Here is a 72,089-nt window from a genome sequence, read left to right as displayed (position 1 = left end):
TACTGAAAAAATAAGGCCAGTTACTGTTTTTAGTCCTTTCTATTGTCAAGAAATATATTGAATGTTTTCATATAAATAATACAATTAAGAAAAGATATTTTCCCACTTGTTTGCCACTTTTCTTATTGACTACGTAGAAAATATTCAATGAAAATTTAAAAATTGTGATTGTGATGCAGTGCCAAGTATATTCACGTCGTTGTGCAACCTATCTCCAGAACTCTATTCATCTTGTAAAACTGAAACTTTATTCCCATTAAACAACTCTCCATTTCCCCTTTCTCCTCAGCCACTGGCAATTCAAATTCAACCTTCTGTCTCTATGAACCTTTTGACTCTAGTTCCTACATCTAGGTGTCCAAGATACCTAGACTTAGATATCATGTGGAATCATACAGTATTTTTGTGTGGGGCTACTGGCTTGTTTTCATCTAGCATAATGTTCTCAAGGTTCATCTATGTTGTATCATGTGTCAGAAAGCCTATGGTAAAATTTGCTTTCTTTTTGAATCTGAATAATATTCTGTTGTATGTATAGACCACACTTTGTTTATCCATTAATCCATAAGTGAATACCTAGGTAGCTGCTACCCTTTGACTATTGTAAATAATATTGCTATGAATATGGGTGCACAAATATCTCTTTAAGACCCTGCTTTCAGGTTTTGGGTTTTTTTTGTTTTTTTTTTGTTTTGTTTTGTTTTGTTTTTGGTATCTATCCAGAAGTGGAATTCCTGGATCATATGGTAATTGTCTTTTAATCTTTTCGTGGAAGCACCATACTGTTTTCCACATAGCTGCACCATTTTACATTCCCACCAACAGTGCATAGAGTTCTAATTTTTTCACATCCTTACCAATCCTTATGATTTTTGGTTTGTTGTTGGTGTTTCTGGTTTTTTGTTTTTTTGTTTTGTTTTGTTTTTTGCTTTTTTTGCATAGTAACTATCTTAATGGGATGAGGCAGCATCTCATTGTAGTTTTGATCTGCATTTTCCTAATGATTAAAGATACTGAAGCTTTTCATGTACTTCTTAACCCTTTTTAATTTTCTTTGAAGAAATGTCTGTTCAAGTCTTTTGTGCGTTTTTTAGTCAGGTTGTTTGCTATTGTTCTTGAATTGTAGGAGTTCTTTATATAGTCTTTATATTAATCTTATCAGATGTCTGATTTGCAAGTATTTTCTCCCATTCCATAGATTGCCTTTTCACTCTGTTGATTGTGCCCTTTGCTGCACAGAAATTTTCAATTTTAATGTAGTCCAATTTTACCTATTTTTATTAAGCTAAGTCATAGGAATTTTTACTTACTCGAGTTATGATAGAAGCACCAGACCTAGTATGTTATGATTCTTGCTAGTAATTAAAGAGCAAAGACTGATTCCATTAGAGGTTTTGTGTTATAAATACAGAAGCTAATTTAAAGACTATATTACCTAATACATAATCTCAAAGTAAGTAGGGACCATTCTTAGATACAAATCATGAATTTGTTTAGTAAACTGTTGAATAGCAAAAGGGTAAGCAGAGATCACTTTGCCTATTTATCTGGCTCACTTCATATGATATTTACTTGACATATTATGGCCTGTAAGCTGGATTTCATTTTCCCAACTATGCACCAGGGCAGCATGAAATCAGATCATGAAATTTTCTTCTTTAGTCTAGACTAAATCTCTTTACACATTTATTCATTTAATCATTTGACTATTAAGAAATTTGCTTACTTTGATAAAAAATTTACTTGCTAAAAACTGGTTCACTAAATGCTAAATGATATAGTATGTTTTAAAATATCTTATTCCCAGGGCGCCTGGGTGGCTCAGTCATTAAGTGTCTGCCTTCGGCTCAGGGCGTGATCCCAGAGTCCTGGGATCGAGCCCCACATCAGTCTCCTCCACTGGGAGCCTGCTTCTCCCTCTCCCACTGCCCTTGCCTGTGTTCCCTCTCTCGCTGGCTGTCTCTGTCAAATAAATAAATAAAATCTTTAAAAATAAAATAAAATATCTTATTCCCTACATATTTAAATAAATTATAATTGCCTAAAGAACACTGATACCTTGTCTTTGTCAGAGTGAATAGTCAACAGGGAGATCCTTGGGTTAAATGAAGACTAATATTCACATAAATGAAGTATAATTGGCAACAATTTTTCATTCTGCTAATTCTTTCCATAGCAATTTCAGATACTGAAATGTGACAGTTTGGCTTTACACAGTGTTCAAGTTTTCTTTTAATATCTGTGACAATCACTAGTCTGACTTGTAATGACATCCTATAGACCTTTTAGTATGAGCTGTAAATCATTTCATGAAGCTCATTTACTCAAATGACCTTCTTTATATAAGACTTTGATTTTGTTCTCTTCTAAGTATGATAAAAATGAGATTTTATACTAAATATTTTATTAGTTGACTAGCATTTTAATTCTTTCATAAATTCACATATGGAAAATGTGAAAGTATTTGAGATTCAAAGCAAAATATCAACAAAGTTTTGTGATTTGTGATTAAGGAGGGAGAAAATGATTGAAATGAAAAGTGGACAATTAGTTAGATCTAGTATTTTTTTCCCAGTAGACTGGTACTAACACTAAGTAAACTGCTGATGAAGTGTTATTGTTTAGAATATAATTAATAGAGAATAGTCCTGTTCTCTGTATCAATAAATCATGTTAACTGGCATAGCTTTGGGAGATGGAAAACAAACAACTCTTAAAAACAAACATAGTTTTAATGAGCCGTGTTGAATAAGGGCAATCAAATTTTCTCTCACATCTAATCCAACTCTACCTGTGTGTAAGAGATCTGAGCATAATTGATGAAAATGTGGTAAACCTTAAGATATAACTTCTTAAAAATATGCAGATTTTTTTTCACTCACATGTGCTTTGTGTGTATTACCAAGTAGCTGAAAAAAAATAAATGTATTGGTCTGGATCCTCTGAGGAGTGGAACTGAGACGAGAATAAGTGTTCAAGAAATTTATTAGGAAAAGTTAACTCCAAGTCATGTATTATTTAAATCTTCCACACAATGTCATCATCCCATGTGGAACTATGAGCACTGTTGATGCAGATATCTCAAAGAGGAGTCCATTCTTGTATTCGGTGGGATGATAGTTTCCTGTCAAAGCAAAAGTCTGCTACGCTTTGGTCCTTTCATATTTTTTTGGTTAGAGATTTGGAAAGGATTCAGCCAGTCTCTCTGATTCTACTTCAGCTGAGGGTGTTCAGGAACCTTCACGCACAATTATTGCACCCTTCCCCTGGGGACTCCATGAATCTCAGTGGGCCAGATTTGACCCAAGGTCCACTTTATTCTGATGCACAACACAGGATTTTGAGCCATGGGATCATAAGCTCTCATGTAACAGTGGAAAACAATATGCACCAGCTTTCTTCTTCAGGTTTCCAGCAGAATCTGAGATTTCACCCAGACACTGATTGGCTCTGAAGAGCTAACCCAGTATTTGGAAGTGAAAATGAACCAGATGTAATAAAATTGTCATCTTCCTGGAATCCTTTTTTTTTTTTTTTTTGGCATATTTACATATTTATATTTTATATTTCATTTAGTTTATATCTCCTTTAGTTTACTTATGTGCCTTCTTTTTGTTGGTTTTGATTATTTATTCTCTTCTCTGGCATTTATTCTTCATGTACTTAAGAATATTTTTACATTTTTATGAAATATAATAGATAATGATCAAATCTCTTGCATTTATTAAACTTCTAGTATGTCCCATAAATAGTATAGAGATTTCCTTGACATTTATCATCAGTGAGCTACTTTTTATCCTGATTTTGATGAACCAATCATTTATTGAAGAGAGCAAGCAGAATTCTGAACTGAACTCACTCACCCAAACGTCCATTGCTGTCTCTGTTCTTGACAACATGAATTTAAAAATCCTTTAGAATATAAATCTTTTAAAATGATACTTCACATCTTTATGTTTCTTTACCACCTACCAGTCACGGTAATAAAACACAAGCTACTTTCCATCTCTTCTTTCATTGTTTCCCCAATCAAAAAACTTCAAACATTCATCCATGCTTGTCTAGCATACAATTGATATCCAGTTTAGAAAAACACTTTTATTTTTTGCAAATAATAGAAGTTCTTTCAGCCTATTTGGCAAGGTAACAATTGAGTCTATTTTCTAAACTATACCTGCTACATGACCAACTTCTTTGAAATAAACCTCTTAGTTTCAACTCACTGATATTTTCCTCACAGTGTACACATTTCTATGTGATTTGCTTCTCTCATTTCCAACTGTGCTATTGTGCTCAAATTTACAAATGTCAAAGTGGCTTGACTCATTGATTGATTGGTTTATAAACTCCTGACATTGGTTTTCGGGGCATTTTTTTCCCCTTTCGATTTCCTGTTTTCTTCATTTATTGAGAAGATATTTTTCAATCATTTCGTAGAGAGATTTCCATATTTTCTCCTTTTTCACTTTGGAACTTTAAGCTATTAAGACCTTGTTGTTTTAAATTTATTAACTCTAATTTTCTGTGAAGAAAATTCCACCACCTGCTTTTCTTTTTATCATGTGCTTGATAATCTCTTCATTTCTGTCTGTTCCATTATAAATGAAGTAAAGTCAAACCCCCTCCCCAATGTAAGAATATCTACTTTATACCCATCATAAAGTAAGATCTTGGAATAAGAAGTTGAATAAGTTATTATTTATGCCCCTAGAGTAATCCCATCCATAAGGAGAAGAGATACATAATATATTATAAAACCATGTGATGTCCTGTAACTGTTACATTTACCAAAATTAGAAGACCAAGGAAGATATGATAAGAATTGCCTGGAGTGGATGGGGGAAACATCATAGGGAAGGAATTTAGAAAAAGTAATGTAGAGCCTGAGATAATATAGGCTAAAAATAAAAAATGGAACTATCTTCAAATGTATAGCTGTTTTAAAAGCCTAATGACCCTCAAAGCCCTTCCCTAAAAAGGAAGAGGAGGAAAAAAAATAACCAAAAAACAGAATGCCCATTCATGAGGTATTTGCATTCCCTAGCTTCTGAGGAAAGAAACATTAGAGTGATAAAAACATACTAAACATACCAAGTGTTTTCCTTTGAAGAAGTAGGAGACTATTTACTTTGCCCCATTTAGTTATCATTATTCAAAACATTTTCCAAACATTTCTGCAGAATTGTTTTCAGAACCTATTTATGAACTCAAGGAGGAAACTGTTCTCAACGCTTAATCAACTTGTCTTATTTTTACCACAGTAGGTATTGTTTAAGTTGGTACATTTATTTGCTAAACAGTGTTCCAAATAAAACATAGCTATTTTAAGGATTCATATCTAAAAGATGAAAAAATTTCTCCACTTAAAACTAGCCAAAATATTTTGAAAATTCAGAAAATAATCTCCCAAGTGGAGCTTTAAAAAATGGGTAGGAAGGATTATCTGGTTTAAAATCATGTCAGATTGGCAGGATCTTCCACACATTTAGAAAAATTTGGAAAAGTCTGATTAAAGAACTGTTGGTATATATGGAATTTTGCCAAAAGATCTATGGTGCTTAAATTCTAGTAGATAGGAGAACCACTAGATTTTTTTTAATGTCAATTTCTTAAATTTTCTCTGTGTACTCTTTGACTTGAGGCCACTCACATATCCTTAACAACAACTTTCAGTGCTTTAAATCATAAATTTTAAAAAACACACTAGAGGGGCGCCTGGGTGGCACAGCGGTTGGGCGTCTGCCTTCGGCTCAGGGCGTGATCCCGGCGTTATGGGATCGAGCCCCACATCGGGCTCCTCTGCTATGAGCCTGCTTCTTCCTCTCCCACTCCCCCTGCTGTGTTCCCTCTCTCGCTGGCTGTCTCTATCTCTGTCGAATAAATAAATAAAAAATCTTAAAAAAAAACAACACACTAGAGGTGAAGTCTTTGCATCTCATTGACGTGAATTGTGTTGGTATACTGGTAAACTGTCAGCCTGTTAGTAGCTTACTACCTTCAGTTGTTTGATTGAGGTAACAGCATATGCTAAATTACACTCTTTCCAAAAACATGTATTTTGCTAATGATCCAGTTTACTTGCAACCACACAAATTTAAATTTCTTTCATACTCCTAAGAAAATTAATGTAGTTACTGAAGATGAAGTATCCTCTACGTGTGTACTATTTCTTGAGTAACTAGCAAAAATACTGCTATTGTGTCTGCAGTTTGAGCAGTTCAGTTCCTATATCTGCTCTCTCTTTTAGATATGTGGTGATGGCAGGATGTTAAAAAAAAAAAGTGAGGAGAATCCATCTTAGTATCTCTGCATTCCTATATCCTCAACAAGCTACCTGTCACCCACACTCATGTCTGCCTTCGATCAGAGGAGGCTCTACTTTTCCCTCTTCTGGTTCCTGCCTTGACTAGCATTTCCTACACATGAAGCATACACGAAAACCTACAAAGAAGCTCTTTATGTAAAGTGTTTGATAATTTTATCTAGACCATATGGGCGAAGAAAAGTTGAAAGAAAGACATACTGACCCATTTACACACAGACTCACACAAAGGCTCACACTCACACATCCAACAGGCTTTATGTTCCCGATTTAGCTAACTTTGCTCTTCAATGTCTCCTGAAAGTATGAGACCTTTTTGGCAAAATTACCAAGGATCCCCATATGTTCTATATATGAGATTGGTTCACACCAAGACCATTCCATCTGGCCATGAGTTACTTGTCTTTATTTACTCTAAAGAAGATTTTAAATTCTTCCCTGTTTTGGACTATATCCTTAAATCCTCTTCAATTAATTTGATGTCCAACAATACTGGTACTAATCAGTTCTTTCACTTTCCTAACCACATATTCTCCAGGGTGAATGGACAGAGGGTGGGGCATGAGAAATGACAGGGCTTAGTCCTTCCCTAAGTCATTTTGGCAATGTTTCTTTTTAAACTAGCAATGTGCCCTATATTCTTCAGTGATGTAATATAACAATAATGAATGAAGTTATTTTGCAGCATGGTTTTATTATGGTTTTATTTTTTATTCTACTCTTCCTCATATGGAAAAATGAAATTACGAAGAACTGATCAGGTTTCCAACTAGATGTTTTGTTTTGTTTTGATTGTTCTTTTTGTTTTCTGTTTCAACAGTAACCTCAGTAATTACACATAAATGTGCTGCCTGATATTACAGTTCAGTTTTTCCTCTTGTCTGCACTTGATGTTTGCAAGCTCTGAGAACTCTTTTTTTTTTTTTTTAAGATTTTATTTATTTATTTGACAGAGATAGAGACAGCCAGCGAGAGAGGGAACACAAGCAGGGGGAGTGGGAGAGGAAGAAGCAGGCTCATAACAGAGGAGCCTGATGTGGGGCTCGATCCCATAACGCCGGGATCACGCCCTGAGCCGAAGGCAGACGCTTAACCGCTGTGCCACCCAGGCGCCCCCTGAGAACTCTTTTATTACTGTCTTATACTCTTTCCTTTCAGGCCTCATCATCAACTGGAATGTGACTGTTCACATAAGGACCTTTGCTTACTTTTCTACCACAGCAGGATTTGTGTTTCTTTTTAAGCCATATCTAAAGTTATTAATATACACTTTGATTAAGTAACATTAACAGCAAGATCAGTTGGTTTGCAGTTCTCATACTTTCTTTATTCAATTTTTTGAAACTAAAAACAAAACAAAAACAGTTCACCCATTTCTCCCATCCCCTACCACCAACTTCAGGCAACCACCAATCTGTTTTCTGTTTTTATGAGCTTGGGATTTTTTTGTTTTTGTTTTTATTTTTGTTTTTGATTCCACATATAGGAGAGATCATATGCTATTTGTCTTTCTCTGACTTATATCTCTTAGCATAATTCCCTCAAGGCCCACCAAATTTGTCACAAATGACAAGATTTCGTTCTTTATTATGGCCAAATAACATTCCATTGTGTTTTCTTTACCCATTCACCCATTTTCTTTATCCATTCACCCATGAGTGGACACTTATGTGGTTTCCATATCTTGGTTATTATCGGTAATACTGAAATGAACATGGGGATGCACATATTATTTCAAATCAGTGTTTTTGCTTTCATCATATAAATACCCAGTAGTGCAATTGCTGCATCATATGGTACTTCCATTTTAGATTTTCGAGGCTATTCCATACTGTTTTCCGTAGTGGCTGCACCAATTTACACTCCCACCAAAATGCAAATGGGTTCCCTTTTCTTCACGTCCTTGCCGGCAAGCATTGTCTTTTGGTAAGTCATTCTAAGTGAGATGATACCTCATTGTGGTTTTGATTTGCATTTCCAGGTTCAGTATATTTTCACATACCTTTTGGTGATCTGTATGTCTTATTTGGAAAAATATGTATTCAGATCATCTGCCCATTTTTTTAACAGATTGTTTTATTTACTATTGAGTTGTATGACTTCTTTGTATGTTTTGGCTGTGTATTAGCCCTTTATCAGGTAAATGATTTGAAATTATTTTCTCCCATTCAGTAAGTTACCTTTTCATTTTGTTGATGGCTTCCTTGCTGTACAAAAGCTTTTCAGACTGACGTAATACCATGTGTTTATTTTTGCTTTTGGTGTCAGATTCAAAAAATCATTGCCAAGACCACTGTCAAGGAGACTACCACCTACCACCTATGTTTTCTTCTGGGAGTTTTATGGTTAAGGTTTTAGGTTCAAATCTTTACTCCATGTTGAGTTAATTTTTATGTGTGATGTTAGATAGGGTTTTTTGTTTTGTTTTGTTATTTATTTGCATGTGGCTGTCCAGTTTTCCCAACACCATTGATTGAAAAGACTGTCCTTTCCCCACTGTGTATTTTTTACTCCTTTGTCATAAATTAATTGTTCATATATGTTTGGATTTATTACTGGACTGTCCATTCTGTTACTTTGATCTATGTGTCTCTTTTTATGCCAATACCATACTGGTTTCATTACTATAGCCTTATAATATAGTTTGAAATCAGGGAGCGTGATGCCTCCAGCTTCGGTGTTTTTCAAGATTACTCTGGCTATTAGGGGTCTTTTGCTCCATACAAATTTTAAAATTATTTGTTCTATTTCTGTGAAAAATACGTTTGAAATTTTGATAGGGATTCAATTGAATCTTTATGTTGCTTTGGGTAGTATTGACATTTTAACAATATTAATTTTTTCAATCCATGAGCATGGAGTATATTTTTATTTATTTCTGTCAATTTTTTTACTAATGTGTTTTTTGCTTTGCTTGTTTTTAGTTTTCAATATATAGATCTTTTACCTCCTTGATTAAATTTATTCTTAGTTATTTTATTTTTTGATGCAATTGTAAATGGGACTGTTTTCTTAGTTTCTTTTCCTGATATATCATTATTACTGTAAAGAAATGCAACAGATGTTTATGTACTGATTGTGTATCCTGTATTCGTATGTTAGTTCTACCAGGTTTTGGATGGAGTCTTTGCGGTTTTCTATATAATATTATGTCATCACATATAATGATAGTTTTATTACATTATTATTGTTATCACAATAATGATAGTTTGTATTTCATTTTCTTGCCTAGCTGTTCTGGCTAGACTTCCAATATCATGTTGATTAAAAGTGGTAAGAGTGGACTTCATTGTCTTGTTTCTGATCTTAGAGGAAAAACTTCATGCTTTTCACCATTGAGTATGATATTAGATGTGGGCTTGTCATATACGGCCTTTGTTATGTTAAGTTTCTACTATACCTACTTTGTTGAGTTTTTTGATAATAAATGGATGTTGGATTTTCTCAAATTCTTTTTCTGCATCTGTTGAGGGGACCATATGATCTTTATCCTTCATTTTTTTTAATATAGTATATCACATTAATTTGCAGGGGTTCAGTCCCTGGAATAAGTCACACTTGATCATGGTGGGTGATCATTTTAAAGTATTGTTGAATTTGGTTTGCTAATGTTTTCTTGAAGATTTTTGCATTTATGTTCATCAGGAATATTGTCCTGTAATATTTTTGTGTGTGTGGCATCCTTGTCTGGTTTGTATCAGGGCAATGTAGGACTTGTAAATTGTGTTTGGAATATTTTCCCTGTCTTCCCTTTTTTGGAAGAGTTTGAGAAGGATTCAAATTAATTCTTCTTGGAATGTTTGATAAAATTCACCAGTGAAACCATCTGTTTTTTTACTTCTTTTTGTTAGAAAATTTTTGATGACTAAGTCAAGTCTCCTTGCTAGTAATTAGTCTGTTCAAGTTTCATCATGATTTAGTCTTGATAGCTTGTATGTTTCTAGGAATTTATCCATTTCTTCTGGTTGTCTAATTTATTGGCATATATTGTTCATAGTAGTCTCTTATGATCCTTTTTATTTTTGTAGGATCAGTTGTAACATCTCCTCTTCGACTTGTGATTCCATTTACTTGAGTCCAGTCTCCTTTTTCTTGATGAATTTAGCTAAAAATTTGTTTGTGTTTTCAAAGAACCAGCAAGTGGGTGCATGGGTGGCACAGTTGATTAAGCATCTGGCTCTTGATTTTGGCTCACCCCCTGATCTCAGGGTCCTGGAATTGAGCCCTGCATCAGGCTCTGTGCTCTGCAGAGTCTGCTAGGGATTCTCTCTCCCTTTCCTTCTGCCCCTCCACACCCTCAAAAATAAATAAATAAATCTTAAAAAAAAAAAAAAGGAACTAGCTCTTAGTTTCATTGATCTTTTCTCATCTTTTTAATCTTTATTTCACCTATTTCTGCTTTAATATTTGGGTTTTTTTTTAATTTCTACTGACTTTGAGCTTCATTTGATCCTCTTTTTCTAGTTCCTTGAGGTGTAAAGTTAGATTTTTTATTTGAGACTTTTCTTGTTTCTCAAGGTAGGCATTTATCACTATAAACTTTTCTCTTAGAACAACTTTTGCTGCATCCCATAAATTTTGGTATGTTACATTTCTGGTTTTGCTTGTCTTAAGGTACTTTTTTATCTCTCTTTTGGTTTCTACTTTGACACATTGGTTATTCAGTAGCATGTTGTTTAATCTCCACATATTTGTGAATTTTCCAATTTTCTCCTTATAATTAATTTCTAGTTTCACATCATTGTGCTTAGAAAAAGATGCTCGATCTTCTTAAATTTATTACAACTTGTTTTGTGGCCTAATATATGTCTATCTTGGAAAATGTTTCATGTACACTTGGGAAGAATATGTCTTATGTGCTTTTGGATGGAATGTTCTATAAATATCTGTTAAGTTCATAAGGTCTTACGTGTCATTTAAGGCTGATGTTTTCTTACTCAATTTCTGTCTGGATGATCTATCCATTGATGTAAATAGTTATTAAAGTCCCCTACTATTATAATATTGCTGTCCATTTCTTTATTAGGTCTTTTAATATTTGCTCTATTTATTTGGGTACTCATGTTTAGTGTATAAATATTTATAAGTGTTATATCTTTTTGTCGGATTGACCCTTTATCATCATGTGATGCCCTTGTTAGTCTCTTATTACAGTTTTCTTTATAACTTGTTTTGTCTAATACAGGTATAACCATTCCAGCTTTCATTTGGCTTCATTTTTATGAAATATCTTTTTCCATCCCTTCATTTTCAGTCTGTGTATATCCTTGCATCTAAAGTATGTGGTTGAAAGGCAGCATATAAATGAGTCTTGTTTTTTTATCCATTCAGCCACTCTGTCTTTTCATCAGAGAATTTAGCCCAAAAACATTTAAAGTAATTAATGATGGGTATGTGCTTATTGCCATTTTGCTAATTGTTTTCTAGCTGCTTTTGTAGTTTCTCTGTGTTTCTTTTTTCTTCCTTTATTCTCTTCATTTGTGGTTTGATGACATCCTTTAGTGGTATGCTTATATTCCTTTCTGTTTATCTTTTGTGTATTTACTATAGTTTTGCTTTGTGGTTACCATGAGACTTACATATAACAACTTACAACAGTCTATTTCAAGTTGATACTAGCTGCATAAGTCATTAATCTACTATCTTTACTATATATTTACTTTTTCCAGTGAGATTTATTCTTTTATATGTGTTATTGTTACTAATCAGCATCCTTTCTTTTCAGCTTAAGAAAGTCCCTTTAATATTTCCTGTAAGGTCAGTTTAGTGGTAATAAACACCTTTAGATTTTGCTTATCTGGAAAACTCTATATCTCCTTCAATTCTGCATTTTAATAATAACATATCTTGATTTGGGTCTCTTTGGATTCTTCTTCTTTCGAAGTTTCTTTGATTCCTGGATGTAGATGTCTGTTTCCTGCCCTAAGTTAGGGAAGTCTTCTACCATTATTTCTTCAAATGAGATTTCTGCCCCTTTCTCCCTGTCTTCTTCTGGGAGCCCAATAATGTGAATGTTACTCTGATGAAGCCTTAGAAGTCCCTTAAGCTACATTTAGTTAGTTAGTTAGTTTTTGCTTTTCTGATTGGGTGAGTTTCATTTTCTTGTCTTTGAATTGATTGATTTTTTTTCTTCATTTAGTCAACTATTGAACCCTTCTAGTGTGTTTTTCAGTTCAGTTACTGCATTCTTCAGCTCTGTGAGTTCTATTTGGTACTTTCTTATATTTTCCATTTCTTACTGAAGTCTTCACCATATACATCCATTCTTCTCCCCAGCTTAGTCAGAGTCTTTATGACCATTACTTTGAATTCTTTATCAGATAAGTTACTTATCTCTGTTTCATGAGGTCTTATCTTGTTTTTTCATTTGGAATATATTCCTCTGTCTCTACATTTTGCTTGACTCTCTGTGTTGTTTTCTATATACGGTAGATGAAACAGCCACCTCCCCAGTCTCAAAGGAGTGGCCTTGTGTAGGAGATGAACCTTTTTTTCAGCCCTGCCCTAGCTCTTGGTTATCTCTCAAACCTCTGTGCTTGTCCAACAGCCTTTTATATTTTCAGTAGCTCCCAGTATTTGAGGATGTGCCAACATCTATCAGTGTCCCAAAGGAAAGGGTCTTAGTATCTAGATTCAGGCTGACTAGAAGCCAGGTTCTCAGGTAACAACTTTTAAAAGTATGCAAATATATACAGTCTTGAGGGACCACATGCATAAATCCATTGGGCACCACAGCCAGGTGATCTGAAAGTGTTCCCTGGATGGTAATTAGAAAAATTATGGCTCCAGACAAGTGTATAAGCTCCTTTCTCAGAGATGCTGGAAAGCTGAAGCATGGCAGAGGGGAAGAGCCGAGATAGTGTCCGTTGCCTATGTTTTTTGAGAGCAATTCCATTCCCCTAAATATGTGCCAAACCTGAAGCCTGCCCCTCAGTCCAAAGCTCCAGGACAAGTAAAGGGACCTTCATCATGGAAACACTAACGGGTGTGCCTCAATCCTCTATTTGTGCATTACCCAGGGGGTAGCATCCTGCCAAGAACTGTCCCTCTGATTGCTTCAGCCCTGTAGGACTCAGGAACACAAGCCCCTCTGACAACTTAAAGCCAAGCAATCAAGGGCTGTTCGCTGAGCATCAGGTGTAAAATCCAGGCACCAGACAGATGTACAGCTCCCCTCCTGGAGCGTGACAGAGGATGAGCACAAATTTAGCACCACCTTCTGAGGTCTCTAGAAAGGATTATGTACAGTCAGCCTCTAGATGTGTATTTAATGTGAAGTCTGTTCCTCGGGCCACAGTCATGATGAATAGCTAGCTAATAGGCCTCCTTCACAGAAAGACTGAGTTCCTGAAACTATATTGTTTATCTCTATGTCCTGAGGGTACTTTTCTCTTACTTTATTTTTGCATTGGTCAGTTATTCTTCATATTTTAGGAAGATTGTTATAAAATAGTCTTTATAAATACAATTATTATTTCTTTTGTCTAACTGAACAAAAGTTCAGTTAGTTTGTATACAGAATTCTTCCTATAGTCCTAAAGTATTTTTACACTTTCTGTGATCATTTTTGAAGGCCTTCGAATCCCTTTGGTCAGATTTCTTAAAGACTGCCCTTTTTTTTACTTTTTTTAAATTCTAAAAAGTGACCTATGCTTTCCTTTTGTGTAAATATATTAAGTGCTTGAAATGGCCTCATTTATATCCTACTGATAACTGTTTGCAAATCTGTATTTTAGAGAAACTTATGTGTATTTCTCTGCCTCTCTTTTTCTCATGGAGAGAAAAAGTCCCAAATAACAAAAATATTTGATTTTGTCAACTAAGTGTTAATTTTCATCAATATTTTTCTTAGTAATTCCTTTCAACATGGCCATTCATGTAATATACACATAGTTTTAAAATCCCACATTAACTTAGAAAAGGAGAAATCCCATACAGTTTTCTTACAAGTATGTATACCAATATCTGAGGCAGAAGCAGAACATTCCCGAGCCGTCTTCTTGAGATGAGTAGCACCATTGCTTCTACTTTTTACAAGAAAATGACACATACCACAGGCAAGATTTTATACCCTACAAAGAAGTAAAACAATTTTTTTCTCTTTTCTTATTTTAAAATCATTTTTAAAAGAAGAGTAAAAAGACATCAAACGTTGAGATAATAATTTGGGATAAATTAGATAAATCTATGTTATTATGTAGAATTTAGGGTGTACATAGGATGATTTTGAGTAAAACGTTATAGAATTATTTTTTTCTGCATGGTGCAGTTAAATAAATTTGTAAATCACCAAAAAATATCTTCATAAAATAGATTTGTACAAAAGAATAAAATCAGCTAAAAATATCTACACCAGAAAATTATATTTTTTATTTCTAAGGTGTGAGGTAGAATGATTATAGGAGGATTCAACTGTATTTTTATAGGTGTAGTTAATGGATAATCAGTTATTAATTATATAGTTTTTTGAAATTATATACTTGGTAAAAATTGAAATAAACACATAAATAAAAACTGAAATAAATCAATTTCTAGAATTTGGAATATTTCTCATTGTTATTTTATTCCTGAAATTTTTTGTATTTTTTAAATATCAAAAAAAAGTAAAATTAGCATAAATGTGATATTTAAAATCCACAATACTTTTTAAAATGTACATAATTAATTGGAGTCATTAATCTATGTCTAAACAAAAACATTATTAAAGCTTATATTCATTTTAAATTAAAATTTGAAGATTCCATTGAATTGAACATTAAATGCAAATGTGTAGGTATATAAAGTTTAAATTTGAAAATATAAACAATAGCTTCTCCATTGAATAACATAAGTCTGTACTGCATGCAGGTGAGATAACAGTTGATTGCAAAGTAAGAGATAGAGGTTTTCTTTTCTTTTTTTTTTAAGAAAGCCAGATACTTAAGGTACCTTTTCAGAAACAAATGAATTAAAAAATTAATAAATAAAAAAAGTCAAACTAAAAGGTGAATTAGTGCAAATGAAATAAAATCTTAGTGTATTCCTATGCAATGCATGGGAAGAATATGTATGCATGTGTTTGTCTTTTATAATTCTGAAGTTTAACCCTACTCTTACAAATTATCAATTTCCTTCTTTCATGTTGCTGCAAAATATTACTGAATATTTATTAAAAATACGTGACATTGTGAATAGCTATTGGTAAATTAATTTTTGTAGACCATTCTGCCTTTATATTCGCTGGTATGATTGGGCTCAGTCCCAGCATTGCATCTGTATTTGGAGAAGCCTGAATTACTGCTGCCATATTATAGCTAAGTCCATAAATATATATCCACCTTTTGTTGAACCAGACAATTATATGTCAGGGAAAAAAATCAGTTAAATTATCAACTTCCTTTATAGTTAGAAGACCATGAGTGGCTTTCAGCAGATGGTAATTTCAACTTCATATTTTTGCCATGCCCGAGTCAAAAGGCTTTTAAGGCAGATCTTAAGATGAATCATAAAAAGCTAAATAGTCCCAAGAGAAAGAGTGCTCATACATTATATGTTTCCAATTCATCAGTGAAACTATACCTGAAAATTTGATTTATTTTTCTTCAATTTCTTGGGAAATTGAAAAAAAATAAATAATATACCATCTGGAATTTTTCATAATTTTAAATATCATGGTACAGGGACATACCTGTGGGCCACTGAAATAAAGTTATGAAAATGTATGCAAATGAAGCTTTTCTAAAAGGATTAAACGGATATTCCACATCTTTGCTGTTTTTCAAGATGAGGTTAATGGCAGTCTTCTAAGAGATATAATTTGCTTTAACTTAATTTTGCTTATTTTTTAATTTATTTTAATTTTAGATAAATCTTTACAAAACTAGATCTAAATGAAATCTTGTATTTTGCCAATAAAATACTTTTCTGACAATTAAAGAAGCTAATAATTCAACTTTGCAAACACCCACCTTGTCAAAATGGGAAATGATTTGTTTACAGAGTCATAAGCAATGCTAACTTTACCTTAGTATATCTATATCATAAATAAATATACACTAAAAACATTCATTACACACATTTAAGGAGCCTATAGATATTGAAGTTATAAAGAAAACATAATATGTAAAAAACATAAATGTGTTTACCTTGCTTTTCTTTCTAAGCACAATCTTAGCTTCGGCTGTTGAAATTCAGTCTCCAATAGGATTTCAGTTCTGTTCTTGTGTTCTGCCTGTGGAAGTGTGTCACTTAAGGGAGTTCACAAGACTGCTTGGTATTTATAAAATACCTTCCATTACTTTGTAACATTTTTTTCTGTCTGGTTTTAATTTAATGAAACAATTGGGATGGGGCGCCTGGGTGGCACAGCGGTTAAGCGTCTGCCTTCGGCTCAGGGTGTGATCCCGGCGTTGTGGGATCGAGCCCCACATCAGGCTCCTCTGCTATAGCGAGCCTGCTTCTTCCTCTCCCACTCCCCCTGCTTGTGTTCCCTCTCTCGCTGGCTGTCTCTGTCTCTGTCGAATAAATAAATAAAAAAAAACTTAAAAAAAAAAAAACATTTAATGAAACAATTGGGATAAATTATATGATTATGTTTTATCAAGACAAGTATCAGTATTTACTGCTCTAATAGAAGACTGTGCATAACATGAGCAGTGTTTTAGACATATTTTAGTATATTCAAATATAATCTCCAAGCTTTCCCATTTTACACATGAGAAAACAGAAACCGATTTCAGTGATTTCAGATTACAGTTGCAATAAATTGACAACAGTGTGCAAGTAAAAAATTATCCCTGTGGATGTTTAAAACGAGATACACTAGTAATGAAAGTAAATGACATAGAAACAAGTAAATTTATATTTAACAATCATAGGTGTGAGCTGGTAAGTTCTTATAAAGAAGAGGAATTTGAAACTTATTTTAAATGCATTTAGTATGTAATATGAATAGTATCCCAGTAATAGAAACATTCCAGGAACTAATAGAAAAATGAGCACATAGAGTTTTAGAAATCTGACTAGCGAAATACTGTGGTTGGCATGGGCTTTCCCGTCAATAAGGGGGTATAGAGAAAATATTCTGAAGGATTAAAATGAACAGAAGATTGCAAAAGTGTTTCAGAAAACATAGAACCTTGTCTACAAATATTTTTTGGAACTTGATTTATGCTGTTTGATTATTCTTATAGAATCAGTTCATAAAGAAAATTTTTGTGTTTAATTTGATAGTCAATTCTAAAACTGGAAACTTCTCACAATAATAACGTATTTTTTGTAGTATAATTTATTTCATAGTAAAATATTTATAAAAAATCATAATAGGCTCTTATATTAGTAATTACTAGGAGGTAAATAAAAATTGAAAGAAAAGTGATTCATAGTTTGAGACAAACATTTTTCCAAAGAAAACCAGAAGTTTATTTGTGAGTCATTAATATTTAAATATATGGTTGTTATACCATTGGGGGGGAAAAGGTGTCACTTTGCCTAATGAGTGAACCATTCAGCTTTCCCAATTTCCATTAGAATGGGAAAAATATATCCTACCATACCAAATCTTAAGCCCTTAAATATCTTCATATGCTTTCATAAGCAATAACTCTGCCTTTCCATTGAATAGTTATACTTCATGTGCAAGTGTGAAAGACTAAAAGGGAATTTTTATTCCAAAGTAGGTAAATGAATGTGTGACACATTCAAAGTACATGCTAATAATAAGCTTATTTCCTAAGACAATTTGTACCTTCTTAAATTATATATTATTAGGAAATTATCAGTTTTGTCATGATACAAGATTGTTTCCTAATAATCCATATTATATTCTAGGTGGATCATATGCATATTTTGAAAATATAATTTCCAAAATTAACTTTTGTGGACTAATTTTTTACATCAAAATGCACACTCATTTTTTGCTCATTATGTGGCAAAATTCTAATTGCCAAGATCAAAAGTTAATCAGCACAAGCTCCTTAAAGAGTAAGTCTTTTTAATGTTGTGGTTAGTACTGGAAAATAACATGGAAAATTAAAGTGAATAAATAAATAAATTGCACTAATGGTACAAATAACTTCTCGGGAGAACTTATTTCTAAAGTGTTTGTTTTTCTGTTGTTTAATTCCAAGGATACCTATTAGTACGTGTAAATTTAATGATATTTCAAAAGACTTTATTTAAATAAGAACACATTATTTTCCTTGAGAATGTTTAAAATCTTCCATAGGACCACTTTACTACTTTAACATTATATTTTATGCAGGAAAGTTCTTACTGCTATTAAATATAAGCTCTCTGTACAGTTTCATATTGGAATGCAAAGTAAATGCCATTAGTAATTTGTCAGTTTTATGATTGTGTGATATGTTGACAATGAATATGTATGACTGTAGAGAGTCATATGCATGACTGTAGAGAGTCATACACATTTTGTGCCTAGAACTGGACTATTCTTCTAGTGGCCGACTCCTTGGATTCCCTAAGGTCTCAGTTTAAATACTGTCATCTTGTTTAAGGACTTTCTCAACTCTTCAAAATAAATCCAGGCCACCTGTTCTGTTACTATTTTACTCTGCTGTCTGTTATTTTCCTTCATAGAACTTAACAACACATATACTTATTGCATGTTGAATATCTCCTTTAGTACCATTCACAAGCTTACCATTGGAGACCCAATGCCTACCACAATTTTCAATAGATATTTTTAATGAAAAAACTGATACATGAGCCTAAATTCTTCCTGACATTTATAGAAATAGAATACAATGTTTAAAAGGGATCTGTACCAAAGATCTATCTAACTGCCTATATGATAGTTGATTCCGCTCTAATACATCTCTAACAAGTACACAGTCACCCAATCTCTTTTTGAACATTGCCTGTGATTGGACGTGTATTGACCCTGACTGCAGCCCAGTCCATTATTACACAGATTTCATAGTGCAGCCTACCCTATTTCAAGCTTAATCTGTCTCCATTTAACGTTCACACATATGCCTAAACATTATGGTTTTAGCTATAAAGGAAAATGCATTCTGTGTTCCACACAAAAACTTTCAAATATTTGAAGACTTCTGTCATATTTCCCCTGAGTATTATCATATCTGGGCATAATATTTGCACTTCCTTTCACCATTTCTTTTCAGAATTGGGTCCATGATCTTCCATATCCAGGACACTTTTTTTTTCAACGAGTTCTGTTTTGACTGAATTCCATTAATACTGTGGCCTCTTAAGACGGCAATCATGTGTTGACTTAATAGTAGCACAGCGTAGTGAGAAAAATAAGTGTAGTAGACACAAGTGATGCACCAGCCATATGTCCTCAACCTACTTGATTTAGTGGAGCTGTGTTCAGAAATCCCTGGCACCCTTTTCAATACCCAACACTAAATGAATGTACCAGGGTCTCTGTGATCTGCTTTGTCAAAGGCTCAAGGCCACCCAGCTGCATGGTAGTGCAACCCAGAAGTTCAGAGGAGACAACCACTGGTAATGGGAGTTGATGGATCAATGTCCCATTCTCCACTTTCTCTGATGGAAGAATTATAAAGGTCCTCTAGTTGCCCATTATTGTAATAAGTTCATTTTCAAAATTTGGTTGATGGGTTTCCACTATCTTGTTCTCAATTTCCCTATTTTCATACAATTGGTTTCTTGGATGACCTGCCAATAAACAATGGTGTTCAAGTTTTTGTCTCATTTTCTGCTTTCAAAGGAATCTATACTAAGAGCTGTGCATTTCTTGATGCAACTATACTTGCGCTATGCAGCTTGATATATTCTGATATTTTTACAAAAGAAAAATATTACAATACCATTGACTTACTCTATCTTAATATATTTATTTTGCATATACTCTACCAAGTTTTCATACACTAAAGTTTTTCTCTAAATTTACACTTTTTTGTCCTGCAAGACCTGGACCTTTAAATTTTTCTCTTTCAAATATATTGTTGTTGGTTCAAGCCAATACCAATAACATGTTAAGATATTTTAAGGCATCTTTCTGCTAACAAATCTATATCTTTCTGCACCTCAGATGATCAAAGCACAGCAATTGTGGATTTTACCAAGTGATTACAGAAGACGTTAAATAAATAGTGAGGAACAGAAAATGTTTTTCATCCCTCAGTTATGGAAGTTCCAAACTTAATCTACCAACCATGCTTCTGATAGCTTTCCGGAATAATTTTTTGAAATCTGTGTATTTCCTTTTGTTTCAGAAATCAAAAATTATTAACAGTATTACCTCATCTTTTATTTAAAATTAGTATCATGTTACAAAATTTGAATTTTTTATGGAGAGCTTTGTTATATTTAAAGTTACTTAAGTTCTGCTGTAGGTATTTCATTTATTCCTTATCACAATCGTATAATATTTATCTTCTTCATTTTAGAAAGGATGAAAATGACTCTTATATGGTCTAAATCTAATTAAGTATATATCCAAACCTGCATACTAATATCTGGTAGAATGAGAGTTTCAAATCTCTCAGACACCCAAAATAATATTTTTATGATATATTTTCATCAACATAATAATTGTGCTCAGAATTATATTTTTATAATCAATTTATTTTTCAACTTTCTATATTTTATTTTTTTACTCTGCTGATCTAGGGAAACTCTGGATTACCTACTAAAACTACAATTTAAAAGGGAGAGTATCTTCCAACTTGGGGATTGTATAATAAAGAATCTCTCTTTAAAAAATATTATATAATTTCTACAGTCACATCCACAGAAAAATGACTTTGGGAAACAAATTTCAAAAGGAACCATTGTTTAAAAATAAAATTCTTCTACCAGTGGTTTAGGACTAATTAAAAGGTCAATTATTGTATTCCGTACTGTATCAACATAACAAGAGAAAAGAATGAATATATCTGCTAACCTCTTTTCTCAAATTATTCCTACAGCTGAGAATTACACTGGGGACCCTTTAGTCCTCCAGCCTAACAGCAGTAATTTAATGATATGATATGTTATGCATATAGTACAATTGTACCTTGAAATGTTTTAAAATTCTTGCATAGCCGTTGGGACTTATTTTGAAGTAGATTATCAGGGTTAGCATTTTAAAAATATCACAGTGTGTGTGTGTTTGATTTTGGGTTTACAATTTGTTATTGCTACTGTTGTTGTTACTTTTGGGGGGGAGCGAGGGACAGAGGGGAAGGGTAAGAGAATCTTAAGCAGGCTTCACACCTAGCATGGAGCCCGATCCCATGATCCTGAGCTCAAGACTCTGAGATCATAACCTGAGCTGAAATCAAGAGTTGGCCCCTTAACCCACTCAGCCACCCAGGCGCCCCTCTTCTTACTCTTTTGACTGCCTGTTTCAAAACATTTGAAAAGGAAATATAGTTTACCTCAATTCTTTGTTACTTTGCAATGATACTTATAGACCATTTTGTGAGCTTAGTTTTTACCTTCTTTATATGTTCTATTCTAGAGATACTTGATACATTACCTAATAGATAATTAAAAACTAAGCTAATTTATTATGTTGTCAAGCATCCCTCTTTTTGCCATCTCCCCAATGGACTTGTATAGTTGTCAGACACCTATTGAAAGTTTTCTTTATTGTTTCCTTTTTTCTTTTCTTTCTTTCTTTCTTTCTTTCTTTTTCTTTCTTTCTTTCTTTCTTTCTCTTTTTACCTGATCCAATTTTCTATCTAAGTGGGAGTTAATTTAAATTCTGTCTTCTTAGATTGTGAAGACTGATTCAGATTTCATATTTTAATTTCCAACTTTATAACATTTTACTTTTGATTCTTACTTAGACACTATTTGTCATTTGTGTTTTTCTTATTTTTTTCCTACATGAATCATTTTATCCACGAAAATGCGTATTTATGTGGTCTTCCCATCCATGACAATGATTACATAAAAGATTTACTCATATAAATTATAATTAAAAATCATATTATCCATTATTCAACATGGTTTAATAATGTTATAAAAACTTATAAACTTGCAGTATTATTCTTTTTTTCACCTAAAACAAATAGAGTAACATAAAAGACAGTGTGTGCATTATTACTCAAAAAGTAAGTAAAAAGGCATAGCTCTTCCAAGTAAATGAATATAAAAAGACAGTCTTGTTTTCAAAAAGATTTAAATGCTTCATATCTTACTCTTGTATTTTTATAAATTCTAAGGCAATTCACATCTTCAGCAAAAGTTAATGTTTTTGAACATATTTATTTAAGGCATTCATTATGCTTACAAAATGAACATTTACATTATGTGTATGTACACACATACAGTTTCTCCTTATACACAAGTGGTATCCTGTCATAAACACTATTCTGAAACTAACTTTTTTCACTTAACAATGTATCTTTGGTATTGGTTTATATCTACCTGACTAATGCCCTTATTTTCAATGGCTGCACAGATCTGTACAAAGGAACAGCAACATATTGTTGCATCACTCCTTTCCTGATGAACATTTGAACATTTGCTCGTACAAGTAAATACGCGATGAGCAATTTTGTGCACAAGTTGTTTTGACTATGTGTGAATATATTTTACATTAAATTAGTAGATCAAAGAAAATACGAACTTGTAATTATTGCTTTTATTTGTACCAATTGCCCTCTGTTGAATTTTCAAGCTTTGTATTCTGCCACCAAAGTACACCAGTTTGTTGGCTTCTTTACAATAACTCATTTCCCTAAGGCTCACAATAACTATGCTTAATATATCTAAGTCTATTTTAATTCAATATGGTAACTTCACATGGCATATTTAACAAAACACAGATGACATCCATCTCCCTTTACATTTTATACTTCTTACTTAACACCAAGAAATCATAGTTTACCCTTACAAATTCCAACAATACAATAGTCATAATAACCATAAGAAATAAAATTCTATTACTTTCCCTGACATGCTTCAAATTATTGCTGTATTTTACACATACATATACACCCAGAAAATATTTCTTGTGTTTTCCCATTTTCCAACAGATTAGTGTTAGCTGGGTTATTTCCCTTCAGCCAGAAGGAAATCTTTTGGTATTTCCTGTGCATCGGGTTTACTAAAGACAAGTTTTTGCAACTTTTCTTTATCTTCAAATGTCTTCATTTCACTTTCATTTGTAAAGAAAATTTTTACTATATGTTGATAGACTTACAGGTTAATATTCGCACTTCAAAAATGCCATTTTATTGTCTTTTGTTCGTTACTGTTTATTGTTTTTGTTGTTGTTCTGTTCTTTATTGTTTCTAATGAAAAGTTTGCCATATTTGTAATAACACTTTATTTAAAGTGTTACTATCTCTGACTACATTCAGATTTTCCACATTTTTGTCTTCAGTTTTCAGCAGTTAAACTCTAATGTACCTAAATGTGACCTTTTTGTATTTATTGTCCTTCAATTACGTTGTGCTTTTGGTATTATGTATTGATAATCTTTTAAGTTGCATTTAAGTTTTAAAGTTGTATTTGAAAAAAAAGTCCACTTTTTCTTCCCAGGTCTAATAATGTAATCTTTGTGGGACTCCCCGAATCTCTTTACATTTTCATCTACATTTTAAACTTTCTCCTCTTCAAATTAGTACTTTTTAATGGTCTGCTGATTTTTCTCTGTTATCTCCAATCTGCTTTTAAGGTCATCCAATGACATTTTAAATTTCAGACATCTTACTTTTCTATAAATTCTAATTTATTCCCTTATAGTTTCCATTTCTCTGCTAAATTTCTCTGATTACTCATTACAGTTAAATTTCTTTTAATTCTTTGTACATATATCCTTTTATTTATTTTTTAAAGGTTTTATTTATTTATTTGACAGAGAGAGAGAAAGCACACAAGCAGTGGGAGAAGCAGAGGGAGAGGGCGAAGCAGGTCCCCCACTGAGCAGGGAGCCTGATGTGGGGTTCAGTCCCAGGACCCGGAGATCATGATCTGAGCCAAAGAGAGATGCTTAACTGACTGAACCACACAAGTGCCCCTGTAGATACATCCTTTTAATACTTGGAATATATTTATAATATCTACTTTTGAATTTTTGCCTGCTGAATCTAAAATTTGGGTCGTCTTATGTTCAGCTTTTTTTGCCTTTTATTTATGTATGTGTCAAAATTTACCTGTTTATTTTCATGTCTTATAATAGGACATCATGAATAATACATTGTAGAGAACCTTGATTTTGTCATATTCCCCTAAAGAATTTTTATTTCAGCGTGCATTTGATTGCAGATTGATGACATTTGAGCTTGTGTAGGCTTGGTTTTATGAGTTTGTAGAGTAGGTCTTGTAAGTTCAAGTAGTTTTCTAAGCCCCTCTAACTTGGTGGGATTCAAACTCCAAACTTTGGTTATAGGCTTTATTTGGGGGAGTGTAGAGTAGTATTACTCCTAAGGACTGAGCTCTCTTGTCTTTCCACCTAGGTGTTGACAAGGTATGAATGTATACACCACAATAATTGAACTATTTCTCCAGTGTCTTTATCACTGCTTCATTTCTGATATCTCTGTTCTTTCTCAAACCCACAGAAGCTGTTCTCTGGTATAGCATTGCCCTAGGAATGTGTAGCCTACCCTTTATCCAACAACTGCTGAGGGTCTTCACCCAGCTGTTGTTCTCCCCCATACACACCCACCACACACACACTACACAGCTCCCTTCAGTGGGCAGCTGTGCTGTAGTTGGGCCCCAGCACAGTTCTTTATGTTTGGGAGATTGTCCTAAGGCAGAGAATTGAGCATTTATGGATCTACGTCATGAATTTCCCTTTTCTCAGTGATTATGGTCTTGGAATTGCTTGATGTCCAAATCCTGAAATCAGTTACTTAATATATATTGTTCAGTTTGTTGTTTATTGTAAGAGCACTAGCTGAATACTAGTTACTCAATCATACTGGAATTCAGTACAAAACATTAATTTAGAAAAATAGGGCTTTTTAAAATTAAAGAATGTGTTTATTCATGCATCCATTGTGAATTACATTCTTTAGTTTTAAAAACACAAAAATAGAATCCTTTAAAAATTATATGGTGAAGCAAACAAAAACATATCAGTAGTAGATTTTAATTTATTCTCATTATCAATGACAGATGAAGTTAATATTAATTAAAATATAACAAATTTTAGTAATATAAGTTACATGATAATGTATGTTAATTGATAATGAATTTTGAAAGAGTCTGTTTGTTTTAAACTACACATGTAACATCCACAAAAACTAAATATATGTTAATCTTAAACCTTAATAATTTTTACATCATAAAACATAGAAATTACATATAAATTTTCTTTTTTTGCAACTAATCGTAAATTTTCTGATCACACTGCCTTCAATTAGAAATTTATAAAAAACTCTTATATTGAAGGCTCCACCACATGGAAGGTGGTATCAGTATTTAATAAATTACTGAGTCAGAAAAACAGATCCAATCACAAATGTAAGGGGATGGTCATAAACACTTTCTATATTATAATCTGCTTTATACAGTTATTACTCAGAGAAACACGTATAACCTAAATACTTGTCAATTTCTATGATATTGCTTGCAATAATGTGCCATGCTTTGGGTTCCACTGTATTTCCCCAGATTTACTATTTTATCTGTGATCATTTAAAATTATTTACTTGTATGTATTTCATGTTATTCACTTTATCATTTATGGCCTCTGTGTTTCTTTGTATGTTTTTCTCTGTTGTGTTCCTTTAAATTTTGCTATTATGTTGTGTGCTATTATGTTGTTGTTTTGTTGGTTTTTTTTTTCCATTTTCTAAATTGAGCTCTGCTAGTTCAGAGTTGCTCTCCTTATGTTTTCTTAGCATCTCTTTCCTAAGCTCTTCTATCTCTAATTATGTCTGTGATTTTACTGGCAGAAATAATTACTTGAATAAGATTTTTAAATTCAGTTGAAATAATAAAGCAATTTTCATCTGTACTGTTGGAACAGTTTTTCCGTGAGTATTTTTACTTGTCATTTGATTTTTCTCTGCCTTTTTTCATTATTCTTATGGCATCTTTGCATATATCCCATATGGTTCCTTTAAGTTACGTTCTCTTGTTAAATCTCTTGTCAGAAGATTAATGTAAAGGAACCATCCAGGCCCTGTTAGAGGCTTTCAGATGAAGGGTTTTGTTTGTGAATTTAGTTGGCTTTCACTTTTTACCAGTAAATGGGAATAGGCAGCTATGGTCAAATGAGCAACTCTTTTCAGTTGTAGAGACAGAAAAAGACTGCTTTCTGAGAACCCAAAACTATGGGGCTCCTCTTCAACTACAGACTTTTCGGTTGATTTCCAGCGTAAGCCCAGAGAAGCTCCTGCTGCCAGTTGGTGCATCCCATTAGCATTCTTGTAAATGATCTATTCCAGTGCTCCTTCCTAGAGTGTGCCTTTTACCTTGGAGTAATGAAATTGGTTGATTCTTTTTTTTTTTATAAGATTTTTATTTATTTGACAAAGAGAGACAGAGGGTGGCACAAGCAGGTGGAGTGGCAGGGAGAGGGAGAGGGAGAAGCAGGCTTCCCGATGAACGGGGAGCCTAATGTGGGACTAGATCCTAGGATCCTGGGATCATGACCTGAGCCCAAGGCAGGAGCTTAACTGACTGAACCACCTAGACACCCCTGGTTGATTCTTTCTTGAGATCATCAGTGACATTACCTGCTCTCAGTGTTTTCACACAAAGCCTTCCTGCTCCATTTCCATACTTTTGAAAGCCTTTTCCTCATACATTAAGTTTTAGTGTTTTAAGTTTTCTTTAAGGGTTCTGTTGAAGAGGGTTTGTATGTTTCTCATTCCGCTTAGTTTTGATTGACTTCTACAAGGGAATTATGTTCTTCTTCTGTGTTCAAATAGGCAGGCATGCTCTAATGACTTACTCATGTAATGGATAATCTTATATTTAATTTTAGTAGTGTGTTTAATAAATAATGGAATCTGCATTATCTTATTGATGTAAACATGGAAGAAACTTAAAGTGAGGGGCGCCTGGGTGGTTCAGTCTTTAAGCATCTGCTTTTGGCTCAGGGCGTGATCCCAGGGTCCTGGGATCGAGCCCCACATCAGGCTCCTCCATTGGGAGCTGGCTTCTTCCTCTCCCACTCCCCCTGCTTGTGTTCCCTCTCTCACTGGCTATGTCTCTCTCTGTCAAATAAATAAATAAAATCTTAAAAAAAAAAACTTGAAGTGAATCATCCCCTATAAATCTTTTCAATTTCCATATTTTCTAAAAAAAATTCATTTGTTTTTTTTTCGAGAGAGAGTGCACATGTGCAAAAGAGGCATGGGGTGGGGCAGAGGAAGAGGCACAGAGAGAGAATCTTAAGCAGGCTCCAGTCAGCGTGAAGCCCAACATGGGGCTTGATCTCATGACCCTGAGATCATGACCTGAGCCAAAATCAAGAATTGGATGCTTAACCAACTGAGCCACCCTGGTGCACTTAAAAATCCTTGATTTTTAAATCTAGTTTATTAAATTATTCTTTTAAAAGGATTTTTCTACTCTCCTAAAAGTTTGTGTTGCCATTTCCCTTATGTTCCCCAGCCATGCTGACAACAAATTTGTAGCTTTTATACATGAACAGCATCAGTCAGGCTCTACAGGACCATTTTCCCCATATCACCTTAGTTAAAAAGTCTCTGTATAATAAAGCCAATATTGATATTTCTACTTTTTTCATAATGTGTGAAAACCCCTTTTTGAATATTGAAGGTTTTGTTTATTTTTGGAGAGCTTTCATTATTATTTAATCAATGAATGCTCATCGATATTCAGGAAAAAAAGGAGAAGCCTTATAACACAGTCATAAAAACAACAAATCAATACTAAAATCCATGATCTGACAATTTACAAACAAAAATTTTCCAAAATTAGAAATACAAAAAGGGAAAAAAGGATTTTAAGACAATCAAAAGGATAAATTACCAATAATTTCCAATATCCAAATTGCCATTTTGACAAAATCACCTCTGCCTGCTCTCACTATTGGCATTGCCTTATTGTGCCTCTGAGTTTGCTATCAAAACAGACCATCATGAACTTTTCTAGAGTCCTCTGCGTATAAATGTGCTACATTCTTACTCTAGCTTTATTTTTGCTTCTTGTGTCAAATAATAAGATGTTTTTCTCTTCTGCTCTTGGGTTTTTGTTTGTGTGTGTGTGTGAGAGTGCTGTTGCAGTTATTGTTTAAAGCCTAGCATAACATATCTCTTCTTCTGTTAAGACACCTGCCTTTATTCTATGTATTTGCTAATTCCTTCCTCTCTTCCTGAATTCATCATACTGCAATATGATTTATTTTACTTGTGTGTGATTGATTCTTAAGAGGGTGGTATATTACATTTTTACATTTACAGATCTGAGTACACTGTCTCGAATATAGAAGTCAATGCATAAATATTTGGAAAATTGATCATGTGATGAAAACTCTGCCAATAATACTATGCTACCTAAAACCATAGGTCGTCACCTATGATAAGCTATCTGTTGAGAATTCTTTAAGATGCCTCTAAAATAATCAATTTGCATAATTTTTCTGCCTTTTAACAGACACTCATGTAAACCAAACATACATAGTTTATTTTGATCTCATCATTATTTCTCAATAACTGAATTTGAATATGGTATATATTCTTCCCTCCCCATGTTCTTGGCTGAAATAATGAAAATAGAATCACCTTATGGTACTTAATACATAATATCATATTATACAAATATATTAAAAGTAAATTATAAATCAGAAGGAATTAGTTGAGTACTTGAAGCACTGCCATAGATGCTTTCATATATTTTATTTCATTTAATTCCATCTGATCCTCATTTAATTTGACATCATAAAGCATTTTTATCATAAAATCAACACATGATAATTATGAAAGTATGAGACAGCTATGAACTAGAAAGTAAAAACCACAATTAATAACACTGTCCATGGGCAACAACTCTTTATGATTGGTGGATTACCTACCAGCTTTTTTCCTTAATATAAAAAAAATTAATACTTATAAAATTAAGATAATATGGTATTTAAAATGTTATAATGATTTGCCCTATAATGTTACATGGGAAGTGTTTTTCATGCATTATGAACTGAATGTTTGTGTTCCCCCCAAATAAGTATACTGAAGCCTTCAGCCCCGTGTAGCTCTATTTAGAGATGGGCTCTCTAAGTAATTTAGGTTAAATGAGGTCATAAGAGTGGGACTCTGATCTGATAGGAATAGTATCCTTACCAGAAGAGATACCAAGAAGTGCGCTCTCTCTCTCTCTCTCTTTCTCTCTCTCTATACATGTGAACAAAGAAGAGATCGTGTGAACACATAGCAAGATTATAACCACCTCTACAAGCCAAGTGAGGAGGCCTCTGAATCAAACCTATCTTGCCAGTGCTGTGATTTTATACTTCCCAGACTTCAGAACTGTGAGAAATAAATATTTATTGTGGAAGCCACCCAGCTCGTGGTATTTTGTTATGGCATCTTGAAGCAAACTAAGACATCAGGTTATACAATATACTGTTGAACAGATATAAGTTAGTTTTATGGTATTTAATCTTATAGATGTGTTTTGAATTATTATTTATCTAGTACTAGATTTGTACAATATTTCTGAATTTTCTGTATTTGAAAATTTCTTACTGTCATCACCTACATATAATTTTTTTTCACCTCATCTTAAGATAGACTCCGAGAGAAGGAAATACCTGGTCAAAGAATTGGATGAAGATTCAAATCAAATATGTTTTCAAATACAAATTAATATTTTACTAGTTTAATACATTGAGAAGACCACAAACTAAACTTTGAATGCCAGTGTCCTTGTTGAATGAAGCATTGGCTGCTACTGTATGCATTGTACAAAACAGTCTTTTCCAAAGCAGCTTTACTTATCTTTGAGTTGGCCCAGACATGCATACAACCACACTTGTTTTGTTTTTTTTTTTTTAAAGATTTTTATTTATTTACTCGACAGAGAGAGAGACAGCCAGCGAGAGAGGGAACACAAGCAGGGGGAGTGGGAGAGGAAGAAGCAGGCTCATGGCAGAGGAGCCTGATGTGGGGCTCGATCCCATAATGCCGGGATCATGCCCTGAGCCGAAGGCAGATGCTTAACCGCTGTGCCACCCAGGTGCCCCAACCACACTTGTTTTTTGTCTTGTTTTGTGTTGTGTTGCATTTAAACACTGGTTGAGAATTCCTTCACTGTTCATTTTGGCTTCTAGCAATTTGAAAATTATTGTTTTCATCAAATATTTTCAGTGTAAAAATATCAAAAAATAACCAAATGGTCAAGGAAATAATGTGCATGATTTTATCCAACTCTAAGTTAAACAATTATCTGTGCCTCAGTCTTTCTCTTGGTTTTCCAAGTATCCTTTGAACACATTAAAATTGTTTACATGTCTGAAAGAGGTATTTTTTGGTCCAAAGTGTATTTGAATTGCATAACTATATATATGATTATAGTTATATGTAATTTGTATATGTGGGTATATATATAATATGTTTTCTGTAACTTACATATGTGACACATATATGTAGTCTATATAAATTATCTTTCAGATAGCTATAACTATATAGTTTCTAATTATATTTTTTTATTATAGTGTTTTAAGCCTAGACTTGTCTTTCTAAGGCACATAAAATGTAAAATTTTGGTTAGTTACCTCCAGAGGCATATTTATTGCTCAAGTTAATTTAAAAACAACTATATTTAGGCTTACATCTACAACTCTAAAATTCATATTTAAAATACATATAAGTGTGCTTTACAAGTTTTAGATTAATTGCTGTTGTTTACTAGTCATTTTCTAGATCTAACTGGTGCTAAAAAAAGCTATGCAGGTCAGTGATATTAGAATAATTAACTTTCTCCACAGCAGGTAGTCCATTCTCTATGACGTGAATGTCATACTATTATAGGTTTTCCTGCTTACACAGAGGGAAAACATTTTAAATAATATATATCACACAGAAAGAGATTTCTCATATTAGATTGTCTGACATAGAAAATCAAGACTTAAGGTATTGTCTTAAGTCTTTGAGTAAAATCATCACCCAGAAAAAGCACCGTATTTTTCCTATGCCTTCTTTATGCCTACAATCTTAGGTTCTTATCAGGCTACTGGGGAAGAGGTGCTGTTATAGATATCTAAATTTGAGCAGCAGAGCTATATATAACACTGTCTCCTAGTTCATGCTTGATTGAATATTTCCATTGTTATAATTCCTTACTAAAATGCAGTAGTAAGCATTGACATGGTTAACTGGATAATCTGCAATGTTCGTAAATTACAGCATTATTATAAATTAAATTTTTATGGAAGTTTTTACTTTACATCACAAAATTTTTAGTTTTAATGAGACTTTTAACACAGAAGTTATTTAAGTTTTATTTTGTATTTTGTTTAAAGAAAGAGTCAAGGACTTTTAAAAGTTAGGTGTTTTTGAATTTATAGAGTCTGGGGGATTTGCATGACTTGAGTCTAGGAAGGTTGGTGCTACAGACCCAGAACATTTTCCAGCAAATATGCTTTGAAGGATGGGGGCATACGTGGGACTCAGTGTATTCATTACCCCAGATCAGGGCTTTTACTTGCTTTCTAACAGGAACTGCCCTAGCAACGACTTGCAAGTGTTCCCCTTGTGGTCATGAAGCCAGGTCACTACTACTGGCTCTGCTACCAACACAGGAGTTACCTGTGATGACAGTTCCTAGCCATGACCTCACCTGTAAGCCTAAATTGACAGTACCTTGCTTCATTTCTGTGTGCAGGGCACTCTTCTCTTAACTAGGCTTCCTGGTTGCCATTTTATTTCTAAAATACTATATCTGCTCTGACCCTGAGCATGTACAATCAAGAAAGTGGAAGGACTTGAAGTTCTGAAGGCAAAACTGTGGCCAATGGGAATGAAATTCTGTGGATAAATAATTTTTCCTCATGTTACCTCCTCTATTATTTTTTTATACTGTGTAATAACTTCACAAAATCTGCATAAAAGTCTCCATTGAGACCTTAATGGTCAGCCTGCCAGGATGCTGTAGCCAGCTTGATAATATACTTCCTTATGCTTATTCTCCCTCCATCCCTCCTTACTCCCCCCCCACATTCTGCTTCCCTGGAAATGTACTCCCTAATAAACTATTATGACGTAAACATTTCCTCAGGCTCTGTTTTCTATTTTATAAGAAACTGAAGCTAAGATAGGGAGATGGGAGGCAGAATGAAAAAAATACGGAGGTACGATTTCTGATCAAACGTAATAAGGACAAGTTGCAGACCCTAGCAGCTTTTATGTATAAAAAAATATATGAGATATTGGTGAGCTTTAGGCAGATAAAATAATTCTGTCAATTTTAAGAATATCTTTCTTATTTGTAGGTGTTGGAAAAGGGGTGGTAAGTAATGAACAGACTTTGCTACCAAAGCTTTCAAATATACCCTTCCCTATGAGATGTTATATAGGTATTGCAAATTTACATGTTAATGGGTTTCTAAAAATATCCGGTCATTGATCTCCAAGTATGAATTGATTTATTCACTTAACACATATTTAATGAGTAACTATTGTGGGCCTCCTATGTACCATTTGTCCTAGGCACCAATGAACAAGAGAGAGAAATCCTTGTTTTCATATAGTAAATATCCTAACAAGAGGAGATTAAAAAAACCCAAACAAACATGGAATAGGGTAGATGGTGATAAGTGACAAAATAAAAATAAAGCAGGAAAAGGGATGGAGAGGAAAAGAGAAGAGACAGGTAAGGCCTTCATGGTGAGGTTATATTTGAGTACAGAGACCTCAAGATTTCTCTAAGATAACCTGTTAGTAGCCTAATATGTCTGTTATCAGTAGAGACAATGATATAGACGGGTAAAGAAGTTATATAATCATAATAAATTATAATAAAAAGAAGTTAGAAGAAGCTAGATGGAGGAGTAGTGACTCTTGGCTACCTCTGAGTATAATAAAAGTAATGCAGTTACGTATAGTTTAATATTATTCTTGATTACCTTGAATAAAGACAGAAAATGAAAATTAACTGAGTGCTTATAAAACATGTCAGGCCCTCTAAGCACTTTATATCATTTTGGTCATTTAATTTTCACTAGAACCCTGTGTGGTAGGGACTCTTTTTATCACCATTGTGCAGGTGAAAAAACTGAGGGTGTTGTTTTTTTTTTTTTTTGAAAACTTAAGATACTACTCTAAAACCATAGAGATAGCTGTTACAAAAAAGAACCAGAATTCCTGTTATAAAATAATTAAGTCACAAGGGTTTAAAATATAGCATAGAGGGTAGAATCCATGATATTGTAATAGCGTGTGGTGACGGATGGTAACTACACTTACTGTGGTAAGCCTTGCATGATGTATAGAATTGTCAGTTCACTATGGTGTACACCTGAAACTAATATAACACTGTAAGTCAACTATACTTAAAATTCTGACTGGAGGCTACTTGAGTACAAAGCGCAAGACCTAACCACTATCTTTATGCTGTATATATATTTTTTTCATTTGGAAAACCTCTGGTTGAAGTTCTGTTGTAATTTCAAAGGCAAAGGAAAAAGGCAGTGAGTGAGAAATAATTGTTTCATTTTTTTCCTCAGACTTTTTTCAAGGCATAGGTAAAAAGGAAAACAAAATAAGTTCACACGTTACAGATTCAATAAAATAAACATTGACTGATCACCTCAATCAAAACCGGTGAGTTTTAAAAACGTGTTGGCTATTTAAATTCTAATTAGCATCTATAGTCCTTTGCATTTCTTTTTTTTTAAATTTTTTAAAAGATTTTATTTATTTATGAGAGAGAGAGAGCACAAGAAGGGAGAGGGGCTAAGAGAGAGGAAGATCTGAGAGAATCTCAAGCAGACTCCTTGCTGAGTGAGGAGCCCGATGCAGGGTTCAGTCTCATGATCCTGAGATCATGACCTGAGCCAAAATCAAGAGTCAGACATTTAATTGACTGAGCCACCTGTGCACCCACGTCCATTTGCATTTCTGTTTTTCTTCTAGCAATCATCTTAAGGTGAGTGATACCTGGAAATATTTTTAATGCATCATTAATTAAAGCAAAATTTCATTAAGCAAACATTATCAAAAAAGTTTAATAGTCATATTTATTTTAATTATAGAATACTAGTTTCATAGTTGAGAATAATAAAAGTTTGACAGCAAATTGTCCTAAATAAAAGTTTTTAGATTGTTTTTAAAACTTAACTTTCAAAGCAAAAAATTTTTGTATTTCAAAAGCTACCAGAATAGTATCTTGAGTAGATAATGAAAACTATGATGGGTATTAAGGACAACCTGTTTTTTATGTTTACATGAAATTTTGTGCAATAAGCACATTCTTAAATTTTCTGAAAAAATAATTGAATACTTAAAAAAGAGTACTTATTTTTGCCAATTGTTAAACTGAATTGAGGCAGATATGCCTTGATTAACCTCTCTGTAGCAGTTTCTTTTAGTTAGCAGGTCAGTTATTTTTCTCACTAATAACAGTTTAATTCAAATGAAATTTGAATTGAATACACTATTGAAAATATATTATGCATTAGGGAGAGAAAAAAAGAGTCCTTCTCTCTTAATAACATTTTCTCCAGGCAAAGAGAAATTTTTTTTTTAATTACTCTTCCTTCTCTTTCTCATTCTCTTCCTCCCTCACCTCCCACAGTCCTGCTTCAGAGTTTCCAAAGACATTTCTTTAAATGCAATTGCAAAAACTGAATTTTATGATTAGGTAAGAAAATGCTGATCTTTTGTTTTGTCCATAGGATATAGAACTAACTGGCAGTATTTTAATGTTTCTATATTTTTCCTAAAGATTTAAATATTTTATTCCTCAGGAATTATATAGAAGTTAATTTATTTGCTCTAAAAGTGAAAACTTTTCCTAATTAAAAGTCATAATTCAAGTGAACCTACAAATTACTGCAACTGAAAATTTTTTAAAAATCTGTCTAGCCATCTAGCAAAGTAATATCCCCATTACTCAAGGGGAAGATTTTCAGCAACTAAAATATTTTCAAATATAGTTTTTGTGTTTAAATATCATATTCGATCTGTTTTAAAACAACAGTCAGAAATACACATGAACTCTCAGTGAAGCAAATTTACCTTTAGGTTTCATTAGGCAGCCTATGTAAAATGGGACAGCCATTTTATAGACATTTGACATTCTTCATCCATTGGTAAATCCACATCACTAAACTGGACTTGAAGAAATTGAAAACTGCTCTTTATAAACCTAAACTCTAGTCAACCATAAAAATTTAAATTATGTGTAAAATACTAAATATCAAAAAGAAATGTTTACCAAAAAATCATGTAAAATACAAATGTGTGTTGTCCAGAAAATCAGTATTTTTTTTTTCAGATGGTGCCAGATAACTAAAATACCTCTATGTATTTGGGGCTATATTCTAGATAGGATACTTACTAATGTTTGCAAGTTCAGATCGTTTATATGGAACTTGGTGACATGAGTTGACTTTTTAATGCCCCATTGAGCTATAGGAAGAAGAACTCTAGCTGTTAGTTTTTAACCAAAGCCGCCTTAAACTTGGTGAACATGCATTCATTTTTGGAATGTCCCCTTTGATATGCGGATATCTTACTTGGCTAACTAAAATTTTGTACCTCAATTCAATCTGATAATAGACATAGACTTAGCCAACTTATAATATTTGTTTAATAAAAAAAATTACCGTGGGACTCTCATAGTTTTACAGTAAGTGAAATGATGAAAATGTAGTAACATGTGAGACAATGTGATTTAAAGTTTAGTCTTTTGCAATGTAGAGACAAACAAGTTGTAAGTTTCATGTGTATTTCCCTTCCCCAGAATTATGTGTGATTTACAATTCATAAAAATTGTTTTAAGGGAGAATAAGAATGCCTACGATGTGATCTCCATGTCTCCCTGGGATAGTTATAGGAGTACTGTACATTTTACTTACTAGGGCTGTATAGCAAGAAGGTACTTAGAAATCTCATCTCTCCTTGAAGCTGAAGGAATAATGTATGTGCATAAAACAGTATTTACTACAGTGCTAGGAGGTATATAAATATTACCGCTAGGATGGCTGATTAGGTTGTCTCAGTGCGCTTTCTGTGCTTCTATGTATTTGTGTTTGTTGTTGTTTTTTACTTGCTTTATTTGGCTTTTGATTCCATCTATTTTGGAGGCTTTCCATAATATGACCACTGTGCACTCAAGGTTACCTGAGTGATATGAAAGAGTTAATGTGATTGCTTCCATGTTTAAATTACTTCCAGAAAATAACTTCAGCTTTGGAGAGACTAAACCCAGCTTTGGAGACACCAGAACCCAAGATAAAGTTTTGAAGTCTTAAAAAGTAATGGGCAATAGGATATGACCTTGATAAAAATGAACAAGGAAGATTTTCCAGCTCCAGTTCCCCTCACAGTGTCCTATTACTCTAGTTTGAAATGATAACTATTATAGAACTCATTCACCGTGAATGAAAGAATTATCCCCTATTAAAATGTAAATGCCCCGGAAAAGACAGTACAAGAATCGATCAATCATTTATACCTTAATAAGAAGTAGTCACTCAAACTCTCCAACATTATAGTTACCTGAAATTGAACATTGATAGGATGGAGGTGAGACATAGGCACTTTGGGAATCAGAAGTAGGGAGGAGGAAGAATAAAAGGAAAACAAGAGTGCTGAGAATAAGGGCACTATTTACAATGTTAAAAAGAGTTTGACTCACCAATGACAAACACTTATTGGAGGTAGTTTCTGAGCTCAAGAATAGAGGCCTTTGTAAAGCCTTCCAGTGGCACACGTGTATAAGGGCAAAATATTTATTCTCTTTGTTCTCTTCCTTGCCTAGAGGACTGCCATTCATGATGAAGGGTGCTGACATACCACTCCAATATGGATAGGGATTTGTATTTATTCAGTCAGTTTAGGTATAGTTGATTTAAGAACACAAATATAGGGGCGCCTGGGTGGTGCAGTCGTTAAGCGTCTGCCTTCAGCTCAGGGCGTGATCCCAGCATTCTGGGATCGAGCCCCACATCAGGCTCCTCCACTAGGAGCCTGCTTCTCCCTCTCCCACTCCCCCTGCTTGTGTTTCCTCTCTTGCTGGCTGTCTCTATCTCTGTCAAATTAATAAATAAAATCTTAAAAAAAAAAACCCACAAATATAAACACATGTATTCTGCAATTACCAGAATAACACAGGAAACAATAAATAAAAATGGTCTTCACTTTTAAAAATTGTTCTGTATATGATTTACATAGAAAGATTTTTTTTAGGGGCGCCTGGGTGGCTCAGTTGTTAAGCGTCTGCTTTTGGCTCAGGTCATGATCCCAGGGTGCTGGGATCAAGTCCCACATCAGGCTCCCTGCTCAGCGGGAAGCCTGCTTCTCCCTCTCCCACTCCCGCTGCTTGTGTTCCCTCGCTGTCTCTCTCTCTCTGTCAAATAAATAAATAAAATCTTTTTTTAAAAATGAATATTTTTTAGATCATGTAAAATGTCTATGATTAACAACTGTCTAATCTAAACATAACTTTTTGGAAAAAAAACTTTGATTTAGTTAGGCAAAATACCTTCCAATTCTTTTGCATTGATACTCTTTCTTGTGCAAATTGAATAAGATAATGTGCTTTGCACAGCAATTAATATAGTTCATTAATCTTTCATTGTCATCTTCATCACCAGCTTTGGGTATGAGTGTGTGTGTGTGTGTGTGTGTGTATTTGCCCAGTTAAATATGAGAGAGTCACACATGAGCAAATAAGTAGTTGTCTGGTTTCATGGCTAATTCTTGAAATTGAGGAATTATCTCTCCTCTTTCAGATTTTCTGTTTAAAGGCAGACAAAGATGGTTATATTTTGTTTATTAAGTAGATATATATACATATTAAGTAGATATATATATTAAGTAGATAAATAATATATAATACATGGTATATAATATGTGATACATAGGATCACATATATGTTATATTATTATATGTGAATTTATATAATATATATTTTACCTGAACACATATATTATTGAATTGACACTAGCTGTAATAAATTACAATAAAATGAGTAGGTGTTGTATGTGAATAGTTTAATTGTTAAGAAATCTCTCTTAGGTCTGAGTCTTCAGTAACATGAATTTGATGTTATAATAATAAAGTTCATAATAAAATCATCTAATGATTTCATTTGAGGGAATTCAATTTGTTTTCATCCACAGTTTAAAAAATTTATAGTATGACTATCAGGACCACAATGTATATATAATCTTTGGCTTCTGTATCTGAACATTCAGGAATAAGATCTTATCTCTGTTATTAAGGCTATTTTCAAATACATTTTCAGATTAAATATAATCATTTATTAACAACTAAGCAATATTCTTAAAGATATTTTTATGTTATGATATTTTGACTAGCCATTTAGTTACATTTTATATTACATTTACATTGCATGTTCTTTTTGACTTTTTGTTTTATTTTTTATTTATTTAGCTTATCTTTAGGGTAAGAGTATAAGAAAAAAATATGGGGCGCCTGGGTGGCACAGCAGTTAAGCGTCTTCCTTCAGCTCAGGGCGTGATCCCGGCGTTATGGGATTGAGCCCCACATCAGGCTCCTCTGCTGTGAGCCTGCTTCCTTCCTCTCCCACTCCCCCTGCTTGTGTTCCCTTTCTCGCTGGCTGTCTCTCTGTCAAATAAATAAATAAAATCTTTAAAAAAACAAAAGTATAAAATAAATGTATTATAAGGCTTGTGGATAAATTAATTATATTTATCTGTTGGTGAAATATCACTTATTATGCTCATGTTATATTTTCAGTAAGGAAGTAAATTTAAAAAAATTATTGGTTAGCTCTATAATGTCTGACCCAATTTAAACTGAGAACATAGAAAAAGTAATATGTTAACTTTGAGTCCATATTCTTTTGTTTCTATTTTAAATTTGTCATCTGTTGTTTTATACATTTACTCAAGAACACAAACAATATCATGAATTTACACTTTTTATTAAAGGTGATATTTCATTTCACTGTGAATCTGAAGGATTTCAGTATAAGAAGTTCTTACTGATGTAATTTGGAGCTTTAATCTTCAGCAAAAATTGTAATTTTATTCATTACTAAAAAGAAAAAAAAATTAAAAGAAAACCTAAAGACAAATCACAACTGTCCACATTTTACAGTATTTTTCTCTTTTCAAGAGTCAGCATCAAAACTGTAAATTGCTTTTGAATACTTCTGTACCAGATGTCAGCCATCTTGCTTATCACTGAACAAGCCACATTTGAACTAAACAGCTCAGTATCACATTGAGGGATGTGGTTGCTGATTGAACACAGGTGTAATGGTTGATATACTGTCACACAGTCTGACGTTAACCTAAGATCTCTGTTGAAATAGTTATTACTGATGGCACGAAATGTAATTGCTAATTTTCTGCATGAGTGGTTACATATTTTCTCTAAATCTTAAGAGTTATTCATCCTTTTCCCACTGCCCATTCCTCAGAGTTTAAGGCAGATGTGTCAGGGGTCCATGGACCAGTAATTGAACCTGTCACTTGCAATCTACTGATTTCATTCTTCAGAAATGTGACTACTGCTTTATTCACTCCCCTGCTTATTTTTCTCTAGGTATCAAATGTCTTACTTGAACCTAAGCTAACCAATATTCATTGTTTACCTTTAAGAGCCTCTTTGGTCACTGAACAAAGGAATTGTGGGTGATTCAAATCTGATTACTTTTTAGTATTTCTGGTTTTAGATGCCTGGCTTTCAAATGAATTGGTTCTTTATATGCCTAATTATAATAAATCAAGCAACTGTATTGTGGGCATAGAAAGTGTGGAGGTATAGTAGAGAAAGGGGTGGGAAACTAGGGTAGATTTGCTAATCCTGTGTGAATGAATAGCTTCTTAGAATGACTTAGCATAATTCAGGCTGCTGATACACCTTTTCCAGAATTTTACTGAGTACTAGTGCTTAGTGCCTGATGATCAGCCAGTGCCTAGTGGTTTTGACATAAATATGCTGTAATAAATTCAGTTCCAATAAATTTTCATTTTGGCTTCTACTAAAACAATTCAGTTAAGTCATGGTTCACAGTAAAATAAAAGAAGAGATAACATCTGCCAAATTTCTGCTTAAAGAATTTTCCATAGAGATTATTTGATGCCACAAAGGAGAAATGGCATGTCTTAAGTTATATTCCATTTTAGCTTTTCAAAGTCGCATATTTATTAGATATCTAAGTTAAAAACTATAATTAATTTGCATAGACTTGAGTTTTCTTTAAATGCAATTTATGAGTCATTTTGACCTGGCCTCCAATTGTCCATTTTAGGTTATAGTAACAAGGGAGGCACAATGGACGGGTAAACTTCGAAAAAGGATGGGCATTAAGGAACTGTGTCTGAGGGATGGAATTTGGTTAAAATTGAAATTGAGAAGTCAAAATCATGAACATGTGGAAAAGTTAAGTCACAGAACAACAAAATTGAAATTGAGAAGTCAAAATCATGAACATGTGGAAAAGGTAAGTCACAAACAAGGAATAGGGATGAAATACAGTTTTGGGGGGAAATGCTGCCCTGACCCAGTTTTTTTGACCCTGGCTAGAGACTAATAAATTCCCTTTCTTGAGCAACTAAGTCCACACTCCAGCCACTTCACTTATCAGACTCATACTTCGGGACCACTGTGTCTCAACCATAATCACCCTCAAGGCCAAGTATCAGACAAGGAGGGAAAGTCCCTTCTGAATTCCCATTCAAACTAGCCATTCCACAGGGACCCTGCCAAAACCCACGAATCCCACCCAATTTGCCATACATAAGCTGCCCCCTACAGCTCCAGCTTGCTCTTACTCTGTCCTTAGGTGCAACCTTCTGTGTGTGCTACCTGGCAGCCACCTTGATTTTGGAGCTTTACCTTTCATCTATTTCAATGTCTTTGTGTTGTGTCCTGTCATCAAAAGAATCTTTAAATCTTATAAACTAAGATATGAGAGATAGTAGATATTAAAGGTCAAGATGTCAAGAATCCGTCAGTTAAAATAAGAGCAAAGAAAATAGTTTCCAAAGTTTGATTTCAAGTGGAGAGTTACAGACTTACTTAGGTGGGCCATGCCATGAGGCCTTATTTCTATGCCTAGTAAAGTAACCCATGATTCCCACTGCAAAAAATTTTTCTCTCTCAATTTAGGAACTGCCACCATAATCTACTCATTTGCTAAAGGCAAAAATGGGTATTGTTTCTTTTTCTTAAAAGCATACTTAATATACAATATACTGGGCATATATAAAGTGTACAGTTTGACAGGTTTTCACGTATGAATATACCTTCAAAACCATCATCCCAACCAAGATAATAAACACATACATCACTCAGAAGTCTCTTCACTGCCCTTCATAATCTTTCTCTCCCGCCCCTTCCCAATCATCTCTCCCAACTCTCATCCCTGTCTCAGGGCAACCACTGATCTGCTTTTGTCACTACCAATTGCTTTGCATTTTCTAGAATTTTATGTAGGTGTAATCATGTATAAGCTCTTCTATGCCAGATTTTCACACAGCATTATTTTAAAATTCACTCTAGACTATTTAGAGATCTCCTAAGACTAAACACTGACCTAAGCAAAAGATGAGTAGGCTGATTACTGTTCCTGGAGCAAACAGAAACATAAAAGCATCAAATAAGAACTCAGAAATAGTAGTTGAAGGAATGTCCTAACATTTAGTTTATTCCAGAATGCTGTTCATGTGGATAATACATGGGGAGATTGTAGCCCTGTGTCTAAATTTTCTGATCAATGTTTGTACTTTCCTACCCTTTACTATCCAGTTGAGAATTTCTGTGATAAGCTATGGAAAAGCCAAGTATTAAGAACTGGAAGACCCTCCTCTATACCCTTTCACTGTTTTACTCATTCTTATGCAAGATATGCAAGATATGCGTATCATTTACTCATTCTTATGCCTAGATATGCTACTAGCTGAAGATAAATTAAAGAAATACCCTTTTGCTATGTAATAGAGGTTCTCAAGATATTTTTTCCTGCTTTTTTCAGAATGTTAATTAGGCTGCAAAGTGAGTTTTTCTCTAAAACTGTATCTTTGCTAACTTTGTATCACACACTCTTAATATTCATTATGTGATTAGTCAACATCCTCACGTGGCCAGGTGATGCTATTCCAGGACAAAGCATGGCACTGATTAGGCATCATAAGATCTTTTTTTCCCACTCTCATAAAAGATTTAAATGATAGTAATGATCTGCTTACATTATTTTGGAGCCCTGATTTGAATTACTATTCTGACTAAACTATTTAAAGCAACAGTAAATATTCTAATTATGTTAAATTTGTTTTATTAAAGTGATAGGAGTTTCTAGAATATTCTTCTGGTCCTTATATTCTATAAAGCACCTTGTTTGTTCTGAGCACCCCTAGATATTCCTGATTGTAGCAGTGCCATATTTTATATGGATTTCAAAACTTGTATGAAGAGAAAGGAGGGAAAAATATCACTATTGTTTATTTTATTATTATAAATTATTATTTTCTTGATCACAATGATGATGGGAAGCAAACAACTATCCTTGGATATCACTTCTTATTCTGTATTTATAAATGTAAATATTAGTCGGTCTTGAATATACGTGTACACATACATAAAAATGTAAATTTCTCAATGTAAATTCAGAATTCATCATTACTTGTAGTTGCTTCAATCAATATTGTTGTCTTTCTATTTGTAATTTAACAAACACACTAGTCAGATATTACAAAATGGGTGGTTTTCTTGAATTACCATTGGTTTTAATTTATATAATTTTTGTATGTTCAAAACTTACACAATAATATATGCTGTTTACAGCAATTCCAAACAGTGCAGTTGTAGATGAAGAAAAATATTTCTCCCTCCCTCATTAATTTTCCCAGCCATAAAGTTTAAACAATGCTTTAAAGAATATGATTTTTCTTTGTTTCTTTTTCTAGTGTTTTTATGAATGTACCGGTTAATTTAGCTTGCTTTCTTCCTCTCTTTAATTCTTCATAAAAATTGAGATTACTATGCTACTTTTCTTCAATACTCCATCATGGATAACTTTTTTTTTAAAGATTGTATTTATTTATTAATTTATTTGTTTATGTATTTGAGAGAGAGAGCTCAAGCGGGGGCGGGGGAGGGCAGAGGGAGAGAGAGAAGCGGGGAGGTGGGGCTCCATCCCAGGACACCGGGACCAGGGCCTGAGCCAAGGGCGATGCTTAACCAACTGAGCCACCCAGGTGCACCTATCATGGATAACTTTGTAAGTCAGTATGTACAAATCTCACTTTTCTTTATTTCACATAGTTCAGGAATCATGATTTAGTCAATCATTTCTTTCTTTATGGACTTTCAGGATGTTGTTAGTATTTTACTTGTGCAAATAATGTTGCAACAAACTGACTTGTGAAAGAAATTACGTAGTTAAAATATTACAAAAATGTATTATGATCTTTTGAATTACACTTTTGCTGTTGTTCTCAGACATCTTAGACTTTCTGAAGTCTAATATAAAAAATAAAAGCAACTCTAGCACTGTGAAGTCTCTCAAAATAAGTTATAATTACATAGAACTAAAATAACTTCATCAGGAATACACACCACTTTTAAACAGTCATCCTTTTTGCATGACTTTTGCTGAGAAAAAATGAAAGCCAGAAAGGATAAAAAGTTTTTTAAGCCACTGGTATTAGAAATATAAAATATCACATAAATTATTTGGCAGGTCTCTTCGATTATAGAAATAAATCCTGCAGAAGAAGAAGTTTTATCCAGGACAGCTTTAAATATCTCTGGAAAATTAAATTCCTGTAGAATATTATTTTACAGTCGAATTGTTCGCTTTATTAGTATTTCATGTATCAGTCATCTGGATGTTGCTGTAAAGGTATTTTTTAGATGCAATTAACATTTAAATCAGTAGACTTTGAGTAAAACAGATTATCTTCCATAATGTGGGTGGGCTTTATCCAATCATTTGAAGGCTGTAAGAGAAAAACAGACTGAGGTTCTCTGAGGAATTGGGAATTCTATATCATATCTCTTTCGTGCACTATATATGACTGTATTCACAAATGATGTTTAAGTATAACGGGTTTTCTTGTGTACCTTCAACTTCATTAAAATAAATATAATGAATTTTATTCCTTAAAGTATTTAATGACAACATGTAAATTGAATTTACTGTATCATATGAGATTTCACTTTACAGACTATAAGAAAGTTTAACCTCAAAATACTGACATGTAAATGCTATATCTAATTTTTTTTGTTAAAAAAAAAACTACTGTTTTAATTGAAAGTAGTTAGATCCTAAAAATTATATATGTGGCAAGCCATCATTATCACCTTGAGTTCAACAGTTATTTATATTTAAGTATGTATCAATTGTTTATTTTACAGTAGGGTCAGTTAGAAAATTTCACACAAGCCAAGTTGCTAGCTGTCTCTTAATATTTGGTACAGTTTAGGGTCATTATTATAAAATGAGAACAATTTTAAATAGCAATAATTTTGTACCCAGCTTTTAACTATCATTAAATAAGGAGTGATAAATTTAATTGATATCATGGCAAGTAAGTGACCACCTATATTATTCAGAAGTGTTCCCTCTACCATCTCATGTTATATATATATACACACACACACACATACACACACACGTACATATATACACATCCTATATATATGGACATCTGTATATCCATATATACATACTGCTGGTAACTATTCTATTTGAATACTTACATAACTCAAAGGTAAAATAAGGCTAATATTCTTTCTGTTTAAGTGATTTTTTTTTCTAAATTTACAGTCCAATGGTACTGAAAGTGATACCTTCTAAAAGTGATAATTCACACTATATCATTGGATTGATTAACAATAAACTGTCATTGTTCCATTCCTAGAAATATTGAGAATATGGCAAATTTCAGCCTCCTTTCTTTGCCCAGAACATTAATTCAAAGTTATGAGAAGATACATAATCAACAGACTAACATTATAGAAAGCATCAAGTTTCTGGGTCATTGATGGACCCTGGACATTCCTGTGGGAAATTTCTTTGTGGTTCATTCATAAGAGCCAAAGATAAAATCAGGGGACACAGTCCCTGGCTTCTAACCAGAAGCCTTTCTGTATGTGCTAAATCCCAGATGAGATGTCCAGCAGTTGGTCTGCCTTGAATGTGGCTTTTCTAATACTGTCTTAAATGCCTGCAAGGCACAATCTCACTGTCAGTGCCCCAAACCAGTCCTGGCATATAGGAAACATCTAGTCTTAACTAGTGTAAAGGAATAAAAGACAGGAAAGACGGAGGGGAAAAAAGGATGGAAACAAGGGAGGAGCAAAAAGGGAGGAAGGTAGGAGAGAACAAAAAGGACAAAGGCAGGAAGGATGAGAACCGTCAGACCAGTCTGTTAGATTTACTCGTGGAGTTTCTGACTGGTCTTTTGTCATCTTTCAGTCTGTCTCCTCTCATACCTCAACTGCTGAACTATGAAAAATATTTCCATAGTTAAGGTAGTACTTTCAGCAACAGAGAACAAATTAATCCTGTAACACTTATCTGATTTTTAAAGAAGTTTAGTTGGAGGTAAGAAGAGAGGATAATAACCAAATCAGTTTCACTCACCTCACTATATATTTTGATTTAAAAAGTGATTTTTATCTATTCAGTTCTTTTACATGCCTACACTCATTTTTTTTTCACATTTCTTTATGATCTCAGATAGGACATTTGTTTTAGTTAATATTCCTGAGATTTTCAAAGTCCTGCATTTACTGGATCTTAGACAAGAATAAAGCAGAAAGCTAAGGATCCAATCTCCATGCTTGAGACCTGTAGTCTCAAACTTAAGTTACGCAGACGGCTCCGGGTACCCTAGTCCATCTCCATAATTTTCCACTGATGCCAAGAGCAAAGTATTTGTCTGAAACCAGCAGAACCTCCTCAACAAAAAAGGCAGAGTAGTCGTAGGCAGCTACTCTGGGATCCGCACTATACAGCATGTTTTATCTTGGCCTCCCTGCCAAATTCCATCCTTTTCGAATTTTCTAATAAAAAATTATTTCACTGTATTTCCAAAGAGAAGATCTGTAGTCACAGATCTTTAGTGCTTTAAGAAACCGTGGGGATTATCTGCTGCATTGTTTTACAAGTCAAGTGCTGTGAAAAACTTTATTATCTGGTATTGTTAAATTATATGAGTTACAAACATAATTGCCAGACAATATCATAAGTGAGTGAGTCTGGACAAATACTATCATCAGGTTGCTGAGAACTCTTGGTGGACATGAAAGTTTATTCTCCTTATTTTCTGTATTCTCTTGCTAAAACAAGTGGTTAATATTCAGCCCTATGTGATTGTTGTCATGCTAGATTTGGACTCAATATTGCTAGTCAACATTTTTTTAAAAGAAAATGAATATTTTAAATGTGTGTGGAATGTCCTAAATCTCAAATATCAGCAAATATGTAATTAAAAAGCACATCTCTGAGGCAGATGCAACCAACTGATTATCACTTTATGAGCTCTATTTATTAAGTGCCCAACCAAATAATGATCCCATGATTAAATATGCTTTGGAAATTTTAGCATAAATAATGTAAAAATAATTTCTTTGCTCCAAGACTTCTGACTTTATAATATTGAAATGGAATTGTGAATCCTTTAAGATAATAAAGTATGTGTAAGAATTCAGGAGGCTAACATTTGTGAGCCCATTTTAGAGTCACCAAGCTTCGCTTAACATTTATTGTTTGTCTACTCTAGTAAAATCATTCATATTTTTCAATTTGACGGACATAGTTTAAAAAGTTTCTGAGGAGCTTGCAGGCAAATAGGAGGAACATATTGTCTAATAGGAGACTTTTAATATAATGTAACAAATGTAAGAAAAGAGGTGTGTACTCTAAGAAAACAACATTATTTTCTGGAACCTAGCTACCTGCTTATAAGTATCAATCTATAAGTACCTAGTGGCCTAATGTTATTGAACATTCAACTAATAAAAAGAATTCTCCATATTTTGTTTTCAAGCTCATCAAGTATTATTTTCATGAAGTTTCTTTTCCAACAGAGATAGACAACCAGATAAACCAGTTTACTTAGCAGTTATGATTCTGATTGTAAATTAGTAATTGGCTAAATTGGTTTTGAACATTAGTCCCTTGTGACACTGATAGCATGTTAGCATACTCAATTCTAATCAAATCTGTAATAATGGCAAATTTAAATTTATAGGGCAATTCTGGGAACCAAAGCCTAAATGACTAATAATTGACAAGTAAATTACACTTTATAGGAAGCTACCAGTCCAGCTAGACAGCCAGCAATATCCAGATTTTTTAGAACTCCTTGCATCAGACACTTTTGAAATAGATTTTAAAGCAAAGTACTAGGGGGACACCCGGGTGGCTCAGTCAGTTAAGCATCTGCCTTTGGCTCAGGTCATGATCCCAGGACCCTGGAATCTAGTCCCACAATGGGCTCCTTGCTCAGCAGGGAGCCTGCTTCTCCCTCTCCCTGCTCTGCCTGCCACTTCCCCTTCTTGTTCTCTCCCTCTCTCTCCCTCTGACAAATAAATAAATAAAATCTTTTTTTTTTTAAAGATTTTATTTATTTATTCGACAGAGATAGAGACAGCCAGCGAGAGAGAGAACACAAGCAGGGAGTGGGAGAGGAAGAAGCAGGCTCATAGTGGAGGAGCCTGATGTGGGGCTCGATTCCCATAACGCTGGGATCACGCCCTGAGCCGAAGGCAGACGCTTAACCGCTGTGCCACCCAGGCGCCCCAATAAATAAAATCTTTAAAAAAATAAATAAAGCAAGGTACTAGGAAAAAGTACAAATAGGAGTTTAGGATATTATAAATGCACAGTATTTATCGTATCAGCATATATGAAAATTCATAAATTCTTAGAAGATTTGTAATAATAACACGTTGGAACTTTCAAATAACAAATTTAAAATGATTGTGTAGTGAAAAAAAAACGTTTTGTTTTACTGAACATTTAAGCAATTGTTGTTATGCAAGACTAAGATATCCTCAGCAGCAATAAAAAAAGAAAAATATTTTGCAGAAAATGCATATTGGTTTTCCAGTTTGGTTGTATGAAAATGGAAATAATTATATTTATATATTTATATAATTATATTAGTATAGTATATTTATATTATAATATATGATTTATAATTTATATAAATGCCAAATTTCTTTCAAACATCTTTCCTAGTAAAAATTTCGGAAGTATTACAAGTGCTTTTAAATATTATGACTGAATTACTAATAATTTTAAATATTATGACTGAACATATTTTTGCACTAAGAGGTTTACTGTGATTAATATAGAGAAATAAAAATTACATAAGTGTCTCTAGGAACTCCACCTTCCAGTGTCATCCTTAATTAATTACAAGTATTGAAGCTTAATCTTAATGTGTTTTATCTGAGTTTATTAGATTTTATGGACTTCTAAAAGTTCATCATCACTATAAAATATATAACTAAAATTCATTCATTTGCAAATGATTTGTTAAGTGGTCACTATGTGACAAAGTAGGTATTAGGAATTAAGAAAACAAAAACAAAAAACTAAGAGTGAAAAATAAACAGAAAAAAGAATAAAAATTTTTAAAAAATAAACAAAGATGCTTCTTCAATGAAGACAGACAGAAATTCGTATAAATAGCCTGTGGACCAGAAAGGTTTCCACCATTATTCTAGAGTAGATTAAAATTTAAAAATGGCGGCAGGTTAGGTCTAAGGGAAACAGTGACACCTCATTAAGGGCCTTGTGAACTATTTTCAATGTTTGAGCAAATTGGGAACTCTGGAAGGCTTGCTGCAGTCAGCACAATGAATGAGGTAGAATGTGCTAACTTGAGCCATTTTAGTCATGTATTCAGTTGTCTCAGTAATTCAGTTCTGGAGCTCAGAAATTTTGTGAATTACAATATTATACTGCACTGGTGTGTACCTTACTACCTGTAAGGAAAATTTGGTCTCACTATTGTTTTGAAAATAACCTTTCATTGGAACACAGCACAGCCATTTGTTTATGTATTGTCTATGGCTGCTTTCACAGGACAAGAGCAGAGCTGAGTAAGAGAGACAGAGATCGTATGGCTCACAAACATAAAATGTTTACTACCTGGCTCTTTATACGAGATGTTGGTTGACTTTTGATATAGTTAATAACTGCCATAGATATAATTGATGAAATTATATAGGGAGAAGGTGTGAGATCTGAAGAACTCTAGAATTGGTCTCCAAAGTGTTACTAATTTAGTGGCAGAGGAAAAAGGAGACCAGAAGATAGAGTGAAAAGGGGGACAGATAATCAGTAAGAAAAATAGGAGCATGTGGTGTTATAGAAGGCAAGGATCTTAGTGACTTATGGAGGAAGAATGGTCAACAATGCCAAACACTGCCAGAATTCAAATGAGGTATAAACTGAGAACTAGTAAAAAGTGCCTGGTGTCTTAGATAAGAGTAGTTTCAATGGATTAGGAAAGTAAGAAGAGAGTAGTGTATGAAGAATAAAAGGAAGGTTGGAAAACAAAAAGAGAAGGCCTGTGAAAGAATCTTTATTTGAGGATTATGTAAGATGAAAGAAAGTTTTTGTAGACTTTCTTTATACGCCAGAAACTAATGACAAAAAAATCTATGAAAGAGAAGAGGGAGAAGAATTGAAGTTTTAATAAAGTTTGACAAAGCCTTTCAAATATGTGAAGGAATAGTATCTAGAGCAAAGTAAAAAAACAAAAAAACAAAAAAAAAAAACACTACTTCTATTATAATAGTAAGGAAACAAAACTATTGACTGGAAATGCAAGTTATATTTTCATATTTGTGTAAAGCATTTGATGTTATCTCCTCTGACACTTTTTTCTCAGTGTTAGAAGGAAGTGCTAAGAAGGAAATGCATCATTAAGATTGAGGAATGAGGTGGAAGGATTGAAACCTAGAAGTGTGAGAAAAGTTTTGACATACTGATGGCTAGAACATGAACAAGGACAAACCATAAAAATGAAGACAAATTAATTAGCAGCACTGAGAACTCAATTGAAGTCAGAGACTGTGGATTCATAAAGACTTTGATAGACTTTCTTCTATGATTCTTTCATTAGTTTTCTGCAACCTGGTTATAGGCATGGGTATGGTACAGAGTTGGATTAATCTATTATCATGCAGCCAGGACTGGAATAAATTCTCCAATGTCACATGGTCTGGTTTAGAAATAGATATAATTGGGGAAAACCTCAAAATTTCAGGTTAAAAGTAAAAAAAAGTAAAAAAAGAAGGAGAAGGGGGAGGGGGCTCTTCAGAAGTTTGCATTTTAAAGAATTTAGTATCCAGACTAAAATACTGCTGTCTCTCTGCCTTCTCTTGTCCACACTGGAAGTTATTGAACCAAAGAATGTATACCTAGCTCAAGATCCATGATACTCCATGTTTGATTGCTTTCTAGAAGGTTATAATGTGTTAAAGTCCCAGAATCTTCATGTAAGAATGTGTGTTTCATCATGCCTTCATTCATTTAATAAATATTTACTAGGTAGCTTTTATTGTACATAATACTACATTTTTCAATTCTGTGAATTTAAATAATGATAGATCTTTAGAATTCAAAAATGTTCTATTTAAAATTTATGCTGTCATTGTACAATATGTACACTTATATAGTAATTTGATTTATTATAAAAATAAGTCTATGACATTATGTTTATATTATCAGTAACTAAGATACACTAGGGAAAATGGAACAATTGCTACCTAAAACTCAGGAGACCCATCTCTAGACTTCTCACTCAGTAGCTGTGACCCTCATTTCTTATTTATCATACAGATATTATAGTTGCTCAATCCTTGCGGATACATTTTTTTTCTCATTTAAAATATGGAAGTTTAGATTCAGTAATCTCTAAATTATCTGAACTTTATGACAATTTTTGTCTGCATGAACCACTTGGAGTCAGAGCCAGCAGAGCCACTGAAGGAGGAGGAAGAAGGGAGAAAGCAGGAAATCACTGTGAATATCTTACTTTTTAGTGTGTTTGATCATATAAAGAGTACATTTTCTAGTTTCAAGATGGAACCAAATCAATGTCTGCCACCTCTGTGGTGATTTGCAGACGCAAAAATCACAGAGTATAGATCAAATATGATTCTCCTCCTGCCCTCTGAAGTAGGAAAGAAGAAAAAAGAGAAAAACAGGGATTCTGGGAGAGGAGAGAGTAAAGGCTATGTTACCATTTCAAGCAGGATTATATCTTCAGTGATTCAGAGAAATTGACAAGTAGAGTCTAGAAAATGGGCCTTCTGACTTTTTGTTAGGTATTGGTCCACTTCTGCAGTGTACCACTGTTATTCATTAATACAAAGATAATTTTACAGGCTAAATTTAAAAATAATTACTCAAGCTTTCTTCCTTTTATGTTAGGCTGAGGTCTTGAACACAATAATTAGCTGCAAGTATCTACAGTCTTGTTGTTCCCCAGGAGGCTGACAAGTCACCTGAGTACTTGGGCTGGGTTGATGTTTTCAAGCATTAAAAAGATGGGGCAGAAAAAGTAAAATGACTTGGACAGTGTTGCAGAAATAATGTCAGAGCTTTATTCAAACCTAGGGCTTCTTAACCAAAGAACCCATATTCTCAACACTGTATTAAATTGGGTTCAGCAATAGGTATCCATCGTGAGACAGGTACTTTTATCATTATTTTCATGGTCATGATTAGTAGCAGATGTGCCAGAAATGCCTAAGGTTGCACCTGAACCTCGTCTGTAGTCTCTAACTCCTAGACCCCCTTCCCTAGCTGTCTCCATGCATGTATCTCCTACTTTATACTAGGATTTTCGTTGATTGATCTGCAGAAAAAGCATCCTTTTTGTCCTTTGACTTATTCCGTGGAATTTCTAGTTTTATTTCCTTTTTATTCTGAGCATGGCAAATGTATTGCCTGCTGAACCAGGGGCTTATCACCCTTCAAAACTAGTGACCCAGAAAATAACAACTTATGTAAGAGGTAGTCATATGCTTATTTCCTTGCTTTTTATTGAGAAATGAATTTTATGTGTTTTCCGTCTTGTTAGTTTTTCTGTTTAACTGAATTCTACCACTTATTGAGCAACAATTTGGTTTTTCTTTTAGATACATCACATGCTTTACATCATTAAAACATGATAATTTGTTAACTTCTAATACCATTTTCTGGCTCACATATATGTTATTCTTCATAATTTAATTAATTGACAGAGGAAATCACTTCTACCGTGGACTCAAATTATTTGTTTGAATTTTTACTCCAGCTACATATCAGGAAACTTACATTAGCTGCTAACCATGTTTAAGGCCCTCATTATGTCATCTATAAAATGATGCTAATAGTGACACCTTTCTTAGAGTGGCATAAAAATAAATATGATAATGTCAAAAATTATTTTTTGTTATTTCTGCTGTACAATTTTTAGTAAATATTAGCTTTATATTAGTAAATGATTACCAAAATAAAATCGTTTCAAAATTAATTAACTGAGTATTTGTTTATGCTGTCAGATGTCAGGGCAATTTCATAAAGTATTCTTTGGTCCTGGGAAAATACATGATCTCCTTTAGCTTGTATATATGACATGATGGCAGTGAGATATCTTTATAAGTGACTTTTTACCAGCAGCAGTTTTGGTGAAGCTTTTCTTGACTCTAATTTGCTCTGAAAGATTCATGCGGTTTTTTAAAGTTCCTGTGAGCAACTTTGCAACTGAAATTGAAAACTCGACTGACCATATGTCATTTCAGATTTAGTTCCAGAGGACGATAAGATAATCAGGATGAATAAGGGGTTGGCTACCAAAATGACAATAAACAAATGTGAAAATGTAACGAAAGAGCTGCATTAAAATGCATGATTAGCTTTGCAGCAAAATTTATGAGCACTAATTTCATTAGGTCACTTAGTTAACTTGAAGACATTTTTAGTGATAAAAACTTCACTTCCCAACTGACCTAAACATTTGTTGCAAAAAAGAGAACTCTGGCTCAAGGCAAAATTGTACCTCTAACCTTACCAGCGTTTTTTATGTAGGATGCCGTTGGCCTCAAACTATATGTTGAAAAAACACTGATGCAATTTTTACTGCATCTAGCACATTCTGTCCTATATTATCATAGTTATTTCTGTGTGCACATTATTTCTTCAACTACCTAATATAGCATTTAACTATATTAATTTTTATGTTCTAACTATCTTATATTCTGATGTGCATAAAAATGTGTAAATAGGAGAGCAAAATAATGAATAAGTCATACTTTTGGAGGAAAAAGAATAAGACTCAAAATAAATGTCATCATTTTTTGATAGAACACCTATTGGTTCAAATTCATATCTAAAACGTTGGACTATTTAATCCATTTATATTTGTGTTTACATTGACTGTCTTTATTAGAGTTTTCATTTGACATATGTGTCCCAAGATTATTTTTTTTTGGAATCAATTGATTAATTTTTATTTATGTTTCCCTCTATGTTTTCCAGTTTGTTTTAGTGGTTAACTTAGAGATTATATATGCATACTTGCATTATGACAGTAATACTAATTTTGAGGGTAATGAAAATGTCATGGAACAATTTATTTTGCCTCTCTTCAACAATGCTAGAAATTTAAAACATTTTCCCCTATGGGCTGTACTCAGTCTTTTTGTTTCATTCCTATAATGCATTTTAATTTCCATATAGTTGAGACCACACAGAACATCACTATTAACATTTTAAAAAGTCAGTATTTATTTAGATTTATTTGCCTTATAATGCCTGTCAGTCTGTCTTGCACTTCCGTGTTTTTAATCTGCTAAAGAATGTGCTTGATATTTTCTTTCAATACTTTATTTTTTAAATTTTTTTTTAAGAGTTTATTCATTTATTTGACAGAGAAAGCTAGAGAGCACAAGCAGGGGGAGCGGCAGCCAGAGGGAGAGGAAGCCTGGTGGGGGCTCGATCCCAGGATCCTGGAATCATAACCTGCGCGGAAGGCAGCCGCTTAACCATCTGAGCCACCCAGGCACCACTTTAAAGATCCAATCCATTGTCTTCTGGCTTCCGTAGTGTTTCTACAGCGAAGGGTTTTTTTCTGACTGTTTTCAAGATTTTCTGTTTGTCTTTGGTTTTTGGCAATTATTCCAAAGTGACCAATGCTCGATGTTACAAGATCAATACATGGATATAAAATAGATTCAGAGTGAAAGTTGAAAAAAACAGAGCGCAAGTTGAGTCAATGGATTTGAGTGTAACAGAATACAAAGAATTTGTTGATATTCTTTCGTATTCCATGTGATGACTATCTTTATAAAACTACTGCTTGTCAGGTTTTTTTTGTATATATCAAAGAAAAATATTCCCAGTTACCTAAAAAAGTATTATCCTCTCCAGTTCTCCTCCATTTTCTTACTACATGATCTTTGGAGCCCAAATTTTCTTTATATACTTCTAACAAAACAATATAACAGATTGATATGGGAAGCATATGTGATAATCTAGCTGTCTTCTACCAAACCAGATATGAAAAGTATTTACAAAAACGTGAAGCAATTACTTATAGCATTAATTATATTTTGTTTTAGAAAAGATAGTTAAGGTTTGTACATATGTTACATTAACAAAATGGATATATTCATGGTATTTTAAAAATGAATTAAATGCGTATTTTGAAAATTTCTGTCTTATTTTCTAAATCATTAAGCATTCACAAAGAAAGCATTTTAAGAATGTAAAATATAAAATATTCCTATAAGAAATATTCGTTTAGATGTGCCTACATGTGATCTACTTTGTATTTATCTCAGTTAAGATCCAGAACTTCTTGAATGTTGGGATTCACAGAGCTTCTTGCTATTGCTCATTTATTTTGGAAACGCCTCAGGCATTAAACTATTTTGATATTATTCTACATAGCTCCCTTTCATCTTTTTCTTTGATTCCTGTTAAACATATGTTAGACCTTTAACTCTGTTCTGCATGTCTCCTGTTTCCTTTTCTACATATTCTACTCTTTCCGTCTCTCTTTCAGTTTGTATTTTTTCTATTGACTTGACTTCCATTTCAGTAATCCTATTATTGGTGGTCTATTCTATTTTCATATCCATCTATTGAGTTCTTAATCTTATGTATTACATTGTTCACTTTTATAATTTCCATTTTAATTTCTTTATATGCAGACATTCCTCATTTTAGACTAAAACTCTTGCATATCACAACTGTATCTTCGCTTTGCTAGTCAATGGAACCCTGCAGAGTAAGAACTCGGTATCAACAGCCCCCTGTTTCAGTTAGTACTGTGTCATGCAAAGTGAGGGCTTTACGTATTCCAGTTATATATAATACTTCTTTATACTTCTTTATTTTCTTAAACATATTAATTATGTTTATTTAGAATTCCTTTGTTAACTCTATTAGTTACAACAGTAATACTCAGAATGCTAGTATGTGATTAGATAAGGAGTTGCTCCGAATGTAAATCTCCTACATCATTGCTTAATTCAGTTGATTTTGTAAACATCAAACCTAACTTATGTGTATTTATATTATGCTAGATGTTTAAAGAAGGAAAAATGCAGAATTACTAGCTATAACTTCTTCTGGGATAATTTTTAAGAGTAGAATAATTTTTAAAATGTTAAATACGGAAGGGCTAAAGAGAATCTTCATGTTTATTTCAATATACTTTTTAAAAAAGAATATTTGAAAGGGGAAGATGTATTAAAAATTTTTTAAATAAATATAATACAAAGTTTGAGAAATGAATAAATATATTATGAGGGTAAAGGAAAAAATATGGATTCTAACAGGTTTATTTCAAACATCTTATGTATTAGACATTAGAGTGGGCCTTGAAGACAATACTTTTGGATTCCTTATCACTCCTCCTTCATTTTTCGTGTCCTACTTTTTCTCTTTCTATTTTCCATCTTGGATCACTTCATTTGATTCCCCAAAGCCTTGTTCTGAGTGAATGTGGAAAGAAAATAGGAACACTCAGACATACAGTGTTGGAACCACTGACAGATCATTCTCGAATAAGCCAGTGTTACTTCTTCTAGTCAACTAATTCATTCTAATCTCTTAGAATTCAGCTGTAAATCCATCTGTTTTTTCCTGAAAATAATAGAGCTTTTAATGCTGTCTTTTCTGAAAATGGCCTTATTTGGCATCCTAATTTTAGCAAATTTATACCCTAAGATTGGTTTGTCAATCTGACTACTTTAGACACAATATGCTAAAAGTATATAAACATAGACTGATGCTCAGGTACATAATTCTCCAACTATTATTTTTATCATAGAAGCAAAATAGAGTTAGAATAATATACAATATTGAACAGAAGGAGAGCAAATTTTGTATTACTTTATTCTCTTCCCTGACATTTTTAATTTGAGTCAATTATAACTTCATAGGAAGTTTCCAGGAACTGTATTCCCTGGCTTAAAATCAGTACTCCAAAGAAACTCTTTCTTTTTAAAAAATTCTTACCATTAAAGAGCAATCTTGTATGATTGGTATCAACATGTTTTTTTCCACATCTACAAAGCAACTACTGTCAACCTTTCAACATTTACTGAAAATAACCCTTCATCAGAGCTCCTAGATTCATACACAATACTATTTCACCATTAAGTTTGAAGACTTGATTCCTGTGCCCATGCAACTCTGAAATTTCCTACTATTTTCCAACCTTTTAGTGATTTAGAAGAAAGTGAAGAAAGTAGAGTAGCAACTAAAAAGTCACACTCAAAATGAACACTTTTATTTCTATTTTAAGAGGTGAGGAGAATACCACATTAAAAAAAAAGTGAGAAGCATCTCTCCTTTGCTTCATAAAGATAGCAGAGAACCCATAGATTCTTCAATAAAAGCATTTTATAAGATTTCCAGGAAAAAAAAATATTGCTGGAATGATTTTAAAATGATCTTAAGAAAATGAAACTGTGCAAGTATGCGTAAATTTTCCTTCCCAACTCTGTCTAGAATATTGCTCTTTGGGATATATAAAAATGTATTTGAAGATGACCTCATCTTTACTTTATGGTATATACTTTGCAATTGCCCAACAAAATTTGAACTCAGTCTTGATGGACCCTATTAAAATATGGCAGTAGGGTTGCAAACATGTTAATTTTGTAGAAAATAATTGAGAAAATCACATTTAAAAAATAATATTGAGAATAGGAGAGAAAAGTATATATAACACACAAGTCTCAAATTTAAGTATTTAAAATTAAAAAGTCTTCCCATATAAAAGTTCTACATAAGAAAAAGTTTATCCAAGTCTTTCATCATTATTCACTAGACTCTCTTAATAAAATAAACTAAGATACTCTAAACTTATTTTCTAGAAATGGCAATTAATGTAGTACATTTATTCTAGGGATTTTTTAAATTAAATAGCTCTACTTAGTGGTAAAATCATATGAGAAATCACAGATTTGAATTTGGGACGTTAAAGTCATATACTTCTTTGTTTCTTTAGAAATTAATTTCTTAGATTGCAAAGATAAGAGTATAGAATTATCAAGTAGTACCCCTGTTATATTATCTGTTTTAAGAGGTAAAATACCCATGATAACTTCATAGTAGGCCCACGTTTTGTCCCGATCCGTCTACTGCCTCTATTCTAAATCTAAAGAGAATGATTTATTTTTTGTGGTCTAATGAGATCTTTATTTTGTCCTATTTCTATTGTTCCAATGCAATTAACTGGCATTATGGTATACAAAGAGTGTACTGATTTGAAAAATACTTTTTTAAAAGATATATAACACAAGGGACATTATGCAAACATTCGTAAGTTAAATGTAAAGTATATTGTTAGAACCTATAATCGTTCCTTAAGTCAAGCCTGCCTCCTTCCTGAGAAGTGAGGTTTCTTTAACCAAGTTCTATTTTTTATTGGTCTTTCTTCTTCTGGATGATGCACAGCATTTATTTGATTCCCTTGGAAGAATCCATTATGTTTGCAATTAAGCACAACATCAAGTAAACATTTACCACATCAAGTATCTAACTTTCTCTAAATCTTACATGGTTTTCTCATAAAAGTGTTCATAAAATTTCCTCAGGACTCCCCAGACATTTTATCTTATCATTACTCAACTTAATTTTTATTTTAAAATTGGTTTAAATATCTTCTCCCTCCTAAAGTGTCTGTTCCTTAGATTCATCATATAGGATTGTATACAAGATCTCTAAATATATAAAAGAGTAACTTTTTGGCAAGACAGAACATGGAAAATATAATTTCCATTTTGTCCCATTCCAAGATGTGGTTTCATCATATGCTATTACATTAAAAAATACACAATATAATAATTTAATTCTTTTTTTTTAAAGATTTTATTTATTTATTCGACAGAGATAGAGACAGCCAGCGAGAGAGGGAACACAAGCAGGGGGAGTGGGAGAGGAAGAAGCAGGCCCATAGTGGAGGAGCCTGACGTGGGGCTCGATCCCACAACGCTGGGATCACGCCCTGAGCCGAAGGCAGACGCCTAACCGCTGTGCCACCCAGGTGTCCCAATAATTTCTTAAAATGTGTGTATTTCAGATTGGTAAACCAATTCAGACCCTTTTTCATATTCAGAAATGGTTTCTAGGAAAGACACTTACTTTGTGCATGCTGTATATTTCATGACCAAAACTTTATCATATACATTTAAGACACACACCCAGAGCTTTATACTCCAACAAATTTGCACCAAAAAATAGAAACACTTGATGCTAATTAACTATGTAAAGAGGATTAAAGTGCTAAGAAATAACCTTTGCCTTAATCAGTGGTAAATTTATTTAAAATGTTAAGAAAATGGAAGGAGGACGATAAAATCAGTTTTGCTAAAAGGGGTATTAAGAAAAACATTTTGATTCTCTAAATTCTATGGGAAATACGCTTACTGGTGGTCATTTAATTATTGGAGAGGAAGCTGTGAAAATGGCCCCCAGCGGGAGTGCAGATTTATCATTATCATGATGCATATAGAACAGAAAATTTAGCCTAGGCTTTTAATATATATTCCTGCATTGAGGGAAAAAAAAAATCCTAGTAAGCTGTGTGAGCATGGTTTAGATTGCTCTGGCACATGGTCAGAAGCGAGTAGAAACATTACTCATTGCAAGCACTGGAAACATTTTGCCCAGGGGAGAAGGAGGCAAACAGCTGAAGATATTGCCCCGTCAAAGGAAATTTCTTGAGTATTTTATGAGTGATAAAAATCACATTGGATAATTCCCCATACTTATTTTTGAGAAATCCAAAAGATTCATCGCTAAACACTCTTCACAGAACCTTACATTGCCACAGGACATGTCACACTGACATTGTTTCTGTGGAAGCCAGCAGCATAGACTGAGCCACTACAGAAGCAGCAAGTATTCTAACATAACCGTAGTCCATCTGGACTTACGAGGTAGTTTTAAGTTTCATTCAGCTTTTATTAGTATTATGACAACCATCCCAGTCTGTTTTCAGAAGCTTGTCTGTCCAGTTGCCCATGAATTTTATCAGGGGAAAAGTGCTGACAGTGTTCAAAATTACCAAAGGATATTATTAGGGAGAAGATGGTGGATACCAAAAGTGAAAATGTTCTACCATGCCTGTTGAGCTAAACTTCATTATCTTCTTGCTGGTGAAATGCAGTGTGTTCCACAATACATTGTACCTCATTTACACGTATTTATGTATTTTTCAAAATTATTCTTATTGTTCTTAGGATAGTCCCACCCCCCCAAACCCCCCACAATTATTAAGTTCGCCATACTCTCCCCATAATCTATGAGTTTGATCATGGTCCTTACACCATGATAATCCTTACACCTGATAATATCTTATGATCTAGCATCACAAAAATATTTCTGCACCATCAAAAAGAAATAGTGGTTTTGTCTTAATGGCTAAGCAATAGTTTAGAATTTATTCTTTAATATAGGGTCAATAACTGAGTTTGATTTTAAAAAAATTATTGAATATTATTGGCCCACTTTCTTCACATTTAAAATCAGAGAAAATTTTATTATGGTTAAATGACTTTAACTGTGTTGAACTGGATTAAAAGTAAAGAAAAATATTCTGGGGAGATGGTACATAACTCGTTTTCAAAGAGAAAATTTCCACGGCCATGGAAAGTAATAGCATCATTCTCCGACAATATTGCCCTACTTAATTTTTTTAACAATAATAACAAAACTGGTGCTCTGAGTTTGACATATTTTGAAATAATTTAACAAAATTTTCTAAGGTTTAATACTTAGTCCTTAGACTGTAAAGATGTAATAAATGCAAATTTAAAATTTTTACAGTTTGAAAATCATGCAGAAGTATCAAGCCATTTCTTGAATAGGAAAAAAAATCGTTTCAGTATGAAAAAGGCAATACTATGATTTAGGGCTAAACTTGGATTATAAGGATAGGAAACATAATTACATCAGTAATATTACTGCCTAAATTGTAAAACAAAAGGAAACACTGCAATGTTATAACATTCTACCAGCATTATATAAAATTCTGGTACTCATTTGTGATATTTTAGTAGATATTTTAATATTCTGTTATTGAATTGCTTTAATAGCATCACAGTCTGTGTCCTATTACTGACTTCCACGAACAGCATGAGACAATTGGGTCTTGGTAATGCAGTCGTAGAACAAAGTGGTTTATCATATAAATTGGTATCCGTAGGAGTAAATAATTCTGATGAGATTTACCTCATTTATTTTAAGAAATAAAATAGTATCACTAGATTTCACAAAGCATAATTAAAATCCTAATTGAAAATGCCATGTGCTACATGTGTACTGTCTGTCATCTCACTTTTTTAGAGTTCTGCCAGTATTTTAAATACATCTTGCAAGGACACTCTACTAGCAAGACAATTCCTTTGTGATCTTTATACCTAGCAATGTAGATCAAATGTTTGATAATTCGTTTCTTTGTATTATAAAAATAATTGTAAGTGAATATAGAATTAGTTTGTTATGAAAATTGATAATGGTATTAGCAAAAAAGTTGACCGAGATATTAGAGTACATAATTAAGCTTTCCTATGTGGTTTTATAGGTAGAATTAACTCTACGTATTAACTCTTTCTTTCTGGCACTATTCACCTTGTTAATCTTAACAATATACACACTAGTTTCTGATTGTCTGAATTAATGCAACTTCACATGAACAAGAGATTCGCTTAAACAGTCAAACAATCATGTTTATTATCATATTTGTTTTTATACATCTCTGTCAGAAAAAAATAAAATAAATCTAAGCTGTAATGTTTTTAGTCAGAGAAACTGAAACCAGTTAAAATCGGTAAAGTATATAAAATTACTCATACTTAATAAGAAACCGTACTGCTGCTAGTCCCTTTTATGACTGTTCAATAACGTGACTTTAGATTCTATATATTATGATAATAGAGCATTGCAATTTTATGTCAGAATTATAAATCGAAGGGAAATGTTTTGCCTTATACCACAAAAAGAAAAACAGGTTTGTTTGGCTTGTAAAAGGTCCTCCTCAGTTTGCTACCCACTAAATGTGTGATACTTGATTAGAAATGTCATCAAAAGAGAGGGAGCAGAACGTTATCAGTCCAATAACTAAGAGATGTTTTGTCCTTATTTACGACTGTTATATTAATCAGAACGTTATACGCTACAAAATGTGTATTCATTTTTCAGGTTTACAATAAAGAATAGGAAAAAAAACTGCACAGAATATAAAGTATGGAAGTGCTCACAAGGATCAGCTGTGGCCTTATTATGTTTTCCACCCATAGTTTTGTTTATTTGTTTTATTTTGTTTTCACAACAAGCTATGAAATGGTCATACATTTGTATTCCCTAGGCTGATGCTAAGACACACCTTTTTCCCCCTAAAAATTTGCTCACAGAAAATAATATGTTTTTTATTAGACCAGTTGTGGTCTAATATACAAATATATATATTTGTAATTTATAAATGAACCTTTGATATGTATCAAGTATGAACCTAACATAAACCATATTACCAGTTGTTAGTATTTTAACATTCTGATACATTACTAAAAATACAGTAAATACAACAGTAAATCTTAATGTGTTATCTTCAAAATGTTTCATTTTTGCATTTGAATTGTTCTCAGAGGGCTTATTTGAAAGCAAGTGTTAAAGCTCACTGGGAGGATGGCCGTTATCTTCAGCTGCTCCCCATTCCTTCCTGCACCCACTGAAAGCTGGGATGGAGGAAATGAGCTGATCTGATATAGCCCAGCTGAGGCTGAAGCTTCCTTTGCCAAGTCTTTTGGAGAACAACAGCAGAGAATTTCTTTTCTTTAAACTTAGGGACTTAAGACAACTTTGAAAGGCTAATTAATGATTAGGTAAAATGGGTTATTTTGGATAAACATGAAAGAAAATGTACCCAAATGACTCATCATAGTTGATATTTGAATAAATAACATATTCAAGACATTTTTATTAAAATCTTGTCACGTATCTCGTTTTAAGATCAAAGATACCTCCAAGCCTCTTGAAGGATTAATTTTTACTTTTTTAGTGAATAATCTTACACTTCTACGTTTATATAATTTTCAAAATAAAACACATTAAATATACGGCACACTGTTTTTTTACTTTATGAGTCAAAATATTTCTTTAAGATGTGGTGATCGGTCTCATTCAAACTAAGAGCATCGGAGCTCTTTTTTGTGGTGCCTCGGAGGTGATCGGGTGCTTCAAGGGTGAAGCTGAACGTCTTTTTCCCAGTTCCTGGCTGCCAGAAACTCACTGAAGTGTATGATGAAGGCAAACTTTGCACGTTTTATGAGAAGTGTGTGGCCAGAGAAGTTACTGCTCATGTTCCAGGTGAAGAATGGGTGGGTTATTTGGTTAGAATCAGTAGCAGGAATGACAGACAAGGCTTCCCTATGAAGTGGGGTGTCCCGATCCATGGTTGTCTGCCGGCTCCTGGGCAAGGGTCATTCCTGTTAACAGATCAAGGACTGGAGAAGAAAACACAAATGTGTTTGGGTTTGCATTGTGGATGCCGATCTGAGCATTCTGAACTTGGTCAGTGTAAAAAAAGGAGAGAATTATGTTTCTAAACCTACTGATACATAAACAAAGGTAAGAAACCTAGGACCAAAGTGCCCAAGATTCAAATCCTCGTTACTCCACGTGTCTTGCAACAAATGTGGGCATGTTACTCTGAAGAAACAGCGTATTAAGAAACATAAGCAAGAGGCAGCAGAATATGCTAAGCTTTTGGCCAAGAGAATGAAGAAGGCCAAAGAAAAATGCCAGGAACAGATTGCCAAGAGACAGAGGTTGCCGTCTCTGGGAGTTTCTACCTTTAAGTCTGAATCCACTCAAAAATGAGCCTTTCTAGGGGCACCTGGGTGGCACAGCGGTTAAGCGTCTCCCTTCGGCTCAGGGCGTGATCCCAGCGTTATGGGATCGAGCCCCACATCAGGCTCCTCCGGCATGAGCCTGCTTCTTCCTCTCCCACTCCCCCTGCTTGTGTTCCCTCTCTCACTGGCTGTCTCTATCTCTGTCGTAAATAAATAAAATCTTAAAAAAAAAATGAGCCTTTCTAAGAATAACAAATAAGGTATCAAAAAATAAAATAAGGTAAAATAAGACAAATGGAAATTAATGTTCCTTATCACAAAGATGTCCCCAGAACCTGTGAATGTATTTAGTTTTATGACAAAGGGGAGTGATGATTGAAGACAGAATTAAAGTTGCTACTCAGCTGACCTTAAGATAGGCAGATTACCCAAGACAATCCAGATGAACCTAATTTAGGTGCAAGCGTACCTATAAATAGGAGAGGGAGGCAAAAGCGTGAGTTGAAAGATGTGACTAAGGAAAGAAAGTGTAGTAAGGTATAACGTTGCTATTACTAGGGATGGGGGAAGGCTGCTGTGAATGTGGGCATCATCTAGGAACTAGAAAGGGCAAGGAAACATATTATACTGTGAGGACCCCAAAAGGAGTGCCATGCTGCTGACACCTTGGCTTTCTTTTGGTTGAGTGAGACCCCAGTTGGATTTCTGAACTACAAAACCGTAAGTTGGATACATTTTTGTTGTTTGAAGCTACTACGTGTATGGAGATTTGTCAAAGTATCAATAGGTAACTAGTGAAATACATGATATTTTTTGTATCGTGGAAAAAATGAATAAAACATTGTAAATCTGCATATATATTTACTGCATAACGTGAATTGACAAAAACCTTAGTTGAGGGGCGCCTGGGTGGCACAGCGGTTAAGCGTCTGCCTTCGGCTCAGGGCGTGATCCCGGTGTTATGGGATCGAGCCCCACGTCAGGCTCTTCCGCTATGAGCCTGCTTCTTCCTCTCCCACTCCCCCTGCTTGTGTTCCCTCTCTCACTGGCTGTCTCTATCTCTGTCAAATAAATAAATAAAATCTTTAAAAAAAAAAAAAACCTTAGTTGAGTCAGTGTGACATACGGTTGACAATTTAAAATATGCCCTTGGTCTCTCTAATCCCATTTCTGGGAGTTTATCCTAAAGTTCCTTTTACATATACAGAAAATGATATATGCACAAAAATACTGATTTTGAGAAATTTTTTCAACTTAAAATATTTGAAATAAGTGAATATAAATCGGGAGATATAGCTTCATGAGCATTGGTGCTTGTGTGAGTGAATTGCTTTTATAGACTGTGACAGCTATCGCTTCAGAGAAAGATACATTGGCACATGGAGGCAGATGAAGGTTAATTACTTTCAAAAGTACAGATTTTTGAAAAATTGTGTGTTGTACCACGTGTACAAACAACTTCTTAGAAATGGGTTTAAAATTCATATACTGAATTTCAGGGCTAATGGTGGTAATTTTTTTTTAAGGCTACAGGTGTGTGGGTGACAGAAACGTAAGGATAGTTGGTTTTCCAACTGTAGCCCACTTTTTGTCGAGGATAAAGTTAGGTTTTGCTGACCTATTCTTACATTTTACTTAAATCGTGAGAGAGAAAATTGTAAGAGTTTTCTTTGTCACAAGATTAGCGAAAAAAGAAACATGAGAAACAGAGTAAACAGATACTGCAAAACAGCTGATTATCTTGTTTGGAACATAAGGAAGTCATTGGCACTCTGATTGCCCTTCTAATGGGCCAGTCTCCAGGTGTATCAGCATAACAATACTGAAAACAAACGTCCCATCATAGGAAGGGCTTGTGCTGAAGGTGAATTGTTATTTTTCACTTGGGAGTTCCAAATGAGATGACTATATGGGTAGATAGATCTCTTCCAATGGTGCTGTAGGTATGGTAAGAAAAATCATCTATTTACACCTGCTGTTTTTAAAGGTAGAAGGGAGGATGGAAACTCTCCTGATGAAACAGTTACACTGTCCACACAGCCACATTAGACTACTCTGGCATTTCGCCCACTGAAGAAGGTTTTAATAAAGAACCTCAGATAATGCCTAACGTCAGCAATGGGAAGAATACTTACCAGGTTGAAAATTTGAAGCAGCCACTTTAATCTTGGTTCCAGATTCCCCACAAAAATATTGTGGTGGATGGCTGTATGAATCTCCTAGGAAATGCTTGTGTGTCATGTGTTGCAGAACAGCTCTAAGGGTCCTAGACCTGTGGCTATACACAGGATAGACTGGTACCAGTGGGCCGGACAAATTGATAATACATAGTAGCTTGGCACTTGGTGGGGTAGAGCTTGGAGGAACAGCTTTGTTTTCCCTAAAATGAAAATGAATCTAATGTTGAGAGACCCAAGAAAAAGAAAAAAAAAAAATCACAATAAGGACTAGGGTGCACAATAGTGAATTATCTCCTAAAGATCATGAATATGTTCTTAGCTATACTTTGAATTTTTATTTAATTTTACATGAAATTTTATGTAATACTGATGCATGTACCCAGTAAGTTAATAGAATGAAGATACTGACCTGTATTAAGATTCCATGAATTTTGGGGGCACCTGTGTGGCTTAGTTGATTAAGCATCTGACTCTTGATTTTGGCTCAGGTCATGATCTGAAGGTCATCGGGTCGAACCCCATGTTGGCCTCAGCACTCAGTGGGGAGTCTGAGATTCTCTGTCCCTCTCTCAAATAAATAAATAAAGATTTATGAAAAGTTGCCAGTTTAAATTTAGTATTTTGTCTTAATTTTTTTTAAAAAGGTGCAATATAGAATGAAGTGCTTCAAAATGCATAAACATCTCTTTACACTCCAATTAGTCAGGATTGAGATTCATGAATATAGATCTACTATGTTAAAGTACTCTTAGAGCTTTTGAAATTCTTGGCATATGATTACAAATGCTGTGATTACTGCTCTGAAAAAAGATGACAAACAATCTATATAAAATTTTACTTATTATATATGAACCTATCTAGAAGCCCAATTTTGGTAAAATTTAGCTTTTAAAAATTAAAGAAGAAGTTGTTGGAGCACTGGAAATTTTCACATAAAGAGCTAGATTTACGGAAGCTGACCCCCTTCTAGTCTATGCAGCCTCTATGCTTTCAGAGAAAGCAATTTTAAGTGTGTCACAAGGTCAGCTGTGGACTATGAAGCAGTAAATCCACATTTTTGCCAGTTTAGTTTCATTGCAGCGTTATATACTTTCACTGGAGAAAAGGAGATGAAAGGAGAAATAGGATCTGCTCAGCTTTAGGCCTGATAAAGGGAAATTAGTTCCATCAGCATATGTAAATACCCATTTCCTACCACTAGACCTAACAAACTCTTAGAGCCAAAGGAAGCCTAAATGTCAATTTGTATAAGCTTGTCTTTGCATTATGGGTTGGATACCGTCCTCCTCAGTGGTTTACTTGAAAACAACCAACTACAGACAAAACTGGGACTTGAATGTATGTTTCTTTATTCCCTAACAGACTAAGCATCTCATACTTGTCTCTTACATCGATTTTCTTGAGGGACTGTCACTGTCCTATTACACCTTTCTGATTGTCTACCAATTTCAGAAACTCAGATATGAAGAGAGGGCTTCTGACCTAGGTCCTCACTCAGTTTTCTTTGGGGAAATTTAACTTACTGTAAAATTATGTGTTGACTTACTGGAATAGTATCCAGTTAGAACTTAATCATGTTAAGGTAATATGCTGAAGAAACTTCTTTGAGTACAGCTATTGAAATTGCTATCCTTTCATAGTAATTCTAAAATAACTAAGTTTTATCATAGGTTACCCAAAAACATGATGCCTCTAAGAATTTAACTTTGGGGGTCAAGAAATAGTTGTTAGTAATCATTTTAAAGGAAAATCACAAAATCTGGAGGTGGGGTGGTTGTTAAGGGCAGTACTGTGATAGATGAGGGGTGAGCAGATGAACAGATGGAAAATAAATGAATGAAAAGATGACTGAGTTGTTGGAACACATTTCACTTGTAACCTCAAATCATGAATACAATCTCAGGAACTTTTATCATGGACTAAATATTATTCTTGTGTAATAATAAAGAATAAAATCCAGAGACTGACTCTACAAATCACAACCGTCTAGAATCTTTTAAGTGACGTTAAAATTTTGATCAGGACAGACAACATTAACAATTGGACTGCCTTATGGAACCTTCTGAAACAGACCACAGTTTGCCTGCTGAAGAAGGTCTCTGTCTTTTAGAGACAAGGCAAAATCCCCTTGTAACAAAGCATGTACTCTTTGCTGAGAATAAAGGCAAGGCAAAATGCTGAATCAGTGGAGAAAGAAAAGAATGATAACATGAGGAATTAGAGGAATTTGCTTTTGTCATATATAAGTGAATATATTTATACATACATGCTTTTAAGGGTGCTCATAGAAAACTAACACACCTTTGGTTCTCACTTACGGTGTTTTTTTGTTTTTGCGATTCTTTTACTAATTCCTGCTCTCAACTTGCAAGCACAGAGTCAGATGCTACCCTAGTAACTTGCTGGTTTGGCAAGCACAAAGGTAATCTAGAATCAATCCATTTAATAAAAAATAAATAGATGTAAAGCATTTTGCTCAATGTGGAGTATAAGTCCATGAGTTTGGGAGCAGAAATTCATAATTTAGTCTATTAGGTATTATCTGCCCATCCAAACCATAACCATAGCCTTTGAAATGACGCAGAAGAAATTCCCTTCAACTTTTCCGGAAGAAATAAACCAGTGTGATAAAGGCCTAAATGTTTGAATGTAAATACAACTGCAATGTAAATATATGGTACTCAAGTCATTACAACATAGATGCTTGTAAAGTCTCAACTTAGTATGTTTAATATTGCCACATCTAATACGCTGGTTACCTTGTACACCAATCCGATTTCTCCACTACTTTCCACTTGAGGGAAATGTCTGTATTACTCTTAAAATAATCCCTTTTATTTTTTTTTAATCATTTCTATTTTTCTGACCTAAGTATACATACTCCAGGACTACAGGACCGTTTGTATGTTTGTAAACTTTGAATAAGGAATTATACAGCATGTATTATTTTGTGTCTCGCTTTTTTCAATTATATTTACATTTTTGAAATGTGTTTAACACATTGTTTCAAAACTTCCCTTAGTGCATGGCATTCCATTATAAAAATATACACAATATTTCTGTTGGCCGCTTGGGTTGTGTCAAAGTTTTGGCTAATACTAATGCTACTACAGCAATAGTTTAGCTGGTTGCTCTATTCCTTGCCAGCACTGAGTATCATCAGACTTTGGAATTTTAGCATTCTTAACAGATGTGAAGCTATGTTTCATTTTTAAATGAATGAAGATTTCCATAATTACCAAGGGGGATATGTTTATTTGGACATTTTACTATAATATTATCCGACTTTGTTACTGCATCAAGCGTTACAGGTACAAGCATTGTATCAGATGTGTTGGTTGCAAATATCTTCTCTCATTCCAAGGGTTATATTTTTACTCAACTAGTCTTACTTGGTGGTGAATAGATTTTCTTAATTTGAATATTGTCACATTTCTTCTTTATTCTTCCAGCTTGTGCTTTTGATAGCCTGTTTTACAAGCTCTTTCTATTCCAAGTTCATGAACATAATCTTATCTACTAACCTCTAGAAGTTTGATAGCTACTTTGTATTATAAATTCAGTTCTATGTTTTATTTGGGTTTTTCTAAGTTACATTTAGTGAATACATATTTCCAGTGTACAATTTGAGTTTTTTAGGTTAAGACAACTTTATTTTAAAATTTATATGGAAACTTAAACATATGTCTCTAAATAACCTATTAAACAAATTGTTTTCCCAAGAGAGAGCATGGTATCTCTCTCCATTGATTTGCCCTTTAAAAAATTCTCTTAGCAGTGTCTTATAGATTTTAGGGACTAGGTTGTCCATGTTGTCTAACAAATTTACTGCATACTACATCATATTTACTGATACTATTTTTAAATCATTTTCTGATTTTCAGTTTTTAAGTAATGAACACATAAAATGGAATTAGCAATTCTACTAACTTATTTTATCCTGTAACATTGTTAAATCCATTACTTTAATTTTTTTTGTAGATTCTTTGGAATTATCTATGTAGGGAATTAGGTTTTCTGGTAATAAAGACGGGGTTATCACTTCTTTTCTAATTTGTACTTATTTTTTTCTGACCTAATTTACCCTAGCTGAGACCTCTGGTGATATGTTTGAACAGAAGATAGAAAAGTAGATGCCTTTGCCTTTTTCTTGGTCTTTGGTTGAAAACAGTGCTTGATCATTAAGTTTGATATCAGGTACTATAGATTGTTCATAAATGATTCTGTCATATTGAGGAAGTTGTCTTTATTCTTGTTTTGCCTTTTTTTTTTAAAAATCTTTATTAGATGTTGAATTTTGTGGGGCGCCTGGGTGACTCAGTTGGTTAAGCAGCTGATTCTTGATTTGGGCTCAAGTCATGATCTCAGGGCCCTGGGATGAAGCCCTGTGTCTGCCTCTGCCACTCTGGGGAGTCTGCCCTCTCTCCGCCTCTCCCCTTGTTCTCTCACAGATAAATAAATCTTTTTAAAAAAATAAGATGTTGAATTTTGCTAAAACTTTTTTCTGTACATATTGACATGATTGTGGATTTTTTTTTTTGTACTTCTGTTTGTTGACATGAATAAAATATATGTGTTGTGTCAAGTTCACATATCCAGGATAAAAACCAGCTGGTCATGATCTACCTGTTTATATATTTTTAAATTTGATTTAATACTCTTTAGGAATTTTGATGTATGCTCATGGAGGATATTAGTCTACAGTTTAGGTGTAATGCCTTTTGCTGGTCTCGGTATCAGGATAATTCTGGTTTCAGAGAAATGTTAGAAAATGTTTGCTTTCCTATATTTCCTGCTTTCCCTGTGAAACCATCTAGATCTGGAATATTCTTTATGGAAAGTTTTAAACTATGAATCAATATGTGTAATCTATTTATGACTAATCAAGTTATCTATTCCTTCTTGAGAATTTTGGTAGTTTATTTGTCTTCAAGTAACTTATACATTTTATTTAACTATGGAATATATTTCTACAAAATTCTTTATAATAGTCCTTTATTATACTTCAAATACCGTTAAGATCTCCAGTGATAACTCCTCCTACCATTCTTGACAGTATCTGCTTGTTATTTCCACAATTTTCCTTTTTTGATAATTCTGACAAGAGACTTAGCAAATGTATTGATCTTTTCAAGTAATGAGATTTAGGTTTTCTGTTGTGATTCTCTTTTCTATTTGATTTTCTTAAAAATGATTGCCTTTTTCTGCTAGGATAGAGTTACCTTGCTCTTAGGAAATGCAGGTCATACATTTGAAATTGTTTTGTTTTGTTTTTAAATACGGGTATTTAGAAGCTTTATCTGCATCCCACTGTTTTGAACATACCATATTTTCTCTTCATTTTGTTAAAAGTATTTTGTAATTTGCCTTATAAGACCTTGTTTGAGCCACAGAGGATTCAGAAATACATTGTTTAATTTTCAGATATTTTGATACTTGTCACTTTCTCTAATATCTAATTTATTACTATTATCAATGGAAATGCTTTGTATTTTAATTTTAAATTTATTGTGACATTGATTGCTTCATACTAGGTTTGTAGACATTTACACATTTAGTTTTGTTGGGCTATATTGGTGAATTGATCCCTTTATTACTTAAAATTATCCTCTTCATATTTGGTTACATTTTATACTCTCAAATCTATTTTGTTTTGTCTTAATGTATGAGTCCACATTTATCTTCATTAGTGTTTGCATGGCATATTTTTCCCCCATTTTCTATTACTTAACCTGAGTTTGTTATATTTAAAGTAATATTCTTGTAGACTCCATTCTCTGGGATTTCTAGAAACCTAGGCCCCCTCTGACTTTACTGTAAAATCAGCCCAGCTCTGTTGAACTCCCTCTGGTTGGCCTAAAATTCTTTCTAGGTAAAGGGCTGCATTAATCAGGGTTCTATTCATTTATTCCCCTTTGCTCATGGATCACTATTTTATGCTTCCTATTAATCAATGCCTAAAAACCATGTTTTCATGTTTTGTCTGGCCTTTTGGCTGTTAAAGGTAGGCTAAGTATGTTTTCTGTTACTTCATCATGGAATGAGGGAGATTATAATTTGGTATGTATAGACCTTGAGATATTTCAAAGATTCAGGTTTTCAGTGAGATTCAAACAACCCAGAGGTCTTACCTTGTATCAAGCATTACTGTTTGTTTCAAGGTTATAAGTAATTGGAATATACAGGGAAGA

The 72,089-nt window shown here is 33.5% G+C and overlaps 1 pseudogene; it reads left to right on the top strand.

Moving 5' to 3' along the window:
• The first annotated feature begins 49,097 nt into the window (after positions 1-49,097).
• On the top strand, positions 49,098-65,979 carry LOC109490015 (annotated as a pseudogene).
• Positions 65,980-72,089: the final 6,110 nt, after the last annotated feature.

This window comes from Ailuropoda melanoleuca, chromosome 3 (assembly GCF_002007445.2).
Source record: "Ailuropoda melanoleuca isolate Jingjing chromosome 3, ASM200744v2, whole genome shotgun sequence".
NCBI lineage: Eukaryota > Metazoa > Chordata > Mammalia > Carnivora > Ursidae > Ailuropoda > Ailuropoda melanoleuca.
This window is presented reverse-complemented; position numbering and strand designations above follow the sequence as displayed.